The 69,033-nt window shown below is 44.2% G+C and overlaps 8 protein-coding genes across 12 annotated transcripts in view; 7 read left to right on the top strand and 1 right to left on the bottom strand.

Moving 5' to 3' along the window:
* The window catches only part of SMCO3 (single-pass membrane protein with coiled-coil domains 3), an 8,675-nt gene extending 8,004 nt beyond the window's left edge, over positions 1-671 (top strand). For all 3 annotated transcript variants that reach the window (XM_035128139.3, XM_088652011.1, XM_035128140.3), the window contains one exon: positions 1-671. This exon is cut by the window's left edge. In XM_035128139.3, the coding sequence (XP_034984030.1) occupies positions 1-107 (107 nt within the window). In that variant the 3' untranslated portion in view covers positions 108-671.
* A 3,271-nt stretch (positions 672-3,942) lies between these two features.
* WBP11 (WW domain binding protein 11) lies at positions 3,943-16,657 on the top strand. Its single transcript, XM_035128141.3, has 12 exons — positions 3,943-4,149; positions 4,513-4,616; positions 6,069-6,100; positions 6,840-6,933; positions 7,661-7,857; positions 9,130-9,263; positions 9,796-9,995; positions 11,970-12,164; positions 12,841-12,945; positions 13,938-14,246; positions 14,733-14,915; positions 15,672-16,657. Exons 2-12 carry the CDS (start codon positions 4,553-4,555, stop codon positions 16,088-16,090), a joined length of 1,932 nt encoding a protein of 643 aa, XP_034984032.1. The 5' UTR covers positions 3,943-4,149; positions 4,513-4,552; the 3' UTR covers positions 16,091-16,657.
* A 3,517-nt stretch (positions 16,658-20,174) lies between these two features.
* Positions 20,175-21,269, bottom strand: LOC118091305 (histone H3). Its single transcript, XM_035128142.3, has one exon. It carries the CDS (start codon positions 21,157-21,159, stop codon positions 20,749-20,751), a length of 411 nt encoding a protein of 136 aa, XP_034984033.1. The 5' UTR covers positions 21,160-21,269; the 3' UTR covers positions 20,175-20,748.
* Positions 21,270-23,022: 1,753 nt separating this feature from the next.
* Positions 23,023-23,878, top strand: LOC118090815 (histone H1.5-like). Its single transcript, XM_035127049.3, has one exon. The coding sequence runs from the start codon at positions 23,114-23,116 to the stop codon at positions 23,771-23,773; it is 660 nt and encodes a 219-aa protein (XP_034982940.1). The 5' UTR covers positions 23,023-23,113; the 3' UTR covers positions 23,774-23,878.
* A 1,502-nt stretch (positions 23,879-25,380) lies between these two features.
* Positions 25,381-25,808, top strand: LOC118090817 (histone H2B 7-like). The gene has a single exon (XM_035127051.3). The coding sequence runs from the start codon at positions 25,381-25,383 to the stop codon at positions 25,759-25,761; it is 381 nt and encodes a 126-aa protein (XP_034982942.1). The 3' UTR covers positions 25,762-25,808.
* Positions 25,809-27,096: 1,288 nt separating this feature from the next.
* Positions 27,097-27,567, top strand: LOC118090816 (histone H3). The gene has a single exon (XM_088652016.1). It carries the CDS (start codon positions 27,097-27,099, stop codon positions 27,505-27,507), a length of 411 nt encoding a protein of 136 aa, XP_088508142.1. The 3' UTR covers positions 27,508-27,567.
* A 37-nt stretch (positions 27,568-27,604) lies between these two features.
* LOC118090818 (pentraxin fusion protein-like) lies at positions 27,605-41,498 on the top strand. 2 transcript variants are annotated; one of them, XM_088652015.1, is made up of 7 exons: positions 27,605-27,738; positions 33,558-33,838; positions 34,803-34,853; positions 36,019-36,304; positions 38,666-38,820; positions 40,399-40,446; positions 40,620-41,498. In XM_088652015.1, the coding sequence occupies exons 2-7, from the start codon at positions 33,778-33,780 to the stop codon at positions 41,225-41,227; spliced, it is 1,209 nt and encodes a 402-aa protein (XP_088508141.1). In that variant the 5' UTR covers positions 27,605-27,738; positions 33,558-33,777; the 3' UTR covers positions 41,228-41,498. The 2 variants fall into 2 exon arrangements, with proteins under 2 accessions (XP_088508141.1, XP_034982944.3); XM_035127053.3 differs by lacking the exon at positions 27,605-27,738 and having other exon boundaries at positions 33,702-33,838; positions 34,807-34,853.
* Positions 41,499-48,740: 7,242 nt separating this feature from the next.
* Positions 48,741-68,295, top strand: LOC118090813 (uncharacterized). Of its 2 annotated transcripts, none has more exons than XM_088652012.1 (13): positions 48,741-49,127; positions 53,848-54,133; positions 54,910-55,061; positions 57,064-57,123; positions 59,146-59,431; positions 59,716-59,867; positions 62,040-62,129; positions 62,602-62,887; positions 63,392-63,546; positions 65,067-65,352; positions 65,872-66,023; positions 67,057-67,100; positions 67,500-68,295. In XM_088652012.1, exons 1-12 carry the CDS (start codon positions 49,007-49,009, stop codon positions 67,092-67,094), a joined length of 2,064 nt encoding a protein of 687 aa, XP_088508138.1. In that variant the 5' UTR covers positions 48,741-49,006; the 3' UTR covers positions 67,095-67,100; positions 67,500-68,295. The 2 variants fall into 2 exon arrangements, with proteins under 2 accessions (XP_088508138.1, XP_034982939.3); XM_035127048.3 differs by lacking the exon at positions 48,741-49,127 and adding an exon at positions 52,634-52,801.
* Positions 68,296-69,033: the final 738 nt, after the last annotated feature.

The raw sequence follows: 69,033 nt of genomic DNA on the forward strand, positions 1-69,033 counted from the left end.
TTAAGGAAGCCTCACAGATTTATCATTGTGCCATTACAGAAGTAAGTTCAATGGTGAAAGACAAAGCTAAATTAGGAATATCCGGGGATGTTCCTACACACTGGTGATTACACGAAACGTATACTAATATGACTGACAAGAACTTTCCCTTTTAATACGGCTTGTTCGTTTTTGCAATAAGCAACATAGAAATATAGAGTTTGGTGGTGAATAACCTGTTAAAGACAAAAGACCCTTGCAGATAAGCAGTAACCGAAAGGTGTAAGTTTCTGCAGGTATGTGACATGAGCAAATGCTCTAACAGCACAAACTTTACCATATTTACTCAGAAGTTAAGTCCCGTTGAACTCCCTGGGGATTCCTTCTGGATAAGTGGGGTTGGGATTGTAGCCTTTGATTGCAATCCTAATGTCTCCTCCCTTTCAGTGGGGATTTGTAGAAAAAACATATACAAATCCACTGTACAACAACTGCATACTAGAAATCAAGATGTAGTTATGCAGTTTATCCTTTTCCATGTGAATCAAGCTTGGTAATGTGGGAAATATTGAAAACATGCACTGCGTTATTGAGTTTTGAATATTATGAAATAAAATTTGAAATAGCACAATATATAACTGAATACAGTATGTGTTTTCTCAAATAAATGCATTTACCTGTGTTTTTCTCTATTCCATCTGTGCATGTTACATCTCAAATCAGCATAGGGACAATAAGAAAATATTGTTATGAGTTGGAGGTGGGGTCAGTCTAGATGGTACCCTGTGCCCCAACCTGTGATCCTGAGTGGGTGGGTGGGTGGGTGGTGGGGGATAGAATGTATAAGAGCAAGCTTGCCAAATCAGTTCCATTATTAAAGTCATGGCTTTGTCATCTCTTGGTATTTTTCCTGCCTTATAACTGCCTTTCCTTTCCTTGTCTTACTTTCTTTCTTATTAGTAAGTGAGCTTTGGTGGGAACATTTTGGTAAAAGCAAATTTGACCATATTAGTATGCACATCTCCCTCATACACTTCTGGATTGGTGAACCACCGTGAAACAAAACATCCTGGTAGAAATACAATTAAAATAGACATAAAGAAGTCCCAACCAAACCTGCCATTCAGCTTATTATGAAGAAGAAGTCCGATGGAGAAGGACTAGGCAAGGGCACTTCATCTTGGTGTGTAGGACTATCAGTTGCTGTAAATATGGTGACATCACAGAGGCTGTGAGGTGGGTAGTCTTGCATGATACAAAGAATGTGACAATGACATCATAGGCTCAAGCAGAGGAGCCAGAAAACATGAAACACAATACGTACATTAAAATGATGCAGACCAAATAGAAAATTCTTTTTCTAGGCTGTAGTGTACATGCCCAGCTCCCATAGTTTAGACTTTATCATCATGCTTGTTAATTTCAGTCTCAAGGTACAATATTTTCAACAGAAGACACAAGAAGGCCATTTTTCAAGGGGATATTATATACCTGTCGCCAGGCACTGCAGTCATCTTCAAAAGATGCTCCCACGGTGGGAAGAAGGAAAGCACTTATCTCCCACAGATCATAATCTGCTGTGTGAAGAAAACACATACTTTCTTTTGCTTATTCTGAATCTATTGCAACCGATACAGGAAGGACATGCTTTGTTGAAAGTGACAGGTTTTGTTAACACAGAGTTCTAAGACTAAGAGGGGGCAAAATTTCTTTATCCATTTCAACTTTCATAATTTCATAACTATCCAGGCTTCCTAAAAGAAAAAGTGTGACTAGTGTAGTGTATGCCTGAATGTTGTAGCTAAAGGTATGTTTCTCCCAATAAAAACATTTCAATGGAATTCCCCCATAAAAAAGCTTACTTGGAAGTAAGTGACATTGCTATCAATGGGACTTGCAACAAAATGTACTTTAGGGTAACGTTTATAAGTTAAACTTCTGTAAAGTATTGCCAGTAGGAGTCATGTTTTATATAAAGCATTTTAATGCTCTTTCGATATGATATGATCTGAACCGTCTTCTTCCCTCTAAAAAACATTGTGTGATTTAACCTGCAGTATAAATTATTTCTGAGCTTGTGCAAGAAAAGGACTTGGAATAATTTATTTCCAGGATTGGCAGGCGAGCGCCCCCTCTCGGCCTTCTCTGGTATAACGGCCTTCTAGACCGAAAATGGCGCCCTCCCTCTCCCCGCATCTTCTTTCAGTGTTGCCTAGCGACTATGAGAAACCTTAACCATAGAGATGCAGACCTTGGGAGATCTGAAGGACAAACCGGCCTTGAGCACCTCTGAGCTCAGGCGAACTGGAAAGAGAGATTTGCGGACGGTACCGTTACCATAGAGACGGGGGGAAAGTATATGGTCTCAGTCCTATACAGACACTTCCGGTCTGATGTTAATTACCTTTCCACTTTACAGTACAGTACAGTACTGTACAGTAATTCTAAATACAAAGTACCAAAGAGACACTGCAGCCTGGAGCGTCTAGTAACAAGGACAAGTATAGAGATAGGGAAAATACCGGTAGTCGGAAATCCTATAGAAAGAATTTTTTTTTTATGATTCCCTTTGACGTTTCCACATGCCAGGATGGAAATGAGAACTGCTTATATAAAATAATAAAGAAATCCAGGATTTTAGCGTACTTGAGAAGCAGGAGTCCACTCAGAAAGGAAGTAGCAGCATATATAGTAGCTCTTGCTTTAAGTTAGGATGTACTTTGTGAGAAAAAAGTGATTGCTGTCGGGGCCAGACCACTATCCCCATGATACTGTGGCTGAGATAGGGTTTCTTTACTTTTTGGGGGGTGCAATAGTATACTGTCAATCGAGCATGTCAGAAGCTAGTTTGATTTTCCAGCTCCAAATCCCCCACGCTTAACACCTATGGGGTTGCAGCAAACGGTAAAACTACACAGGGATAGCAAATACGGTGCCTTCGAGGTGTTATTGAACTCCAACTCCCAGCAGCCCCAGCCAGCATTGCCAACGGTCAAACGTACTCCAACAATACTTCGCCAGCCCCAAATGGCGACCCCTGGGACGTCACTCACAATTGCAGCCCAAAGCTCAGTTGCGTGCAAAACCTTGCATGCAAGATACCCGCAAAGTGCAGGCGAGGAGAGGAAGGGAACACTGACTTCCGAAGAGTCATAATCTCCAGTTTACCTTTCCAAAGAGTTTAAGTTTTTGTCATTTGTAGAATCCGATACGAGGCAAAATGGACAGCTGCTGTTCTTATTTTCGCGTGAGAAATTGACTGCTCCCCTTTTTAGTGCTTTACCCCCCACCCGAAAAATTCCTGCAGACGCCCATACTAATGGCTCTATCACTGGGCAGTGAGGCGGTTGCCTCAGGCGACATAAACTGAGGGGAAGGAGGAAGCAGTATGAGTTGCATATATTTCCAGTTTTCCACGCCAGGCAAGAACGTTCCTTTTTAACCAGGACTTTGGTTGATTTCATTGACATCCTACGCCCGTTTAAAATGTGGTTCTTTTTTGGGGAGGAGGGGGGAATTGTTATTAGGTTGTTGTATTAATTTTGATTATATACATTGTGGTTTTATATTTTGATTTTGTTTTGTGAACCGCCCTGTGAACCTCCGGGCATAGGGTATATATAAATTCAACCCGGGCATAGGGTATATATAATTCAACCCGGGCATATACCCGGGCATAGGGTATATATAAATTCAACAATTACACTAAAAACAAAATATATGAGCTCCGGTGCTTGCTGTTAACCTTTTCTTCCGGCTATCCTAAATTGGGGGTGCTAAACCCCAGACCTCCTTAATGGCCCGCTACTTCAGGCCGAATCAACTTCCCGTAAGTTGGGGACGGAAGACGAATCTTTGATGAGAAGCCCACGTGCCTCAAAGATCCTCATTTTTGCCGGAAGTTCAGGTTGTGGGCTACTCTAGTCGTCCCGCGCCTCTATCGCTGTTGCCGCGAGATCGCGCGGCTTTTCAAGATGGCGGCGACGCGGAGAGTATCCGAGGCGTGGCTTCTGTAGGGCCCTTTCTCTCTTTGGAGCGACCGGGCGCCGCTCTGCCGTCGGGGTTGGGGGGCTCCGGTCTCTTCCTTCGCGCCCCGTGGATCGACTGGGATCAGGCGCGGATTTGGGCTGTTCGCCTCCCCCTGCTTGGAGCCACCGGCCTTGGCGCCAGGTAACCTGTTACCGTTTCCCGACTTAGAAATCATTTCATCTTGATGGGCACAAACAGTTGTTTATACCCCGAAGGCTGGAGCTTTGTGCAGAGCTGCGTCTCCTGATGGTCCAGTGTTAAAACCCTGGTCGGATCAAGGGCGAGCGTTCTTCAGTAAATGAGTGACTTTAACAGGAAAGGGTTTTTTATTTTTAAAAAAAATCTTATTATACTATTTTATTGTTATTATTATTTATATTATATTATTATTATTCGTGACTATTACAATGAAATGTGCTTCTGCCTGACTTACAGGGCTTCACTCGTGTGTTTAATACTGTCGTTTATGCTAAATTATATATATTTTTTCCCTTCCTGGTCTAGTTTTCATTCAGTGAAACAATAAAATAAACAAACTATCAAAATGGGGCGAAGATCCACGTCATCCACCAAGAGTGGGAAGTTCATGAATCCCACAGATCAAGCTCGTAAGTGTACACAGAATTTATTTATTTTTTAAGTAAGGGGAGGGTTTTAGGGGAGACGCATGGTTGAAAGCATGTACCACAGTATTAGAAACTGAGATAGGAAAGCTAGGAGCCAAATGGCATCTTAAACCTAGGTTACGGGCACAACAATGGAATGTCTAGGTGCTTTTTTTTTAATAAGACAAAGCTGAAAATGAATGAACTACTGCTAAAATATTATGTTCATTTTTCACATGGTCTAGTCCTTCCCCTGCGCCCCCCCCCCCATATTCTTAAGAGGGTCTCTTCTCCAGTCTTTAGCGGGTACCTGGAAGTGGGGAGGCAGGAAAAAGGTCCTCCTTTCCTTCCACTCTGCAGTTTTAATCTGAAATCTTAGGCGCAGAACTAAGCCCAGAGCTCAGAAACTGCTCACACTAATTAAATTCCCTGTTTCAAAAAGTGCCTATAACAATGGGAGTTTTGAACACTGTTGTAGCCTGAGGTATAAGACTTAACACTGCAGGCTAAAAATGTTACAGTATACTATGGGTTTAGCATTAAACAGTGTCAGTGTCAGTTTAGCATTAAACATGTCAGTGAAGGAATGTACAGGAATATAAAATAATGGGATGTTGGTAATGTCAAGTGGAGATTTTTCTTCAGAAGAGTGCTTTACATCAAGCTAATCAGTTAAAGGCATAATGTTGCTGCTGTTGTATCTCATATACAAATATTTAAATTAAATTATTTGAAGAGCAGTCAGTATGACTTGGTTCACTGCAGTCTGTGAATTATAGGATTTTTCTCATAGTTAAATCTAAGTGTGCTGCTGTGCAGCTTCAAGTCGGTCCATGTTTACTATGGCTGTGTACACACTATACCTTCAAAGCACCTTTGAAGCACAGACTTTTTCCTCAAAGAATTTTGAGTGCTGTGGTTTATTAAGGGTCCCTGGGAATTATAACTACAGTATGTGCAGTGTAAGCTACAGTGCTCTGAATTTTTTGAGGGAAAGAATTTGCTTCAAATGTGCTTTAAAGGTATAGTGTGTACACAGGCTGTGTTTGCAAGAGTCAGATTCCTTTTGGATGGTAGAACACTCAACTTCTTTTCCTTAAAGACAGTTTTGGGAAAAGGTGGAGTAAGAGGTTGGTCAGGCAACATTGTGTGTGCTTTTGTGAAGTATACAAGTAAAGCCTTATAGACTTAGATTCCTCCTTGGGCAGATGCTGGTTGCATTTGCACACAACAATAAACCAGATTTTCTGACTGGCTGTTGTTTGCTGTGAACAAGTAGCATTCTGGTGCATGTTGGCCAGTTCCTGCTCTGCTCCTTCCCTGGCACAAGTACAGTACCTCTTAGGATTCAAAGTGTACTCTGAAGTACAATGAGTTCCATGATAAGTGTGATTATGATTGCAGCCCAAAGCTTGCTAGTACTGGGACTGAAATTGAGCATTTATATCTTTGCAGGCAAGGAGGCTCGAAAAAGGGAGCTTAAGAAGGTGAGAGATCATTGCTTTACTAAAGGCTGGTGACCCTGTACTTCTATGAGTTACGATCCTAACATAAAGCGTACCTTGTTAATGTAGTACTTGGTAACTGATGAGCCCTTTCCTATTTAAAAATACAGTATTTTCCAAGTATTCATAAAGCTGGAGAAATATTGAATTTTTAATAGAATTGTGATAGTACTAATGCTATATATTTATCGTTTTCCTTGATGGATGATTAGTCTTATTCCCATCTGTAAGTATAAATATCTTAGCAGTGTTTGACCAAGTACTCAAGTGTCTTTAAACAGGAAGCCACTAATATAAAACCCACAGAACTAGAGACTGAGGATTGTAAATGTTGATAGGGTATAAATGTGAAGGTGTGTTAACACACTGCCTTTAAAATTGGAATGTAAAATCAATTTTAACAGCTTAGAACAGTGTTGTGCAGACTTTAGTCTTGTGGGATCTGTTTTTGTTTTTTTTAAAACTAGAAACTTATTATCCTCCAAGTAGAGCCGGGTGCAAGATACGTTATAGTGGGGGCAACAGACTCTTAAAATTAAGGCACAGGGTGCCTCTAAGCACATGTTTGGCCCATAATTATTTTCCCAGTACCAGAACTGAGCTCACAGTCCTGTCATGCAAAAACCCACTCCTGGCTCCCCCTATTTTTTGTATTGTATATGTTGCTTGGTTTGACTGATAGAGGAATCTTTCACTCTCTCTCATTTTCTGGTGAATCCAGAACAAGAAGCAACGCATGATGGTGAGAGCAGCAGTGTTGAAGATGAAGGATCCCAAGCAAATAATCCGAGATATGGAAAAACTTGATGAAATGGGTAGGTTTGAATAAACCTTTTTGGGGGTTGGGGGAAACTTGAATGGAGAAACCAGGTGGGGCCAAATGCATCTGTGAAGCTGAAAGAATTAGGGGCAGGCAATATGGTACTCTCTATATGTTATACTAAAGCACCTATTGTCGCTGACCACTGGTCATGTTGGCTGGGGCTTATGGGAGTTAATAGTTAAAAAATATTTGGAGGAGGAACACATTGGCTAATGTAACAAATGTTATCAGATACCATGTTTTTTGGAATAAGGAGATTAAGGGCTGGGTACACTCAAGTGGCCAGTTTCTGTAGAGAGTTGGTAGCTCTCCCCCCCCATGTTCGTTTTCTTTCTCTCTTTTAGAAGCCATCCTAGAAACTGATGGGACCAGGCAAGCTGCCCTAGAAAGAGAGTTCCTTGAATGGGGAGCCAGGCCCAGAAAGGCCCTCTCCCTCCTCCCTAGTCACTACTTGGGTTGCTGATCAGGCTGGGCCACCTGGGAACTAACAAGAGTTATTTGAGCATCAGTAAGCTGTGTTCCCAAATATGTATTCTCTTTTAGTGGCACTCAGGAGGAAAGCTTTCTTTGGGGTTCTGTTTCTGAACATGGATGCCACAACGGCACAGGTGTTATAAACGTGGTGTGGTGGGAGGAAGAGAAAACAATGACTTAATTCAGGCTTTGCTTGTATATCTCTCTCCTTCCACATGGTTGTCTCAATCCTAATACTGGATTAGAGTTTAACCCAGTGCAGCAACCCCAGCTCAATGAGAAGGTGCTGAAGGACAAGCGTAAGAAATTACGTGAGACCTTTGAGCGGATCCTGCGGCTCTATGAGAAGGAGAATCCAGACATCTACAAGGAGTTGCGCAAGCTAGAAGTGGAATATGAGCAGAAGAGATCTCAGCTCAGTCAGTACTTCGATGCTGTAAAGGTATCTGCCCTCATCAGATTTGAATGGCATTGATTTAAGGCAGGGCTAGGCAACCTAAGGCCCGTGGGCTGGATGTGGCCCAATCACCTTCTCAATACGGCCCGCGGGCAGTCTGGGAATCAGCGTGTTTTTACATGAGTAGAATGTGTCCTTTTATTTAAATGCATCTCTGGATTATTTGTGGGGCATAGGAATTCATTCAATTCCCCCCCCCCCCAAAAAATATAGTCTGGCTCACCACATGGTCTGAGGGACGGTGGAGCGGCCCATGGCTGAAAAAGGTTGCTGACCCTTGATTTAAGGGTTCTTACTCCTGGCTTACTTAAGTGTGGTCAGTGCAAGGCCAGTAGCTTGGTTCCTTCTAAGCCCTTCTGTGCTTTTTTAAAAAATTACAAGCACACCATGCATATGCCTAGTAACAGTACATGCAAGCAGTGGTGTGTTGCATTTGAAATTCAGTTACATACCGGTACAAACACCTTTAGGTGGCAAACTGGCTTTTCTGAATCTCCTCCCTATGTAGTTTGGTGACTTGGTGACCAGAAACCTTCACTTTTCCCTCCTCAGATTTCATTGGAATGTTTTGAATGACTGACTATTTCATTAATTTGACTGGTCGTGTGATGTTCCTTCTAAATGGTTGCTTGCATTTATGAATTGTCAGGAAGCTAAATGTTATGCCACTGATTGCTTCATGTTGCTTTCTCATTTATAAAGCACCTAAAGTTTGTGCACCCCCCCCCAACTATTCCTGCCTGCAGGCTTACAGTCAACTAGACATGGCTCAGAATGGAAGTGAAAGCCCTCTTGGCTGATTATTAAAGCTAGTAGTTATTTTTTTTATTTAAATGTTTTCATTTATGCTAACTGCTTACAGTCTAAGTGACATAATTCAAAATAAATGGGGAGGGGAGAGGAAGATAAGTAGGTTCCAGGGCTAAGTCTTTCATGAGGTTATACCAGGCATAGGGAAACCTGGCCCTCCAGATGTTTTGGGACTACAGCTCCCATCATCTCTAGCTAACAGGACCAGTGGTCAGGGATGATGGGAATTGTAGTCTCAAAACATCTGGAGGGCCGAGTTTGTTGATGCCTGGGTTATACAATCAAGATACATAATGAACAGGTCACTGCAGTTCTGGGAGGAGAGGATCCATGTGTCAGGTGATCCCATTTGAGCTGATGGAGGGGTGCTTGTCTCACCTCTCTGTCACATACCCGTTGTCACCTCCTGAAGATTAACCTAAGGGAATGTTTAAAAATCTCTTTCAGAATGCTCAGCATGTCGAAGTGGAGAGTATCCCCCTGCCAGATATGCCTCATGCCCCTTCCAACATCCTCATTCAGGACATCCCCCTGCCTGGAGCGCAGCCCCCCTCTATTCTCAAAAAGACATCAGCCTATGGGTAAGCAAGGAAATGCACTGGAAAAGGCCAAAGCTCTTTTTGGGGTTAGTCTGTGTGGATTAGAATCTGATGCTGCAACTGTGATTAAATTGGCTTTTGTTGTTATTTTACTTGTGCTTTTAGAGCTTTTAAAAGCCACATGCTATAATTTGTGAGCTGCTTTTTGTTCATGCGGTTTAATGGTGGTTCTTGAAGTGTAGCTTAAGGCACAAGACATGGACTGACATCATTTGGGCTGCATGCTAGTACAGAAAAGTTTTAAGTGTGGCTGTCGATTAAATCCATGCATATATTGAATTGAATTGGTGCTCAGCTTCTTGTCCTTGCTGTCAGCTGTTTTGTTGCTGGTCGAGAAGAAATACTAACATCAGCCACTAGTGAGACAGTTGGCATAATATTCACAGGGTATAAATAAGTAGCCAGAAACTAGGGCAAAAGCTCAGCCGCTGCTGCATTGGTACCCAGCTCTCTAGCTCAAACTGAAAAGCTTGTAAATCCTTAGCTCTTATACTGTTCAAAACCTTGTTTCTAGACCTCCTGTCCGGCCTGTTTCTGTACTTCCACCCCCTGGGCTTGGTGTTCCTCGCTTACCTCCAGGCAGGAAGCCTCCAGGACCTCCACCAGGGCCTCCTCCACCTCAGGTCTTGCAGATGTACGGCCGGAAGGTTGGATTCACCTCAGAGATGGCCCCTCGGAGAAGAGAAGAGGAGGTGTCTTACAGTCCAGAGACAGGTAGTTATTTTTCTCATCCACAAGCGCTACCTTTGAAGGTGGCCTGGAAACTACAACTACAGTGGTGCCTCGCTTAACGGATGCCCTGCTTAACGAAATTTCCGCTTAACGAAAGGATTTTTCAAGCGGAGGTTGCCTCGCTAGACGAATTCGTTTTATGAAAAATTCGTCTAGCGAATCGCGGTTTCCCATAGGAATGCATTGAAATTCAATTAATGCGTTCCTATGGGCAAAAACAAATTAAAAAAAAATTCAATGCATTCCTATGGGATTCGCTAGACAAATTTTTCGTTATAAGAAAAGACCCGTGGAACGAATTAAATTCGTCTAGCGAGGCACCACTGTAATACAGAATGCGGCAGCTAGACTGGTAACTGGGAGTGGCTGCCGAGACCACATAACACCAGTCCTGAAAGACCTACATTGGCTCCCAATACATTTCCGAGCACAATTCAAAGTGTTGGTGCTGACCTTTAAAACCCTAAACGGCCTTGGCCCAGTATATCTGAAGGAGCGTCTCCACCCCCATCGTTCTGCCCGGACACTGAGGTCCAGCACCAAGGGCCTTCTGGCGGTTCCCTCACTGCGAGAAGCGAAGTTACAGGGAACGAGGCAGAGGGCCTTCTTGGTAGTGGTGCCCGCCCTGTGGAACATCCTCCTATCAGATGTCAAGGAACTAAACAACTATCTGACTCTTGGCAGACATCTGAAGGCAGCCCTGTTTAGGGAAGCTTTTAATGTTTGATGTTTTATTGTGTTTTTAATATTCTGCAGAAAGCTGCCCAGAGTGGCTGGGAAGACTCATCTAGATGGGTGGGGTATAAGTAATAAACATATTATATTATTATTATTACCATTGTATTTGAGGATGGGGGCTGGGGTTCCATATTCTTCTGTAAACAGGCAGTTGTGCTTTGTGGAAAAGTTGGGGAAATCTTCTGACAGTTTCATACATTCTTCATGCTCTCCTGTATTTTTAAGAGATGTAAAACTAGATTTAGTTTTAGGGACACAGATCTATAAGGAGAAGAAAAGACACATTGTCAATTTTGAAGGAGGCCTAAAAGATGGTTGGCAAATAAATAGAAAGGAAAGCCATGTAAGACATTTCCATGTTTTGAGCATGGAAGAAATATTTGAAATAGCTGGTGTGCATATGCATTCTTGTGTACGTGCTATTAAAAAGCTACTAGTTCCCAAGAAATACATTAGGATTGCTATTTAGAACTCCCCCCCCCTTCCCCCAAATCTCAGATTTATGTGAATGCTTTTTGGATATGACTGCTATGATACTTGGCATCCCACAGTTAAATATGGTTAATGAAACACTCCCCTAGCATGAATGATAAACAATGATCCCTGGCTTAGCAATATATCTGAATCAGCAATTGTGGTTTTGTTCCAAGTCACAGTGTTAAACCAAGGTTTGTTCTTGGCATACCAACAGTGGCTTGTTTGGATGTAATGGTAAGCCAGAGATTGTATTTTGTTGATGGTGCCAAGGAAGGAATGAAGCAGAACCAGTCTGTATGTTTCAGGTAAACCATTAACTACGGTGTACAATGATGTTCAAATCTCGCCACTAAATAAATATTGTCAATGTTAACCTACTTTTTTGCTTTCTTGCTTTGTTTGGGAACAATTTTATATAAATTATCATCAGCTATGCTCATTTGTAGACACCTTGCTGTACATCTGTGGGTTTATAGAAGAAACCAGCCATCCAGAAATCAAAGTGGGCAGCTTGCAGGTGATGCAGGTATTCTGTAGTTACAGAAATACTAGTCCAAATACTCATTGATATTTCATAATGATCCCTCTTGGCTGTGAAGTCTGCAGGAGAGTATCGGAACCTGAACTGTTGATTCTCCTCTTCACCTCCCTACCCCATCGTATTGTAAGGGAAAGCCTTCACAGTAGCAAAACAAGCTGAACGTTGCTTTTTCTTGGTGGCTTCATGTTTGAACTACTCAGGTCCACGAGGACAGGATGATGAAGCTTCCAGTACCAGTGAAGATGAGGGGTATCCCGAGGACATGGATCAGGACAAGCACGATGACACTACTGATGACAGCGACAGTGACAGAAGCGATGCAGACAGCGAAGGGGATGAGTTCATGCATCACGATGACACGGCTGAAAGGGAGGGTGGTGAAGACAAGAAATTGGGTAAGCTTCTCAGGAAAATGGATTTGAAATAGTTATGCTTTCATAGTGTTTGAGTAGATGAGAGCAAGCATGAATGCTTTGCCAACATCTGAATTATTGTTCTAAGCTCTATTATAGGAGGCTTTCCAGCATTATTTTGTAATGCTGGTAGAGTGGTACAAGCAATCTCTTGAGTTCTATCTTTATAAACATACCGTTCTTGACTAGTCTGGTACGTATCCCACCTGATGTATATACTGGCTGCATCAAAGAGGGAGTTAATACAGCAAAGTCTGCTTGGCTCCTCCTCCTCTTAGAACTGTTTCCCTTAATGGCTGTTCCATCTGGTCATTGTAACAATTGCATAACTTGATGTAAGAATTTGTGGCGGAATCTGTTGTTTTGCTCTCCCCCCCCTTACCTTTTTTGGGGGGGACATTGGGGCACTTTATAAATAATAGCTAATAATAATGTTGGGTCATTTGGTTATTAGAAGAGATAAATGGCTTTGTACAGCATAAAATCTAGCAGCTAATGTTCTCACCTGTAAGAGTCACTTGAAGCCTTGAAAATACATAGCTACTTAAATTTCTGAATTGCAGCATGGAAGAGCCTGGATTTTTAAAGCATTCCAGAAATTAAAACTGAGAGGAGGTGATTGATGATCTCCTAATCCTCCATCACTTTACTTCTGCAGGTCATAGTGTACGGTTTGCTGAGATACCTGGAAAATCACGCAAGAAGAAGAAGAAGAACATGAAAGAGCTCACGCCACTTCAGGCCATGATGCTGCGAATGGCTGGTAAGAAAGCCTGGATTTTTCTCAGCTTTATTCCCCCCCCCCAACCTTTAGTTGCAAGCTATGGAAGTCTGTTCACCCAGAGAACTTAACTCACAAATAGTTTATTAAGCAAGGAATTGCTTTAACAATCTATCTAGAAAGTGCCTTATGAATAGAAGCTAGGATATGGGACCATTTAGCACATCAGCTGACTGATACAGCAGTGACTTTGAACTCATAATTTGCATGTGTGGTTGTCTTCCAAATTCCTGAGGTCCCAACCCCTGATTAAATTAATATGAAGATGGAAGGCAGGGTCTGGTTTCAAGGATGCTTTCATAGCTTTCTCAGACTGGTCATGGGGAGGCTGGTGTGTCGCTGTGATTTTCAGACACTCTGGGGTGAAGGAACCCAATAAGCGGCTCCCCACAAAATATTAACATAGGACTATTGCAGAAGAGTGTTATATAGACTTTCAAACCTTAAAGATACACTGAGGAACCCCAAAGCCAATTCTATCTAGCTTTTCAAAACTTAGCCAGAAAATGAATTCCTTGACACCACAGGGCATCATTCCTTGGATGATGGTTAGGTGTGCCGTGGGTGGAGGAAGCACTGCGCAACCATTTCCATGCTTCAGATGAAAGAAAGTGGGTGTAAGAAAAATTCTGAACCCTGCGCTCCTACTCTGGATTAGGTCCCATGTCACCTGCTGGAATTTATTTCCAATCTATGCCAGCCTGGGGCAGGGCTGCTAATCTTCCAACCCCATTCAACAGGAGGGATACAGGAATGAGGCAGTGGGCATGGAACATCCTGGAGGAAATTTGGGCCTTGCCATAGCTGCCCTATGGAGATACTTGTAGCATTCAATATCAATTTCTTAATTTCTGATAGAATATTTTCCCTGGGCCTTCAAATAATTCTTTTCCGATGTCAGCCTGTGGTCTTTATTGGCTTTTTATGCCCCATAATCTGTTTTAAAGACTCAAGCCTGCATTATTTCTCTGCAGGCCAGGAAATTCCTGAGGGAGGCAAAGAGATAGAGGAATATTCTGAAGAGGAAGATGATGATGATGACGACGACTCAGAGGCTGAAGATACACCCCAGCAGCAAAGCACGGAAGAGGCCCATGCTGAGACGGCATCGTCGGCACCCTCTCAAGCATCCCAGCCACAGCAGCAGCCACCACCTCAGCCTGTTCCTCCAGCTCAGATGCAAGCGCCTCCCATGCCTGGGCCACCTCCTCTTGGGCCACCTCCTGCACCACCCTTGAGGCCTCCAGGGCCACCTACTGGCCTCCCTCCTGGTCCTCCTCCAGGTGAGCACCTGATGAAATTTAAGAAATCCAGGCTTCTCTTTGCTTTGGGGTCCCAGTTTGGAAATCCCCATAACAGGCAGTTGTCTTACTCAGCTAGCATACTGGTGGAGGATTCCTACTCCAACGTCACATGAATGTTGCACTCCAAACACTTGTCTTTCTCATCAGGCAGATACCCAGTTTTTGTTTAAGCAGTCTCTTGCAGCCTTGGCAACAAAAGGAGGGGGGAGGAAGCTACCCAGTGGATGGATGACTGCCTTTGGCACTTTGTAAATGATTTTACAATGTGATTCAGAAGGAAAAAGCAAAGTATTTTGATAAAAAAAGTAGTCACCATTACCATGGGCTGCGTTGGAGTATTTTTGTAAAAAAGCAAGGTAGTTAAAAAACCTCTCTTATCTCTTTGGCACAAGAACAGGTAAATGGTATGAGGAATTGCCATGTTAACCCATAAACTAAACAGTCTTCGTGCAAATGCTTTTACAGGGGCTCCTCCGTTTCTTAGGCCACCTGGGTTGCCTGGACTGCGTGGCCCTTTACCACGACTGTTGCCACCTGGACCTCCCCCTGGCCGCCCACCTGGCCCTCCACCTGGTCCACCGCCAGGTCTACCTCCTGGCCCTCCCCCAAGAGGACCCCCACCTCGCCTACCACCTCCAGCCCCTCCAGGTAATACTAGTTTTACTCACAGAATCTTATTCATTGTTATGGATAAACAAAGGTCTTCTTGAATTAGTCTAGTGGCGTATGTTTTTATCTCAGGTATTTTTATTTAGTAAGAGTTAGGTAAAGGTACCCCTGACCATTAGGTCCAGTCGCAGACGACTCTAGGGTTGCAGTGCTCCCCTTGCTCTATAGGTCAAGGGAGCCGCCGTTTGTCTACAGACAGCTTCCGGGCCATGTGGCCAGCATGACTAAGCCGCATCTGGCGAACCAGAGCAGCACACGGAAACGCCGTTTACCTTCCCGCCGGAGTGGTACCTATTTATCTACTTGCACTTGATGTGCTTTTGAACTGCTAGGTGGGCAGGAGCTGGGACTGAACAACGGGAGCTCACCCCGTCGCGGGGATTCGAACCGGCGACCTGATCGGCAAGCCCTTGGCTCTGTGGTTTAGACCACAGCTCCACCCGCTGCTATGTTATGTACTTCTTAATAAAAATGATAATTTCTAAGTGGTCAACTACAAGCTGTTGTTGAATCCTAAAATTAGAGGGTGATATTTTCTTGTCCTTTTTGTTCCAGCACAGTGAAACACTAGGTTTTATGAACCATTGGTATACCTTTTGGAATCTGATGATTTAAAATGGGCGTCCCATGTAATTTTACAAATATAATTACCTTAAATTAAGGAACTTGAACTCAAGCTGGTATTGGTTACTTCTGAGCAAAGAGTAGCAGGCTAACTTTTATCTCTTCCTCCAGGCATCCCCCCTCCTCGTCCGGGCATGTTGCGCCCTCCTTTGGTGCCCCCACCTGGGTTATTCCCCCCAGCTCCCATTCCCAACCCTGGGGTGCTGAGTGCTCCCCCCAGCTTGATCCAGCGTCCCAAGGTGGATGACACCAGTGCAGCCACCATTGAGAAGAAAGCTACAGCAACCATCAGCGCCAAGCCACAGATCACCAACCCCAAGGCTGAGATCACCCGCTTCGTGCCCACAGCTTTGCGAGTTCGCCGAGAGAACAAAGGGACAGCTGCCACCACCCAGAGAAAACCTGATGATGAACCTTCTGTTCAGATAACCAAAGCAACTCCTAAGGCTGGCTCTTCTGCTCCCATTTCTGTGCAGACAAAGGATGATGTGTATGAAGCTTTCATGAAGGAAATGGAGGGGCTACTGTGACAATCTGTTTCCAGTTAACCTGTATATTCTCTGCGATTATGAGATCAGACTACTATTCTTAGGGGCAGAGGTTCCATGTTATAGTGGCATCCGGTTGAAGAGCTCCTTCATTTGTGACAATAGTCCCCCATCCCAGTTAACTTTTGATCACATTTGGGAGAACGACCACTGCAGAGAGTGGAAAAGGGGTGCAATTACTCTACTCACTTTTTAATGAAAGACTTGGTTGTGTCTGTGTGCTCATGGAAAATCCTGTTGTCTCATTTTTGTTAAGGGGAGGAATTACTTGAGGAACCAAAACACACTGTTAAAGCATTTCTTCCACATATACCTGATCAAGTTTTTATGTTTTGTTTTGGTGGCTTTCTGTAAATATTTTGTAATGCTGTTTTTAGCTGGGTGAGATAAATGGGTTTACACATTGTTGTAAGGTGGGCAGGTTACTGTTTGCATATGTGGCATGCAAACATTTTGCACCCTGTGTATCCTGCACTCACTACTGTGGCTTCTTGCTTACAGGAGCGATCATTGTCTTATTGAAATAGAATAAATATTTGATGTAATACACCACTGTCTGACTAGTTATCTGTACTGCTATTTTGGGTTTAGGAAGGAAAAGAAGTAGCCTGAGGACCTGACAAACGGCACCTATGGAAGGTAGCTAATGATGGTTTCGACTTAGAGAACTCTAGCAAATATCCCTAATATCTGAAGAACCCATAAAAGGGAGAAAAGCTGTTCATTCCATTTGGGAAACCTGATACAGTTGTATATCTAAAAAGTATCTCTTGCCCCCATTAAAAATGAACCTGAAAGGAACCCAGGCTCCATTCATGGTAGATCACAGAGATGGCATATATAGACTGACCATTAAAGAACATTAATGAATGTAATATGAATATCTACTTTAACTGGCTATAGAAGTGTGTGTATAAGCATCACCTGATGAAATGAGCTGTGTGTAAAAGCTGAAGGGGGAATGTAACATTTGGTGTAACAAACCAGAAATGGATGTTGGGGAAAGTCAACAGGGAGGGGGGGGGAGGAAAATGAATGTTAAGTAATGATACTGAATATTTGTTATGAGAAAATAAAATCAATAAAAATCATACAAAAAAATATAAAAGCTGAAGGGGGTGGAGAGATGGATGCACCAAGCCTCTTCCATAGACAACTGGAGTGAAATCCTGTGTCTTCTCTTCTGTCCAGTATCAGTGCGAGAATGTTGAAACAGCACCTTAATCCAAGGCAAAATGCATTGTCATTCACAAATGTATGCCCACTGCTAGTACTATGCTTGCCCTAGAATTGCCATGGGTCATAGAATCATAGAGTTGGAAGAGACCACAAGGGTCATCCAGTCCAACCCCCTGCCAAGCAGGAAACGCCATCAAAGCATTCTTGACATACATGTCAAGCCTCTGCTTAAAGACCTCCAAAGGTACTTGGTCCAAAGGGTACTTGGTCTGGTACTTGGGTATGTACCATCTAGAGGTAGACCACCTCACATCACAATAATTTTGAAATCCAAAATACCTACCGTAACTATGGCTTGTGTGGGGTTCAGGCATACAGGCCCCATGCCGTCTGACATCTCCGGTTATAAAAGGGTTTCAGGGCTGGCAGCCAATGACAGGTAGTCAGCTAGCTATGGATTTATTATACTGCAGAGAGCAGGTGTGTTTGCTATAAAATGAGGGGGGGGGGGAAGCCATGTATACCACCTTAAACTCCCTGGAGGAAAGCGAAGCCTAAACGGCTCCAAAAGCAGAGCATGTGTTTCCAAGGGATACCCCCCAAAATGTTGCAGGGCAGAGGAGGAACAGGGTAGGTGTATCTTATATATATATAAATGTAAAAATCGTGAAACTGTGTACACTTTTCTCCATAACCGCTTGACCGATCGTCCTGAAATTTTGACACAACGATCCAGGCCACTCCCTGAGCGTTGTTGGGGGCAAAAATCCCTCAAATCACACACCTGGGCAGGTACAGACCTGGATTTCCACCAAGTCAAACAGCGCCCTCAAGTGGCGTTATACCCTCCTCCACCCCCTCCCTTCCTGTGAAATCTAAGCCACACCCACAAACCAAATGACACCATCAACCAAGCAACTGAAACCACCAAGTCGGCCATTATCACAGGGCGCAGCACGGCCTCTGTTTTATGTAGGCCCCTGACAGGCCCCCCCGGGGGGGGGGGATAACCCACAGCAACGCACTTGGGGTTTTTACTTTACCATTTACCCAAGGGGTTTTTACCATTTAGCACCACTACCCCCCCAAAAAACCCCACCAAAAAACCAACATTGCCAAGTGGAGGTCAGGGCCTGCCCGGGGGGGGGGGGGGCACAGAACGCAGCACGGCCTTTGATTTATGTAGGCCCCTGCATGGCAAGGGGTTTTTACTTCACAATTTAGCACCGCTACCCCCCCCCCCAAAAAAAATCCACAAGACAAAAATAAATACCATCCTTCAAAATGTCACGAGATATGCCGGTCATGGAGGGGGGGGGTCAAACAGAATAGAAACAGAATAGATCATGGATCGGGACACGTGGGGGCAGTCACAGGGATTAGACACAACAACGTGTCACACCCACAAACCCCGCCTCCACCACGAGATCCTGTAAAACAGGAGGCCTTGCAACCACCAAAACAGCTATTCCACCCAAAGCCCAAAGCCTCTCCCGGCGGCTGCATTAAAAAACGCCTGGCAGCATTAGGCAGTCGTTCATCATTTCTCCTAACACGCACTTGGGGGCACAGCGAGGGGTTTTCGTTTTATAATTTAGTGGGCGTTGTGTCACATGCGAGGCTCCGACGGCCATTTTAAGTAAGGGCAGTCGTGCCCCTTTTAACCTAGGCTTTACCATGCTTCTCCAAAAATAAGACACCGTCTTATATTTATTATTCCTAAAATAACCCCACATTGGCTTATTTACAGGGGATGTCTTATTTTTTATTACGCGTCCAGCCTTGCCTCTTCCTTTGGGCCCTCCAGAACTGTGCCTATCACTATGTCTTATTTTTGGGGTATGGCTTATATTGCGCAAATGCTTAGAAATCCTGCTATGGCTTATTTTATGGGTATGTCTTATTTTAGGAGAAACAACTGATTGTAAGCCTCTGTGTCTTTTTTAAAAAAACAACAACAACCATGCACTTTCTCTCCCCAGATATTTGCAGTGGCCACCCCCCACCCCATTTACAATCCCCTACCTTCCCTTTGCTACTTCCTGGGTTTTTTATGGAACTGAACAACTCGGGTGCTTCAGAACGCGCCTTCTGTTGCCAGGCCCTTACAGTGCCCGGGCCAGGTAGATAATGTGGCCCTGTTTTTAATCCTTTTGTTACTTTTTTCATTTTAATGATTGTGAATATGCTGACCCAGGCGCCCTTCAGATTCGAAGGCCCGCGACAAGTGGCCCATATGACCCCCCTCCTTCTGTCTGGGCCTGTCTGTTGCTACGGGGCTTCACTATTTGACACCCCCCCCCCCCGGGTTGGGATTCTTTAAGTAGTTCTCTGGGTCCCAGGGCACATCATCACCCCCGATGGAAATGTTCACGATGCATGTGCAGGGGCCAATGTAGATACAGGGGGGAGGGGACAACAGAGGGCTCAGACAAAAGTAAATACTGGGAAATGGAACCCAGAAACTGACAGCTCCTTCTCCAAGGCTGGTGGCCAATGTAGGAAGATACCGGGGGTAGGGGCCAACACTCCCCAGGGACAACAGAGGGTTCAGACAAAAGTGCATGCTGGGAAATAGAACCCAGAACCTAACACTTCCTTTTCGAAGGGTGGGGGCCAAGGTATGGAGATACAGGGGGAGGGGCCAACACTCCCCAGGGACAACAGAGGGAAGGGTATCCTACCGAAACACAGGGATGAGCCAGGGTGGAGGGAGGAGGGGCACATAGCTGCCAAGTTTTCCCTTTTCTCGTGAGGAAGCCTATTCAGCATAAGGTAATTTCCCTTTAAAAAAGGGAGAACTTGGCAGTTATGGAGGGGCAGGATATGTCATGGATCGGGACAGGGTGGGTGGGGGATCACAGGAAAGAACCACAGCAACGCGTGGCCGGGTCAGCTAGTGTGTAATATAAATACATTCGCTCTGGCATGAGTATTTTGGAAATCGGATGATTCACATGTTCGCCAGGAGGAAATATTTCTGCAGATCTAAAGAACAGGAAGATCCAAGTTTCGGCAGAGGATAGGAGCGTGGTCAATGGTTATGCATGACGGCAGAGTATAGCCAAAACAGCATCTGGGGCCCCCAGGTTCTCCACCCCCGTTTTAAGCTCCTACCAAATTAAAAACCGCAAGTGAAGCTCCAGGGCACCTTAAGGTAAGCCCTTCGCTCCTCGACCAGTCAAGACTTGGGTTGTGAACGTTCAAACTAGTTCCTTCCCGTTCCCAAAATGGCGCCTCATAAAGCAGAAACGGGGACACTTATGTATACAGGAAGTGATCTGAAATCCACCGCTCCCTCTCCCATCGCAGTGCAGAGGCACTTTGTACTAAATCACAAACTGGGGTACAGGGGAAGGAAAGAGAATCTCAAGCTCTTCTCAGGATGCGGTGTAGTGGCTCTGAAAAGAGCCTTTGGGTTGGTGAAGCGGGGTGGGTGGGTGAGTGAGAGAGAGCGGCGCCTAAGCCCTCTCTCCGCGGATGCGGCGCGCCAGCTGGATGTCCTTGGGCATGATGGTCACCCTCTTGGCGTGGATGGCGCACAGGTTGGTGTCCTCGAACAGCCCCACCAGGTACGCCTCGCTCGCCTCCTGCAGCGCCATCACGGCCGAGCTCTGGAAGCGCAGGTCCGTCTTGAAGTCCTGCGCGATCTCGCGCACCAAGCGCTGGAAAGGCAGCTTGCGGATCAGCAGCTCCGTCGACTTCTGGTAGCGGCGGATCTCGCGCAGCGCCACGGTGCCCGGGCGGTAGCGGTGAGGCTTCTTCACGCCGCCCGTGGCCGGGGCGCTCTTGCGAGCCGCTTTGGTGGCCAGCTGCTTGCGAGGCGCCTTGCCGCCCGTAGACTTGCGAGCCGTCTGCTTCGTCCGAGCCATCTTTTGGGCGCGCTTGCACTCACGAAGACACCACGACTAGCTCTCCAACTAAAACTCCGAATAAAGGAGCGAGGTGATCGCGACCCTTTATTTATAGTGCGCTCCTGTTTCTGTCTCCATTGGCTGACATCACTGGGGCAGATTTTCATTGGACAGCTTCTCCATTCGAAAACTCCCGCTTTGGTTTGTGTCACCTACGGACCGCCTCCTTAGCATCCCTATAGTTTTTTGTTTTTGCAATGGCGACTTTCCCCGGAATATTCACCCTCTAAAATCAAGCAGCTCTGCCTTCTGTGTTTAATGTTGTTCAATACCAGCCGACTCTCTCTCACTGGAAGCTCCTTTGCTAAGCTCGCCTAGACGCCTAAATCTTTTATATAAGATCTTGTTTGAGAACGTTTTGGTCTGTCTCTTCATTTTTAACGTTTTTCAGCGATTAGTGATATTGACAGGAAAAGACAAACATTTACTGACAGTAAATTACTGTTTAGGGTTGAACCTCCCCTTCCCAATTTCTCATAGTTTACAATGCACTTTTCTTGATATTATTATTATTATTATTATTATTATTATTATTATTATTATTGTTATTGTTATTATTATCCCAAACTGCGTGAACTTCAGCTGGTGAGGTTGGAGGCTTTAACATCCTTGGGTGTAAATTCCATTTAACTCAGAAGGAGCTATTTCCTTGTAGACGTGCACGCGACGGAGTTTTAAATCCCAGTAATTTCTATGTGAGAGCACTTCAAAGCCCAGGCGGGGAGGGCGGGGATCCCATCGATTCCAATTCAAATATACTTAGCTGTGGCCGCATCTAGGAAATAAGGCTCACATTAGTTAATGGGACTTGTTCCCAAGTTTGTTTAGAGATGCAGCCTTAACAAGGGAAATCATATTTTTCACAAACGGTCACCTGCGGAGTTGTGACTCACGAGAAGCATTTATATATATTTGGTTTTGACGCCAAGTAACGTCGAAATACACTCCTTTGACAGCAAGATGGCTTTTATCTCAGAATGTGCTATAAGACTGAGGAGTAAACCTGCCCTTTTCACTTTGAGACTAAGGGTCACCTGGGGTCTAATCGTTGTTTTCCAGGGGTTTGCTCTGAAAAAACATAAATAGATTTTAATTATTTATTCAAATCCCTACCGTATAACATTATTAAGGTATCTAAATCAGTCTGCATAAAATAGAGCTGCAGTGAAGTCCAACAGTCAGTCACATACCTTGTGGATTGTAATTTAAATTCTGCATTAAACTCTTGAATAGTGTTTATGTGTGATCATACACTATCAATATAGTATTGGCTTTGAATGTACCTAAATAATACAATATTTAGCACCTTTTCTATAGCGCAGGCGAGCTGGTAAGGGCTTGGCTGATTAGCAATGGTGAATCTATTTTGTGTAGTCTTGTGTTACCTCCGTTTACTTGAAGTCCAACTGCAACGAGGAGACTAGCTTAAAAAACTCACACCACGTCCTGTGACAGACCTTACTGTCTGAAGATGTGACCCGCACAGTTTTTCGGGTGTTTTGGGGGCTTACATTGCTTTAATTTACAAAGAAAAACAAAAGTTTCGCTCCTGGGAGGTCTCCCCAGCTCCTGCAGCCGAGACTTAAGAGCCCTTTTCCAAACGTTGCCTTTCCTTTTGCGCTTTCAAAAAAGCAATGAATGCGAAGCACCCTCCCCTCTTCGCCCCGGTTGATATATTTGATTATTTGGTGGTCGGTATTGTGTAAAAATCGCACTTTATTAACTCGAAAGAAACACAAACTGGGCGCTCGGAAGAGTTCCTGTCTGCCTGGCAGAGGGGCGGGCCCTGCAGCGGACCAATCACGAGGCAGCTCCTCTCTATAAATAAACAGCGGCTGACCTACTTGAGCTCACTTTTCTTCTGTCGGGAATTTTTTTTGTGTGTGTGTGTCGCTTCTCTTTCCTCGCCATCATGTCCGAAACGGCACCCGCAGTTGCCGTCAGCGCTGCTGCTCCTGTCGTGGCCTCCAAGGCTCCGGCCAAGAAGGCGAAGAAGGCTAGCGGCGCCGCCAAAGCGCGCAAGGCTTCGGGCCCCAGCGTCACCGAGCTCATCACCAAGGCGGTGGCGGCGTCTAAGGAGCGCAAAGGGGTGTCTCTGGCGGCGCTGAAGAAGTCCTTGGCGGCCGGAGGCTACGACGTGGAGAAGAACAACAGCCGCATCAAGCTGGGCTTGAAGAGCCTGGTCAACAAAGGCACCCTGGTGCATACCAAGGGCATCGGCGCCTCGGGATCCTTCAAGATCGGCAAGAAGGCCGGCGAGGGCAAGGAGAAGGCGCCCAAGAAGAAGGCGGCAGCCGTCAAAGCCAAGAAGCCCGCCGCCAAGAAAGCCGCAGCTGGCGGCGTCAAGAAGCCCAAGAAAGCCGCGGCGGCCAAGAAGAGCCCCAAGAAGCCAAAGAAGCCCGCGGCCAAGAAGGCGACCAAGAGCCCCAAGAAAGCGGCCAAGCCTGTCAAGCCCAAGAGGGTCGCCAAGAGCCCGGCCAAAGCCAAGGCAGTGAAGCCCAAGACTGCCAAGCCCAAGGCAGCCAAGCCGAAAGCGGCCAAGGCTAAGAAGGCGGCGCCCAAGAAGAAGTAGACTTGGCCCGCGCGCTGCTAAAAAACCCCAACGGCTCTTTTAAGAGCCACCCACCTCCTCCTAAAAAGAGCTTGTCACAAATGTACATACACTATCGCAATACTGTATATAGATACATATACCTGCCACAGTGTATCTTGCACATGTTTGGTCAGAATTTAAGTCACTTGCTCCTGGGACCGCGCAGAATTATTGGCCTGAATTTCTGGAAATGGGGACATTAGATCGGGCTCTTTAGCGGGGATACCAACTTGCTCTGGGTTGGTTGGTGCGCCAGTCTGGGATTCTGTAGCTTCTTGAGAAATGTGCATCTAGTTAGGCGGCCACGGAAGTGAAATAGGAGGGAGACGCTTTCATCCCAGAAAAGTTAATTTCTAAAAAGTTATTTAAAAAACTTGAGCCCTTCAATAAAATCAGCTTGAAAGTACTGTATTGCGGAAAGATGGGGGAGAAGCAGCGCTACTTGATTATCCAATTTACAGGTTCTTTGGGGTGTGTATTCCCACTTCGGTGAGAATTTTTACAAATTTTATGCTGCATTCTTATGCATTGTTAGGAGCACATGGTGTCCCTACCCTGTTTCTCCAAAAATAAGACGTAGCCATAAAATAAGCCGTAGCAGGATTTTTAAGCGTTCAAGGAATATAAGCATAGCTGCCAAGTTTTCCCTTTTCTCGCGAGGAAGCCTATTCAGCATAAGGCAAAATCCCTTCAAAAAAGGGATAACTTGGCAGCTATGAATATAAGCCATATCCCCAAAATAAGACATAGTGATAGGCGCAGCAGCAATGCCGGCCGCGGCAGGAGGAGGAGGAAAAAAATACGACACGAAAAATACGATACGAAAATAAGCCATAGTGTGTTTTTTTGAGGAAAAATAAATATAAGGCGGTGTCTTATTTTAGGATTTATTTCTGCGCCAAAATTGATAGAACTGGGTTTCGGTTTTCCTGAAAGTAAGTCCCATTTAAACATAAAGCAGCTCAATTCTGAGTCAATATGTTTAGGACTCGGATTTACAAAGTATAAAACAGCCTTATGCTTGTGGGAAACTGCTGTCAAAAATTAAGATACATTGTACCACGTGTCCAGGTTTAGATACCGTAGTCTCGGTTGTCAAAATTTGCAGGCTAGTTCTTAAAGGGTCCTACGCTTCACGGCAATTAACTTCTAGACAGCCTTCTATTGACAGCCTTCACACTGTCAATCAATGCCAGCTTTCGCTCAGCCCCATTGAATTCGGTGTATTTACTTTAAAGAATTTAAGACAATTTAGGAGGGGGCGACTTTCAAACTTTTATAATACAGTAGTTTTTTTGTGAATGAACGATCGCTTATGCCAGGTAGAACGGCAGGTCTTTCATTTTTCCGTCAAAGTCGGTGTGAGTTGTGATTGGCTCAAACCGAGATATTGCTTTAAAAACAGCCAATGGACACTCGGCCTCTGGCTGACCAATCACGAACGAAATGAGAACGCTTGTAACTCTTTGCGAGGTCTCAGCCAATAGAAAATGAAGAATACAATTCTCTCATTTGCATATCGCCAATATAAAAAACAGCAGCGCTGTTGAGCCCGGCGTAACTGGAGAGCGCATGATATCGGAGAGATGCCGGAGCCAGCGAAGTCAGTGCCGGCTCCCAAAAAGGGATCGAAGAAAGCTGTGACGAAGACTCATAAGAAAGGCGATAAGAAGCGGAAGAAAGTTAGGAAAGAGAGTTATTCTATCTATGTCTACAAGGTTCTGAAGCAAGTTCACCCGGACACTGGCATTTCATCCAAGGCCATGAGCATCATGAATTCCTTCGTGAATGATGTTTTTGAGCGCATCGCTGGGGAAGCCACCCGCTTAGCTCACTATAACAAGCGCTCCACTGTCACCTCAAGAGAGATTCAAACGGCTGTCCGGCTCTTGCTGCCCGGGGAGCTGGCTAAACACGCTGTCTCCGAGGGCACGAAGGCTGTTACGAAGTATACCAGCTCCAAGTAAATTGCAGCCACTGATGGCAACCTAACGGCTCTTTTAAGAGCCACCTATTTTTTCATTAAGAGAGCTCTACGTCACTTTTCTATCCCCTACTAAAAGTTTAATGCAGTTTAGTAATAACTTGCCGTTTTATAAGAGTATATATTTAAAGTAGATGAATAAATGAGCAAATTAAGTTCATTTGGATATGCAGAAGATAATAAAGTTAAATTTAAGGAGCCGCAGAAAGGGAAAGAAGTCAAGTTTTGAAATGTTTAAAAAACTGAAGTTGGTGAAATGTATAAATCTGAAAAGCATAATTTTTAAAAAGCGTTTAATGCAGTTTGAATATGTCACCTCTCCCACTATATTCTGTGGGAGGCTATATTCTGTGGGAATGACCAATAAACAAATGACCGAACAAAGCATAGATACCCTAGAGCTCCTTTCATATGATTCTACTGCAATGAATAAATTTTACTTCGTTTGTGTCCCAGATGAAATCGTAGTTTTATATGGACAGAAAGAATGACTGGTGGTTGCAGAAAAGCGAATTGGGAAGCAATTTCCTAGTAATAACAGTTGGGTAATTTGAATTACCCGCGCTTTGCAGTTATTGGTGAGCTGTAGCCGGCTCCTATATACGGTTTGTAGACGTGCGGTTGAAGAACAAAAGCGGCCAGCGCTTCGAAGTTCCCAATGATTAGTATCCATGCAGTCTCCAAGTTATTTTTTTTACAATTCACTTACCGGTATTAAATGTTTGTGAAATGGGTAGGATTACTGGAATTGCAGAACACCTTCGGAAAATACGGTCCCGAATGATATTTTATTACATAAACAGGGTTATATATAGGCGCACACAAACAGTTCCTAAGCGATGTGGTTTTTGTGAGGCAGCTCGATAAACATGGACGCGTATTTTCCATTTTAAAGAAAATTAAAAAGGTGATTTCTGTGAACGAAACAAAAAAATACCTTCCATTAGCACCTTAGAGATCAACTAAGTTTGTTATTGGTATGAGCTTCCGTGTGCATGCACACTTCAGATACTCTGAAGGAATTTTTAAATTTTGTTAGGTTTACACGCAGCTTGACATTCCCCCGCCCCTGGCGCCTACGCAATGCAAAACGGAGGGAAAATTTTTAAAAGCGAGAGGCTAACGATTTTTAAATGTCAGTGCGCGCCTTTTCAAACTGTCGAATGAGCTTGAGGTTTTGTAATTCCAACCAATCAACAAGTGGAATGTATCCAATGGTGAGAGTTGTTCATCTAGCAATAGCCAATCGGAGGGCAGAACTAGTGTATAAATTTTGCCTTCAGCGCTCAGCTTTTAGTTCTTTTCTGCTTCTACGAAGATGGCTCGGACGAAGCAGACGGCTCGCAAGTCTACGGGCGGCAAGGCGCCTCGCAAGCAGCTGGCCACCAAAGCGGCTCGCAAGAGCGCCCCGGCCACGGGCGGCGTGAAGAAGCCTCACCGCTACCGCCCGGGCACCGTGGCGCTGCGCGAGATCCGCCGCTACCAGAAGTCGACGGAGCTGCTGATCCGCAAGCTGCCTTTCCAGCGCTTGGTGCGCGAGATCGCGCAGGACTTCAAGACAGACCTGCGCTTCCAGAGCTCGGCCGTGATGGCGCTGCAGGAGGCGAGCGAGGCGTACCTGGTGGGGCTGTTCGAGGACACCAACCTGTGCGCCATCCACGCCAAGAGGGTGACCATCATGCCCAAGGACATCCAGCTGGCGCGCCGCATCCGCGGAGAGAGGGCTTAAGCGCCGCTCTTACTCACCCACCCCGCTTCACCAACCCAAAGGCTCTTTTCAGAGCCACTACACCGCATCCCGAGAAGAGCTTGAGATTCTCTTTCCTTCCCCTGTACCCCAATTTGTGAGCTAGTACAAAGTGCCTCTGCACTGCGATGGGAGAGGGGAGCGCATTTAACTCTGAAGGAGCTGCGGAGACTTCGCTGGTAAATTTGGTACTTTTAGACATACGTGGAAATAGTAAGTTTACTCCGCATAGTTCATATCACGTAGACAAACATCACTGAGTTTATTTTTATTTTAAAAGTTTCCTTTAAATCGGGTATTGCACTGTCTCGCATAATGAATTGATCCCCGTTTTTCCTTTCCCCGCCTCTACAACTCGCTGTATGGGTCGTTGTAAGTGTTTAGTTTCGTCTTAAGCCATCCATAGATCTGGGAAAGTCTTTGTGCTTTCTTCCTGTCTGGCGGGAAGCTTGAGACGTTAAGCTTCAAACCAGAAAAGCCCGCGTTCTGCCCTCTTCGGTTGCTCCAACCATCTTTCAGGAGGCGTGTAAGGCGGGAAGTTTGAGCGAGGCCCTTTCCCCTCCCGATTGCTTTCCTTCTCCGTCCGAATCCGAGAGCCTTTCCACTGGATCTTTAATTTTACTGCTGCAGCTTCCTCCAGTTCTTCAAAATAAAAATACCCCCCCCCCCAATTTGTACTCTGCTTTGTGTATGCTTAGCAATGCCTCGAAAAAACTAAATGCTCACTTTTTCTGGATAAATAATGCTCTTTTGCAGCTGATATGGAAAGGACCTCAAAGTCACATTGGCAGGGGTGAAGCCAAGTAGGAACTGCCCAAGTAGGAACTGCCCACTGAGCTTTTTTAGTTCTTATTAGGCTATAGGTAAAGGTACCCCTGACTGTTAGGTCCAGTCACAGACAACTATGGTTGCGGCCCTCATCTCACTGTAGGCCGAGATAGCCGGTGTTTGTCTGCAGACAGCTTCCAGTTCATGTGGCCAGCATGACTAAGCTGTTTCTGGCAAACAAGCAGCTGATGGAAACACCCTTTACCTTCCCGCTGAAGCAGTCCCTATTTATTTACTTGCACTTTGAGGTGCTTTTGAACTGCTAGGTGGGCAGGAGCTGGGACCGAACAACGGGAGCTCACCCTGTCGCGGGGATTAGATCCGCTGACCTTCTGATCAGCAAGCCCTGGGCTCTGGTTTAACCCACAGCGCCATCTACGTCCCTATTAGGCTATACTCACCCTAAGATATATACATTTTTGTACTTCTACTGTACAAGCGTTCAGATTTACTTGAGCCCACTGGTGCTGTGTGTGTGTGTCTGCTGCTGCTGTTAAACCACAGAGCCTAGGCCCCTAGGGCTTGCCAATCAGGTCAGCGGTTCGAATCCCTGCAACGGGGTGAACTCATTGCTCGGTCCCTGCTCCTGCCAACCTAGCAGTTCGAAAGCACGTCAAAGTGCAAGTAAATAAATAGGTACTGCTACAGCGGGAAGGTAAACACCGTTTCCGTGTGCTGTTCTGGTTCACCAGAAGTGGCTTAGTCATGCTGGCCACATGACCTGGAAGCTGTACGCCAGCTCCCTCGGCCAATAATGTGAGATGAGTGCCGCGACCCCAGAGTCAGTCACGACTGGACCTAATGTCAGGGGTCCCTTTACTTTTACTGTATATGTATTAAACATGACATGGTATATTTCTGGAATTGCACTTGGTGGTGGTTTAGCTCACAGCTAGCTGTTGACCTTCTGAGCATGAATGAGTATGGTTTCTTGTGGTTCTCACAGCAAAGAAAAAAATATCCACTCTGTTCTCTTACATGGCACTTCTCCCTCTTGTGGGCTTTGTTCAGATCTGTCTCTGTTCACATCCAGAAGTACTCTTATGGCGTCTTTATAAATGAAAAGACCACTTTTCCCCTTGTCAACCATGCTCTTTATTATTATTATTTTTTAAAAACACAGTATGTTTTCTATAAAGATACCAAAGTGCTAGTTGTTTTAGGAATATCTAGATCAGGGTCCCCAAACTACGGCCCCCGGGCCGGATGCGGCCCAATTGGCCTCCCAATCCGGCCCGCGACGACCCCCGCTGCCCGCTGCCGCTGCCTGCTCTTGAGGCGCGTGGCGCGGCGACTATCTTCAAAATCGGCAAAAAATCACCGAAAATCCTTTGTGCGCATGCGTATGGGCCTCTCCCGACCCAGAAGAGGTCATTTCCGATGCACTTCCGGGTCGGGGGAGGCCCATACGCATGCGCACAAGTGATTTTCGGCGATTTCCCCCCGACTGCGTGCGTGTGCGCATGCGCATGGGCGCGCACTCCCCTGCCCTCCGGCCCGCTGCGCGGTAAGTCTGGGGACCCCTGATCTAGATGGATCCCAGGCTGGTGTGCAATAATAATAGCAAAAGACCATCAAAACAGTCGGGAAGCTGTTTTGTTGTGATTACCCTGTGATAAGGAACAGGCCTTAGGCAGCTGCCAGCACCCACTATTTGATTCCCCCTTAGTGCTTCTGAAGTAGCGTTACTCCTAGGCATTCTGGGAAATTAAAATGGTCATGCCTGCTGTGGCTGTCTGCTGCCACAGGATAACCACTGAGGGTCCCACCAGAGGGCATCTTGCCAGGGAAGGGCCCTCAATTCTGAAGCAGGTCCTGATAAGTAAAGAGTGCATTCTACAACTGGGCTAGTCAACGTGGTGCCCTCCAGATGTTGCTGAACTACAACTTCCATCATCCCTGGCCATTGGTCATGCTGGCCAGGGCGGGTGGGAGTTATAGTCCATAACATTAGGAGGGCACCATGTTGCCTACAGTCGACACCTTGGAGGTCTTTAGTAGCTTCAGGTTCCAGGCCTCTGCATGAAGTTCAAACTATGATCCATAGCTGAAACTAAGGTCTGTTTCAATGCCTTTTCATTTTTGTACTTGTAACTCCAGTTTGTGTGTGTGTGCATGTGTGAATAGTGTTAACCAGGCCAGAAGTTTGATATATTTCCCTGCATGATCACACCCCTATAAGTAAATTTATAAGCTGGGTGAGTGGCCGAGGGTATCATTTGGTGGGATGTGTCAGAAAACATCAAAGCAGCCTTGCAGCCTTGTGATCTGCTTCTCTCCTCACCCCACAGTCACCCAACTGTTAGTGCATCCTGGCTAGTATCAAGCTGTCATGAGTAATCTTAAATGCACTCTAGACCCTAGGTGGGCAGTCTGTGTCACAGGTCAAACGATGGATGGCTTGCGTTTTGCTGGATACTTTGGAGAAGCACATGCATTTTGTTATTGAAGCTAAAAATTGGTAAATATTTAAAACACTCAGGGTGTCTCAATATCTTCAGCATTAAAAGGGAACTGATGCACAATTTAAGGTTATGAGGCATTTGGGAAGTGCCACCTGTATATTATACGTCACTCAGGAATCACCTGCTGCATCAGGCAAGTGTTTGGATGTTGGCACTTTATGCTTAGGAACATTGTGTGGAGTCAGAACAGAGATAACAGCCACCTGGGATTAAAAATGGAGGGCAGAGGAAAACTGCCAGTCGCTTGCAAGCTGGAAAAAATTCTATTCATGCTTCCCGATCAGTTAACCTTTCCTAATGATCCATAAAAATAAAGAATTTTTGTGATTAACATCTAGTGCTCATATGATGTAAGCTCAACTCTCCTTAGACAGTTAGTGCCCAATAAATTAAATAAATGTGGTGTTGCCTCCTTTGATCACAGAGCAAAGGGAACATCTTTTTATTTTTTTTTGCAAAGGGAACATCTGAGCCCCACATTGGTACTTCAGAATGCATTGGGGCAGCAATATGAAATAAAGGAGCTGAAGCCGGGGGGGTGGGGTGGAGTGGAGTGGGGAGAGCTCTCCTCTCAATATTTATGGAGACCAACCAATCAGGTTGAAAGCCCATCTGCCATCTCTTCCCTTACCTCACTAATGAAACATTCTTTGTTAAGCCACACTTACACGATACAATTTACTGCTGATCTTGATAACCACATGCCACAAGCAGAGTGCAGAAATGACCAAGATGTCCCTATACAACAGGTGTCTGCACCTGATTCTGTTTCAAAGGCTGTCCTTTGCCAATGAGCTAAGCCGCACACCTGTCTCTTCCTTGTCTCATTAGTGGAGCTGGCTGGAGGCTTCTGTCAGCCTTTAGGCAAGAGTATCTAGGGCAGGCATCCCCAAACTTCGGCCCTCCAGATGCTTTGGACTACAATTCCCATCATCCTTGACCACTGGTTCTGTTAGCTAGGGATCATGGGAGTTGTAGTCCCAAACATCTGGAGGGATGCAGTTTGGGGATGCCTGATCTAGGGAGACAGATATTATGGGGGGAGAATTTTGCACACCCAAATTCCTTCTTTTTTGCAGTGCTGTGGGGTGAGCCCATAAAACCAGGCCAGGCATCAACTGGTGTTTGACCTGAACAAGCCCATAGAAGCAGCCATATTCTCCAGCCTTTTAAATTTATTAAGCACAAATTGGCTGAATTTTTTAATCCCTTATGCTTTTGAAAAAAATGTCCCATGTTTGAAAAATGTAGTCCAATGAGTTTGTTTCTGCCCTTGATCTCTTTTCTCTGGTGCAATGAGTTTTGACATTATAAAATAATGAATTAGGAACTTTCAGTAGGGGAAATTGCAAGCTTCCAGAGCTGAAGGGTGGTGGTTTCTACAGCTTTTTGCTGTAGGGCAGGCATCCCCAAACTGCGGCCCTCCAGATGTTTTGGCCTACAACTCCCATGATCCCTAGCTAACAGGACCAGTGGTCAAGGATGATGGGAATTGTAGGCCAAAACATCTGGAGGGCCGAAGTTTGGGGATGCCTGCTGTAGGGTCTCCTCCTGCACCTCCAGCTTCTGCCGCTCCAGGCTATGCCTTCATAGATAATTCAAATTTTCCCAATGCAGACTACTGTACATTGATAGACTGGGCTACAAACTGGAAATACATTTTGCCACCTTAGGCAGAATGGGACAAGGGCGTACCCATGCAAATTGGAAATGCCCTCTAAAAACCCCAACAGTGTCATGGAGTACTCTGAGGTGCCCAGAGACAGTTGGCTCCATTTAGCTGTGCTGTCCTAGGCAACTGCCTAGTCTACCTGTACGGATGGCCTTGAATCTTAAGTACGCACTATACCAGGCACCCCCAAACTGCGGCCCTCCAGATGTTTTGGCCTACAACTCCCATGATCCCTAGCTAACAGGACCAGTGGTCGGGGAAGATGGGAATTGTAGTCCAAAACATCTGGAGGGCCGAAGTTTGGGAATGCCTGCACTATACCTTTAAAGAACATTCAAATTACATTCTTTCCCTCAGAGAATTCTGGGCTCTGTAGTTTAATCCTCACAGAGTTACAATTCCCAGCAGCCCTTAACAAACTACAGAGTCCAGAATTCTTGAAAGGGGAAAAATGTGCTTCAAATGTGCTTTAAAGATATTGTATGTACACAGCCTGAAACATTTAACTGGAACAAACTAACAGGCAGAATTAGCCAGATCCTAGATAACCTTTTCATGATTTCTGTATGGGAGTAAAAACTGCAGCTATTTTGAAGTCTTTTGGTAAAAACAGTGTTACGTTAAGTAAATTGTCAACTTATATTTTATGATATTGTCTGGTAGAATGCTATTTTATCATGACAACAAATGTAATTGAATTCAGTACGTCCAACAACAACAACAGCAGCAACAACACATTTGTATGCTGCCCACCTGACTGGGTTGCCCCAGCCACTCTAGGTGGCTCCCAACAAAAATGAGTAAAAACACAATACAACATCACACACTAAAAACTTCCCTGAACTACTTCTGAGTAGACATGGCTAGATATCTAGTTTTCAGTTTTATGTGTACACCACAACTTTCTCCCACCCCACTCCCCATCATATTCCAACTGCATAAGACCTGTTGTGTATGAAAGGTATGAATAATGTTTCCTCTTTTGGAATTTGACTGCTATTTCTATGTTCTGGCTGGTCCTGTTATGTCAGTCACACCACGGACCCATTATATCTTTATCTTGCCAGATAAAAAGCAGTGCCCAAGAACTGCCCTACTGCTCAAAGCTTTCACGGCTATAAGACAGCCTGGCTTGTGTGGGTACATTGGATTTCCAAGTTTTGAGGAACAGCCTGAGCACAAGGAGCAAAGTGGTTTATCTGAAAGGAATGGAGACGGTCTCGGATGCTGCAGCAAAGATGCTGAGAAGTCTGTAGAGTGTTCCAAAAAGCGGATAAAATAACAAACATGTTACGCAACTCTGCATTTCTGGTTATTGCTGCTTTGCATTGGCTAATAACACACAAACGTAAGTACAGTTTTGATTAAGTACTTTGCTAGACAGATTGACCCTAAACTGTTTGGGACATGTGGACTTTACTGGATCCAGCAAGGTTACTTGTGTTTGTACACTTGGGGTTAAAAAACGGAGAGGGAAGGACTGCCAGGACCCAAAGAAGACAAATTGTGTCCCATATGTACACAATATCCCATATTATACCATACCTTAGTACAGATTTTAATTGTAAGCCACTTTGAGAGCCCACTGTGGCTAGAAAGCAGGATAGATATATGATCAGTAATAAAATAAATTGTTCAGCCTCACTCATCATGAGGATCCTGTTGACTGTAATGCATGAAATACAAACGATCAAATATATGTGATCAAAGACAAAAATCACAGCCAGGGCTCAAGTGGCAATGTAAGGATATAAAAATGTTGATTATTTAAACATGAACAGCTATACAGTGCTACCTCGGGTTACAGACACTTCAGGTTACAGACGCTTCAGGTTACAGACTCCGCTAACCCAGAAATAGTACCTCGGGTTAAGAACTTTGTTTCAGGATGAGAACAGAAATCACATGGCGGCGGCAGCGGGAGGCCCCATAAGCTAAAGTGGTACCTCAGGTTAAGAACAGTTTCAGGTTAAGAATGGACCTCTGGAACGAATTAAGTTTTTAACCAGAGGTACCACTGTAAACATATGTGAGTATGCTTCATGTCTTGGTAATTGCTAAAAAAATTTTAAACAATTGTCCACTAGCACCTTAGAGACCAACTAAGTTAGTTCTAGGTACAGTATAAGCTTTTGTGTGCATGCACATGGAATCTGAAGAAGTGTGCATGCACACGAAAGCTTATACCCAGAACTTAGTTGGTCTCTAAGGTGCTACTGGACAATTTTTATTTTATTTTATTTATTTATTTCGACTGTGTCAGACCAACACGGCTACCTACCTGAATTGGTAATTGCTGTTCTTTTTTCCAGGCAGTGCTGGCAATGTTGCCATTGCAGATGCTTCAATAATCCCAGTTGGAGGTAAATCCTTAGTCTCTTATTTAAACCTAAATCCTTCCTTATCCCACTTGCCTGAGATGGCATATGTAGTAATGATAATAATAATTAATAATAATATTTTTGCTGTTGCTGTTGTTTGTTGGAATTTGTTGCCTGCCCTTCACCACAAGGTCCTGGTGTGGGATATACATTCATTGAACAAAATGCCATTAAAGCATCACTTAAAAGCACAAGAGGCTCAAAGATTACTACAGGGCAGAAGGGTGGGGGACAGAACTATCTGATCTTGTCTGCTCCCCAGAGGCTGAATTAAGAGGTGTCTTTTGCTGGCTACAAAATATATGATTTATATATATCTCAAATGATAAAACCAGGAGTCTTTCATGACTATTTGCATGGGTGGCGGCTGCAGACAAGTGCAGATGCCTGATTTTGGGAAATGCTAGGAAAACAGTACTTCCTGATGTCTGCTGAAACCAAATCCCTGTGTGTGGTTGTGTGCGCAATAAGCCTCTTTTGGACTGCAGGCTCCTACTGTGTAAACTCGACAATTCTGTGATTCTATGTCTGATGTACTCCTGAGTTCACTGTGCACACAGATGGTTGTGTGAATAGACCTTCAGAGTCATTCATCAAAACCAAAATCAGATTCAAGTGCGTGAGAGAGGCAGCAAAATATCTCTTCACACATTTGTATATGAGTAACCTGTGAAACGCCACTAGCACACTAGTATAAACCGATAGATTCGACAACTTGCATCAAAGATAAGTAAGTGGTTATTAGCATTGACAGCTCGATTTGTATCTTCTGTATTCAGAGATAATAAATCCTTTAAGTTGGAATTGCGTAAGACTCATGAGCTCATGGGTTCAAGCCCCATGTTAGGTGAAAGAATCCTGCATTGCAGGGGGCTGGACTAGATGACTCCGGGGTCCCTTCCAGCTCTATAATTCTATGATTCTAAGTACCACAGTCTGGGGACAAGTGAGAGTGTGGATATTGCCATCTCACCCTTTTTTCTGAACTTCCACAGAGCATCCAGTTAGCCACTGTCAAAGACTGAATGTTATTTTAAGTGGACCATTATCTGATCTGACATCAGTTCGATATCCATGTGCTATCCGTGTTTCTGCTTTTGTTTTGGCAGTAAATAGATGTGCTTTTTTTTCTCCACATCCCCTCCAGATCCTAACATTGCAGTAGGAAAAATGTCATCCCAGTCGAGCACGTATGAAGAAAAGGGGAAGTCAAAGAAGGCCATAGATGGTTCACTGGCCAATAGCTATGCTAATGGAGACTGCACCCTGACAAAGAAGGATTTTGAGCCCTGGTGGATGGTAGATTTGAATTCAGCATTTCAGGTATCTGCTGTGGTGATCACAAACAGAGGAGACTGTTGTGAGTCAAGGATAAAAGGAGCTGAGATTCTCATTGGAGATTCGCCACAGAAGGGAGGCACAATGAATCCCAGGTATTTCCCTTCTGTTAACAAATGAATGGTGATGGAAAACCAATAAAGATGACATGCAATATGATCTTAAACTTGTTTACTGGGAAGTAAGTCCTGTAGGGTTCAGTGAAACCTACTTCCAAGAACAGGGATGTCTTTACCATTGGGAGTAGTGGCGCAGCGAGCCAGGGCGCCAAGCAGTGTAGGGTGCCGGGCGGAGAGTCCGGGGAGGGAAGAGCGGGGAGGTAAGTGAGGCAGAACGGGGGCTTGGTGCCTGCGTGCCTCCAGCGCCCGTCGGAGGTGGGAAGGCTCCAGATGCTTTTCCGCAGTCCGGAGCTCTCTCTGCTGGCTCCGCAACACACCACCCACTCAGCTGCATGGTGTGCGCTTGCATCCCAAGCTCTGCACATAATAAACGTGACTCTACCATCACTCTCTCCTCCCCCCACTTCCTCCCCAAGCAAGGACAGTGAGACTGTGGCTGAGTGAGCACACATCAGCCCCACACCATAATCCCGCCATGGGAGCCGATGCCCAGCCGCAGGCAAGCAGCACGGGGTAGCAGTGCAAGGGCGGGAGCAGCCTTTCCTTAAAAAGGTCAACTTTGGGGTCCCCCCCCTTAAAAAAGGTTGATAACTCTGGGAAACCGGGGGGGACAGGGACTGGAGGGATCTTTGCACCACGGCGCCGGATATGCTTAAGATGGCACTGTCCAAGAAACTTATTTTAGGATTGGAACCTTAGGCCCAATCCTAAAAACATTTTTGTTGTGCGTAGCTTACTATTTATTTGTTTGTTTTTACGGATTTAACACAATTTATATACCACCTGATGTGCAATCACTTTATGGAAAAAAAACAAGAATTCCAAGCTGTTTGCAATGTTCCGAGAATAAATCTGCTGTAGTTTTAGCTAGCAGGTTTGTTAATTATACATACAGTAACTGAAAAATATATACATACCGGTATTTGGAAGTCAGTTAGTCGTGTTGGTTTCCAGAGGACTTGGGGGGTTTGGAATCTGCAGTATAAGACTATTGATTACCCACTGGTGATGTTGGCAGGACTCAATCTGAAAAAAAAGTACTACTAAAACATGAACATCCTAAACCTCTCAGTTAAATAAGTGGAGAGGCTGCTTCTGGGTTTTAACATCTATTGCATCAGCCAGTCTCATAGTCCATCTGTATCGCCTGTCCTCTCCCTGTGGAGGGACGAGCCTGGAACCTTGGACTATGTTGTCAACTGCCAGGACCCAAAGAAGACAAATTGTGTCCCATACATACACAATATCCCTAATTATATCACACCTTAGTACAGATTTTAATGGTAAGCCACTTTGAGAGCCCGCTGTGGCTGGAAAGCAGGATAGACATAAGATCAGTAATAAAATAAATTGTTCAGCCTCACTCATCATGAGGACTGATCCTGTTGACTGTAATCCATGAAACTGGTAGTTTCCAAAAGATATTCTGAAGGATGCTGTCATTGCAACCTTTCTTGGAGGTTTTTAAGCAGAGGTTGGATGGCCATCTGTCAGGGATACTTTAGTTGATATTCCTGCATTGCAGAGGGTTGGCTCTTGAGGTCCCTTCCAACTCTGATTCTATCAATCCAAACATCCCCAAGCAGCAGCTTCCTCATTGCTGCTAGTCTCTCCCTGCACAATGTGGCTATGTTGAATATGGTTTCCTTCTAATATGTGTATGAATGACATACAGAGTAAGATAGGCCTGTTGTATTAACAGAGTAAGTATTCTAGAGCAAGGGCATCCAGCATGGTCCCCTCCAGATACTATGGACTCCAGCTTCCATCAGCCCTGGCAAGCACCATCGGCAATCAAGACTATAGAAGTTACAGTCCAATGACAGCTGGGAAGTACCACATTGGCTACCCCTGCTGCAGAACGCGCTGCAGAATTGTCTACATTTCTGCATAGTTGAGCTATGGCATCTCGATCACAATATGTAGTGATGACCACTATCGCGGATGACTTTGAAAGGGGAATCAATAAATTCATGGAGGATAAGGTCATCAATTGCTACTAGCAATGATGGCTGTATATTGCAACCAGCATCAGAGACAGTATGCTGGGGAGCATGGTCAGGGGAGTGCTGCTACACTCATGCCCTGCTTATGTTGTGGCTTTCCATAGGCAACTGGTTGGCCATTGTGAGTAAATAGCCCTTTGGTCTGATCCAGCAAGGCTCCTCTTAGGAAGTTTAACTGCAAAGAAATGATTGAGCAAAATGTTCTGTGTCTCTTGCTGATATCATTGGTCCTTTCGGCCTAAATATTGGTGGGGTTCCCATACTTCCGCATGCCATATCTCCGCTGTGTTCTGTGGTCATGCCATTGAGTAATGCTCTAGTTGCTTTGCAGGTGCGCTACAATCAACAGCATGGGGCGTGGGGAAACAATGTCCTTCACCTGTGCAGGGATGCTGGGCCAGTATGTGACCATTACAATCCCGGGGAGATATGAGTTCCTCTCACTCTGTGAAGTGCAAGTTCTCGCACACCCATGGCTCCATGTGGGTGAGTAGATGACCTCTGTTGTGGATTTAATGTGCACAGCAAAGGAACATGTTGCTCATGCGATGTGGGCGAACCAAATCACTGATTGTTTGAAAACCCCTATTATCACAACTCAGGTGAGAGAAGGCCTTCCTCCCTTTACCAGAGCTGACCAATGAATAGATCATGTCAGTAGCTGCCAATGGGGCTGCACAGGTGGGGCTGCATTGCTCTCCCGTCTTCCCAACATTGTGCATCACTACAACCTCTGGGGGGTGGGCAAGGCAGTGGGAGTTTGGCACGGTGTGAGAGGAGCACTGGAACCAATCCAATGCTCTAGCTAATGCATGTATTTTGCACCCGCAGCACACAAAGTTCCTGCTGCCTTGCCTCCCCTTTTGGTAAGACGGCCGGGTGATATTCTATTCTATGTTAGTCCTATTCACCATTGAAATCAATAGACAGAACTTACTTAGGTTTCTTAATTTCAAAGGGTCTACTCTGGCTAGGACTTTGTTGGGCGCAACCCCAGGAGAGCAACACAGCCCCACTGGCTGCTACTGGAGAACTATACAGTGGTACCTCTGGTTAAGAACTTAATTCGTTCTGGAGGTCCATTCTTAACCTGAAACTGTTCTTAACCTGTAGCACCCCTTTAGCTAATGGGGCCTCCTGCTGCCGCCGCCACACAATTTCTGTTCTCATCCTGAAGCAAAATTCTTAACCCGAGGTACTATTTCTGGGTTAGCGGAGTCCGTAACCTGAAGTGTCTGTAACCTGAAGCAGCTTTAACCCGAGGTACCACTGTATGTCTGTCGATGGGGAGTAGAAGCTTCTCCTACCTCCAAATCTACTCTTCTGCTGGAACTTCACCTCTCCCTTCCCGTTCCTGATGTCCGACAACCCACAGTTTTGTTACATACATTTGGGTTGTTGTTTTTTTTAAAAAAGCAAATAATTTATTAAATTCATACAACCCACACAAAATTTAAACATCAAGAATATTTCAGAAGTTTACTATCATAGATAGATAGTTACTAAAAAGATTATATACTTTCAGCTCCTGTCAGACATAATCTTCATTTTGCTGAAAGCTGCTCTTAAATTTTCCCTGATATAATATGTTTCAGAACTTCATAGAGCTATGTAATCAATTCCCTGCCTTAAAATTTGCAACTTGCCCTTTACGTATTGTGTTGCCAGGTTCCGCCCACTAATGACACTAATAACTTCTCTGAACCTCTCTCTCTCAGCTGTTAATTTTACAGCATTTAGCTGTTTTGATATCTTTCTTACTAAGTCTCTGTTATTATGTTTCTGATTAATTATCCAGGCTTTTGCATATAGTGTTCTAGCTAGAGTTATAATATATATAACACTTGGTTTTGATTGGATGCTCTTATATGGTCTTTTACATAATATTTGACATGAGGAGGTCCAATGAATCTTAGTAGCCCGATATTTCATGAAGGACTGTAATAACCATTTGCCTTATTTCATTTCCACCAAAGGTGAAAGTTTGGTTACATAACACTTGTGAGTAATGTGAATATTTTTCTCACCAGTGTCAGAAGCTCAGACATGTCATTTCTTTTGCAGTTCATGATGGTGGACGGAGCCCTGTGAGAGACAGTGAAACTGATTTAGGTAAGTGCTCAGTTGTGTGTTGGACTATGACTCCCATCGGCTCCAGCCAGCCTGACCAATGACCAAGGATGATGGGAGTTGTAGTTCAGAAGCATATGGAGTGCCACAGGTTCCCCACTGCTTTGCTGAACAGTGATTTCCTGTAGAAGTGCTAATGATGTTTCCCCTTCCAGGTCTTCAGGGCAGAGTTCTGAGTTTCCTTAATGAATCGAAGGAGAGTTATGTTGTCATATCTCCGATGCAGCCTCTGAATGTCATGGAATTCACGCTCTGCATGAGGGTCTCAGTAGAGGCTGTGAGTGACCGCAAAGTCATTCTCTTCTCCTACCGCTCTCAAAAGGACGAACTGAGGATCTTGCGTGAGGCAAAGGGCTGCTTTGGATTACACATGGGGGGTCAGAGTGTGATGTTTGCCCTCCCCGATCTCAGCACTTTGGGAAGTCATATGTGTGTCACCTGGGAAGCTGAGTATGGCCTCACCGCCTTTTGGGTGAATGGGAAAAGGAGCATCCGAAAAGTGCACAATGTAGGGCATATTGTTCAGTCGGGGGGCACTGCAATGCTTGGATGGGATCAGAGTGCACAAAATGCATCCGAACAGCAGGAACGGCGTTTTGTGGGGGAAATAACAGATCTCTACATGTGGGATTACGTACTGAAATCTCAAGACATTCAAGATGTGTTCCAGCTCCGCCAGTTTCCTAGAGGAAATATCTTCGACTGGAAAATGTTATCGTACAAGATTACAGGGAATGTGCTGGTATTACCTAAGGACTACTAACACCCAAGGAGGATATGGGCATTATTAAGATATGCAGGAGATCTTTTGTCTTCCTCCTTTGCAAAAGAATAAACGAAAAGGGAAGGAGGGAAAGCACCACCTGAGATGTGGAAGCTCAGCTGGTGCCATTATTCACACTGCCTGTAATTGTTCACATTGTAGGATTGTTGACTGCCGTATGAAAATCCTTTCATACTGAAAATTGTTGAAGTAAATCATAAATTTTAAATAAAACAGCCCTATGAATAAACAAATTTGAAAATGAGATTTTAATTTTCTGTTTACTGTATTTACTCATGGCAAGCTGTCGTGTATATAAGAAAGACATCTCTATAACTGTACTAGGGGCTAGAAACTTATTGTGCATTTGCAAAAGAAAGCTGTGGATTCTTAAAACGTCTAAAAAAAACCCTTGTGGCTTTAATAAGGTTGCTCCAGGAGATGCTTTGAGGTGCAGCGAGCTTTGCCATTTTTAATTATTGTGACCATTATTAAAGTATGTGCACTGTTGCTGGCCTCAGTGTACTGGATAGTTTGAGTCACAAAAACCAAAAACGTACAAATGAGAAGCAAAGCTGTTCCTAGTGTTCCTGCAATCTAAACTGAAGTACTTAGGGGTGCAACAAAGGGAGACGAAAGAGTGACAAAGAGCATTGACTATAGTCTCTAAGCCCACTGCAGGCTAAAGTTAAATAAAATTCAAAAACTAAGCTCTGTGGAATAATTATATGAACAAACATCATGTTATTCAGGACAAAATTATGAAGAATGCTGATGAAATTAGAAATAGGATAAATAGTATCTTTGCACTCCAATAAATTCCATCTGGGAACACACGGGAGATGGGTTATTGCTCATCCAGTTCAATTGAAAATGTTTTGAGCGGGGATTCAGGAATCTGACCAAGACTACGTACACACATTTTATTCTAGAATCAATGGAGACTTCATATTTGTTTTTTCTACGTAGCCCACACTCAGTCTAGGTCTAGTGCGCCCCCCCCTTTTTTTTGCTCCTGAAAAGCACTTATTCAGAAAGTGGTTCCATCCTGAAAATAAAAGCTTGTTGCAGATTGATTCTGCATTACCTCACAGTGTGTCCATTTGAAAAGAGATGCAGGTGGTTCTGGCAATGGGGATTCAATCTGCACTTGGCCATATACAAAGATTGCAATCACCACATCCTTCTTCATTCACCTGGGGCATGTGCAGGGAGGAAAAGACAGGGACATCCTAATCAAGGGGAAGGTTTTCAAATGTGTATCAAGTAACCACACACCCACTTTGTCTGATTAATTTATATACACAGTCACCTATATAGAAAAACAACCTTTATATAGAAGACTGTCCCCTGACTGCTCTTTAGAAATATGGGGCTGGATAGCTCAGTTGCTACTTGCAAAGCGGTGGAACAAGCCGTGCAATTTGGAGCAGAGAAATGGCAGGAGAAAGGGAATACTTAGCCCTTCCTGCCCCCATAACGTTCCTCTTCTAGTTACTTCCCTGTCTGTTTGTTTTTACAGTCTGTGTATATTTGCCCCATCAAGTAGAGAAAACTAGCTTGGAAGGGAGGAAAGTACAACATCTCCATCCTACACACTGTTCTATAAACAGTCCTGGCCCCCAGTCCTACTGCTTTGTGGATGAGAAGGAGCTTCCTAGACCTAGCCCCTTCATGGCTGCTATTAATGTAGTTCCAAAAAGATAATGGCTTTTGATTTATCAAGATCTCCACCATTGTTTTCCTACCATGAGGTCTTCCAAGTTCTGTTCTCAGAAAGCTTCATTCATTCCTTTATTTGTAAACTACAGCTTCTTCTTCACTGTTACAAGTTGTGCTCAAGGAAACATGCAAAAGCCACATCCTTGGCACATGGCTACACAAAGGTCCTTTTCTGTTTTCAGGTTGTGTAACACTGACTTGGAACCCTCGAACAAAAAAAAACCCCTGCTCCTCTGCCCTGGCACATCAGAATATTTGCAATAAGGAAAATAAGGGGAAATGCACTGGGAATTGTAGTCCAAAACATCTAGAATAGTGGCTCCCAATTAGGGGGCCCTTGCCTCCTCCCCCCAACTATTTTTTTTGTCATTTTTGCATGGTAATATCACAAATTTTATGGTCTGTTTTAGCGCTATGTGATTTTTCACTTTATTGGACAAACGCGCTTTTGAAATCACACCACGATAATGATTTTGACCCGGCAAGACACAGCAATATATTGCTACTCGCATGAGGGAGAACAGAGAGCCGATCTCAAGGCACTGCCATAGCACACGATGACCTCAGCCAATAACGCTGCTGGTCTGAGCTGCCTTCCCTCAATCACACTGAGGGAGACCCAGGGCAGCTGATAATGCGGCAGCGCTCACCTCACGCGGACAGAGAACAGGGGCCAGGGCAGCTGATCGCCCTCACTACAAGGCACTGTGGCACTACTTTCCCCTTGGCACTGAGGCAGAGCAGCTTTCCTCAGTCAGCAGGAAGCAGCAGCAGCCACAGTGGATGTGCATCTTGACAGCAGCTTGTCACCCACTCAAGCCATGCAGTGGAGGTGACTCTGTTTCTCTCCCCGCACCCACCCACCCACCCGATCTCCGTGACTGCTCCTTCCCTCATCCCTGCGCCTGATCTCTAATTTCAGACATTGCGCTATATCACGATGCTTAGGTAAAGGTAAAGGGACCCCTGACCATTAGGTCCAGTCGTGACCGACTCTGGGGTCGCGCGCTCATCTCGCATTATTGGCCGAGGGAGCCGGCGTATAGCTTCCAGGTCATGTGGCCAGCATGACAAAGCTGCTTCTGGAGAACCAGAGCAGCACATGGAAACGCCGTTTACCTTCCCGCTGTAGCGGTTCCTATTTATCTACTTGCATTTTGACGTGCTTTCGAACTGCTAGGTTGGCAGGAGCTGGGACCAAGCAACGGGAGCTCACCCCGTCACAGGGATTCGAAACGCCGACCTTCTGATCAGCAAGCCCTAGGCTCAGTGGTTTAACCACAGCGCCACCTGGGTCCCATCACGATGCTTAGCTGATGATATACCACGATGTTGAAAACCAGTTATCGCTCAGCCCTAGTCTGCTTTTTTGTATACAGTGGTGCCTCGCAAGACAAATTTAATTCGTTCTGTGAGTCAATACGTTTTGCAAAAAATGCGTCTTGCGAATCCCACAGGAATGCATTGAATTTTTATTTTTTTGCCCATAGGAACGCATTAATTGAATTTCAATGCATTCCTATGGGAAACCGCGATTTGCTAGACAATTTTTTCACGAAACGAATTCGTCTTGCGAGGCAACCTCCGATCACAAAACCCATTCATCTAGTGAAAAATTCATCTAGCAGGGCATTCGTCTAGCGAGGTACCACTGTACCTAAAATCCATTGCTTATTAGGGGCTACCCCACTTCCCCCCCAAAAAATTGCTTTGCAGAGGTAACTACCGTAGTTATCAAAATTTTCAAAAATAGGGGGTCCATGGCTTAGCTTTTGAAAAAGAGGGGTCCTCAGTAATTAGCTAATTGGGAACCACTGATCAATGTACCAAGCTGGTGAAGGCAGCCCTAAAGGGTTGCCTTTATAAGCCTACCTCCACCCCTTCATTTGCAAAACCTTGCCCTTGATTTTCTTATTACTGTAATTTTCTGTGTATTGGATGAAGTTTTTTGACTCTAAATCCTGTCAAAAAACTGGGGCCGTCCAATACACAGATAGTGGCTTGGGGGGAGAAGTGGCGCACTGCTAGCCAGCTCGGTGGGAGCAAATTCCCCCAATGCCGCTGCACACGGGAAACTAGGGAGTGTTTCCTGCCTGCAGCTGCGTGCAGGGAGAGGCTCAACAACTTTGGGCCATCTCCCCTCATTTTCCTAAAATTGAGTCCCCCAAAATAGGGGGGGCATCTTATAGACAGAAAAGTACGGTAGTTACGTGGGGTGTGATGAGATAAAATCAAATGTGGGTCCATAGTAGTGTGTACTTTTTGAGGGAGAAAGATTGTGTCTTTAGAATATTGTTTATAATCATGTCCCTTATCACTTCAGTTTAATCTGGTGAATTTAATGCAGACCTTTCCAGATATGATTGCACTTGGGAAATGCATGATAGAAAAGCAGAAGGATATAACTCACTTATGGGAAACAAACAAACAAACAACAACCGAACAACATCGTTGTAAAGATTATGAGTAATTCCAAATGTATGACGACCAATGTCTGCGCTAAATGGGTGCTTTGTGCAAAGTTAATTGCTGGTTCTTTGGAAAGAGGCTATGGTAAATATGACATTAAAAGCAGGAAAAAGGTCAATGATAAATAATCATACCATTGGTTGAAAATTCGAGGCATGTGCTTGCTAGGTTGTTAAAGCAAGAGCAAAGGGGGAAGAGGATTCCAGAGAAAATGCTTTCAGCAAGGGAGGTAGCTGTTCACTACCTGCTGTTCTGTACAGCAATTGTACTGTGAAATTGCTTTGAGATGCTGCCTAGGATACATAAAGGACATAAAGGACACCACCACCACTCCACTTAGCAATTTTTCAGTAGAGGCCTGGCTTCCCAAATCTGCCAGCTTTGAAGCTCAAACCAGTAGTAATCCTGATGGACTTAAAGACTTTTGCCCACCAGGAAAGGTGGCATATACATCAACCAGGTGGCTAGCACAGGTAGTTATAATCACATTTTTAATATGCTACCAGTGTGTCCACCTTAAATACCCTGTGCTGCCACTTGTATATGTCTGCATTCACCTCCAGCCAAGGAGGCTAGAAATTTGGCAATTCTCAAAATGCAAAAGTTTAAATCAAAACCCAAAATTCTCAGTTGCACAGAGGATTGCATTTTGCATATCGCACCAACAGCTTTGCTTTTAGCCTTTCTCCTAGGGGTGTAATCATGTGCTTGTAAAACTGTCTGTAAACAGACAATAACTCTTCTAGAAACTTAGAAGTAGTGCTGAAGAGTGGACATTGGGCTTCTCCGTACTTACCTTTCCTCTGCGCTTCCCAGACACAGGGCTGCATTTTAAGCTCTATATCTGAACTGCTGAATTGGAACAAACAGCACTATGCAGAAAATCCAATTGCCATTTGTTGCACTTCAGCTTTAAAGAGCAGGTTTTTGTGGGGAATGCTCCAGGGCGGGAAAAAGAGTGCTTGGACACAGAGTTGTGCCTGGAAAGCACAGCCCCAAAGGTAAGTGTGCATAATCTGTGGTTTCTTATTCTTGCTGCAGCCTGCAGTTTAGCCAGTTTTGGAGGTGTCTGTGGTGCTTCAGGCAGTAGTTGTGACCTTTTCAGACAGCCTTCCTAGACAGTACATTCATGGTTATTTCTGCTCGTGATGGCACAGGGCAGTCCGACGAAAACTTGCTTTCAGTACTCTTTGTCCCTGAAATGTTTTGGGGGAGATACCCTGCTTGGTTTCCAATCAGCACATGTCCTGCAGCTTCCTGCTGAAATCCTGTAGCTTTGTATACTTCAAACGTCCCAGGTTATTGTTGTCTTGCCTTTGTTCCCTGTGGCAAGAGTGGTCCCTCCAAATGGCAATGATGCTACAACACCAGGGAAGCATTGCAGAACCAGCAATAAAGCAAAATGACGCATGGATGGTCCACTATAAATCCCCTGCTAATGCATGAGTGATATGTTGCAGAACACACCCACACAAAAACCCCATTCTGGAGGAGCCCTCAGGGAAGATGAAAAGAGGGGCTGAGTCAACCACTCATGCTTAGCTTTTCAAATCTCAGGAGCCGAATTGGTGAACTTCCTCAGTCTAGGTCAAACATTGTGTTTATGGTGATGGATACAGAAATTTTGCCCATGGTTTTGATCTGTGACAGCTGTTTCATACATATGCATTTTCCATATAGGAAAAAAAGACGCATATGCTTTTGTTGGTCATGTGTGTTGTTTCTTGTGCATTGTAGGTGAACTTGGGTAATTCATACAGAGGCGGAATATACAGTATATAATTTCAAAAGAAAATAAATACTTGAGGCTGTGGTCACCCCACATGAATGTGTGAAATAGCCTTAAAAGGCCGTGGAGTGAACAACACTTTTCTAATAAGACAGAAGACAGTAAATATTTTAATTATTAGTTTTAATAACCTATATTGCATGTTTAATATTGTTTTGCAGTATGTTGTCCAGGGAATGTTTGTGGATGGGTAATGTAATGTAAACATGTAATGAATAAAATAAACAACCCTGGTAGGTTGCATCCCAAGGAGAGTACAGATCCCGCAACCCAGAAATTACCCTGGTATCTCAGCTGCCTTATTTTTCTTTCCGCATAGATTACATTTCATGGGACAGCAGAAATTGTCAAAGCAAGAGCGCCTATCTTTGTAGAAAGACACCACAAATTATCGTTAGTGGGTGCTAACAAGGAGGGACCCTGGCTGGCTGTCCAGAAGAACCCAGAGGGATGTCAACTCCTTCCATGACTGCTAAACTCACCTGCTACTCATCTATAGGCTGAAATCCCAAATAAACAGTAGAACTTGAAACTCTATGTGACTGAGTGTGTCGTCTGTTACAAGATGGGGAAACACATTCCTTGATTTTTCTTACCTATTTTATTTATTTAAATAGTCATAACCCTTACTTTTACAAAGTGGTGGTATACCCAGCAGAAATAATTTAGATAGCAAACAATCTCGGGGGTTAAACTCAAGAACTTCTGTGTGCTGTGGCCCTTCCTGTTGAAGATACTCACCTGTCCCACCTGTCTTCTGTCATAGAACCCTGTGATTCTCAGGTAGTCACATGTCCAGGCAGTTACTAAACCAACCTGCTTAGCAACCTCAAAGTGATTCAACACAATGAAAGGTTAATAATAGCACACTGATGCATTTATTAATTTACTGCATTTATACCTCACCTTTTTCTTCAAGGAGCTCAAGGTGGCATACATGGTTCTCCCTGCTCAATTATGCTCCACAACAACCCTGTGAGGTGGGTCAGGATCAGAGGCAGTGCCTGGCCAAAGGTCACCCAGTAAATTTCATGCCAGAGCTCCAGTCTCTCAGGTTAGTCTGACACAAACCACTACACCATGTGGTACTGCGTTCTCTCAATACCTGTGGGGGTAAAGAGCAGCAGGTGGAAGGAAATTAAACCTGCCAACAAAATGGCATGTTTCCATGGGGCCCTTATCTTTGTCCCACAGCGAGCAAGAAAAAGCTGTCTTTAGTATTGGAAAGAATGTGAGTGGTGCTAGCAGATGAGTTGTAAGAAACCCACAAGGCATATGCTGCCAATATTGTAGAGTAAACAGCGCTTGAGTCTTCTATGTCAGAAAAGTCCACGAAGACAAAAACAGCACATTGTGCTTGCCTATCAGGTAGAGAGGGATGTGAGCTGAGGGATAAATAGCTCAGCAGTCGTCCTGTATCACAAGGGGCTTGTGACGTGTTGTATAAACAGGAAACAGGAAGTAGTACCTGTTGCTATTGTGTATCTGTATATATGACATCGTCTGTTTCTGTTCTGTCTGTTGTGTTGAAGCTTCCAGCCGGGATGGATCTGTCCAGTCCGGGCTGGTGTCAATAAATCTCTCTGTTTAAATGAACAAGGGAGTGAAAGTGATTTATTTCACGAGCACTGAAAGCTGGAAAGTTTCCGCTGCTACAAGCTGCAGTTTGAACTGTTATCTAAACTTCAGAAGAAAGAATTCCGAGACGTTTAGAAACGAGGTTTGACTTTCGTGATAGAAGCAGAGACTGCGCAACGGGAGCGCACTGGACAGTTATCTGCTACGCAGCTTGGACTTGGATGCAGGCAAATAGATGCCTGACAAGCGTGCTAAGCAAGGAGTTTTTGCTACGCTTCTACAACTCTGCTAATAAGGGACACATATGTCAATCACAGTTTCTCTCATTTTTTCCAGTTACAGGTAGGTAGCCGTGTTGGTCTGATGTAGTCAAAACAAAATAAAAAAATTCCTTCCAGTAGCACCTTAGACCAACTAAGTTTGTCATTGGTATGAGCTTTCGTGTGCATGCACACTTCTTCAGATACACAGTGTTTATTGTGTATCTGAAGAAGTGTGCATGCACAAGAAAGCTCATACCAATAACAAACTTAGTTGGTCTCTAAGGTGCTACTGGAAGGAATTTTTTAAATTCATTTTTTCCAGTCTTTAGTTTAGTCCCTCACATCAGTTTCTGTGGTTTTTTAAAAGTACTCAAAAAAATTGATTTTCCTTCAAATTTAACCTACAGTGCATATTTTTGTGTGCAATTTGCCCATACACAATGCCTGGTTGCTTCAATAAAACCTTCCCAGGTGGAGGGAGTTTGGAAGAACCCCTCTGAATTTCTGTATAAATATACCATAACAGAGAAATAATGCATGAAACCATAGCATGGCCCCATGGGATTTGTTTCTGGGTAGAATATATATGAGAGAAAACCAGTCATGTTATTCTGTGTTGGCAAAAACACATTTAGAATAAGCAAATTGGTGATTCTACCCAAGAGGTGAGGCAAGGGTTGGTTATACAACTGAGCTTGGCTGAGGACCAGATTCTCCTTATTGGGTATCATCCAGATGTTGAACTACAACCCCAGGAGCCCCAGTCAGCTTGGTTGGAGAAGGTTACTGTAGGCATACAGATTGAACTGCTTGTCTCCTACTGCCATTCAACTGCCATTCCTCCCGTTTTATGGCCATGTTGAACAAAGCTGCCAGCCAAAAATCTCAGTTTGTACATCTGATAAAGTGAACTCTCTCTATCTTTTGCACAGCTAGTGTTTGTTCATAACTTGCAAACAGGTCCATCAGGCTGTTCCCAAGGCTGCCAGATTAGATTAAATCTTTAGGCCTTGAATCAATATTGCTGCAGTTGAATAATGTTGATTTTAAAGAGCTGAAGCTGCTAGCCTTGAACTTTGTTGCAGAAGAAGTTGAGCGGATATTGACAGTTTTCCAGAAACCACCAGGCGGCAGAGTTCCAGCTGTCTTTAGCTAGGCAAGATAAAATTGAGCAGGGAGAACCTAAAGCTAGGCATGCCTCCCACCCTGCTTTTACTCTTGGGTTGGAAAACAGGGAACATGGTCTTAAAACTGTTTAGGTCAGGAATGGGTGCATCTGTCCATTTTAGTTTCTCTCAGATTTCCCTTCTTCCATTCTGAAGTTCCAATGATGCCAACACTGGATTTGGGGCCCTGCATCCACCCACTCAATCCATTGGCAAGAACTGCTGCTTAGGTACATATATTTACTTAGCCTAGTCTGCCTCCCAGGGCTGTTGCATAGATAAAAAGAGGGGAGATACACAACCTTGAGCTTCTGAGCTGAATAGCAAGATACAAATACAGTATACAACTAGACACAACAAATGTTTCCTGTTTCAGAACTCTCGAGAAATAAACATATTGGGGGGGGGGGGACACTCCACAATTTTGTCAACCTTGATAAAGAAAAAGCAACAGCCTATAGTAATTTAACTTTCTCTTAGCTGTAAGGTGTGCAATGATTTTATGGCTGCATTTGCTGATTCGTTTTATATTTTTTCACTTTTGTTTTATGGTTATATGAATCCATAACAGCCATAGCTGCCAAGTCTCCCGTATTCCCTGGGAAATCCCCATTTTTCCAGCTGTTCCTAGCTGAAAAAACAGATTTTTTTGTTTTTTCCTGGTTTATTCTGGCGCGGTGGCCATTTTGGAACTGGGCAAAGCAGCATCAAAAGTCACTTCTGAGTATGCTCCGCCCAGTTCCAAAATGGCGGCAGCGCTACTTCTGGTCTGCTACTTCTGCCCAGTCCCTTATTTCTCCAACAGCAACTTGGCAGGTATGATAGCAGCCCAGTGATGACATGCAGGCTAGTAATGGCTGACATGAAAAACTGCATTGGGGTGGGGTGGACACTGCAATATCAAGTAATCATACCAGTATCAAGTAATCATACTCAAGCCAGCCAGCCTGTGTTTTCCACTGTAAAGGCAGTACACTTGGGCAGTGGATGAAATCCTGTGGATATGGAGGACTGCACTTAAGCATGCATATAGCTAACTTCCTCCTCCATCCAGCGTCAGACTAACAGCAATAACAAGATATTTCTTTTTCCCGTGCAGCTCTGGGAGGGTATCTGGGAGACCCAAACAGTGTCATGGGCTGGCTGGATACAGAGGAGTGGTGAGAGGCACCAGCTGGGGAACCCCCAAGGGATCCCCCAAAGGAAGAAGACTGAGAGCCAGGGATGTGGTGGTGGGACAATGATGAGTGGTCAGAGGGAGAAGAGAGAGCAGACTGGGAGGAGGAGTTGTAGGAAACTGAAGAGGTATCAGGGTTTAGTGAGCAGGAACAGGCTGAGAAACAGAGCAGTCCTGATTCAGAGGCCGAAGAAGAGGCTGGAGAGGATCAGGCCAAGAGGCAGAGATCAGGTTGGCTGCTGAAGAATCCAGGGAGTCTCTCACTCCTGCTCCGACCAGCTCCCCTTTCCCCTGGTCTCAGAACACAAAGAGGAATGAAGAGGGTGGAGCAATGGGAGGCTAGACAAAGGAGCCTGAGATTGCTTGTGAAGGACACGGGGTATCTGAAGAAGTGTGCATGCACACGAAAGCTCATACCTATGACAAACTTAGTTGGTCTCTAAGGTGCTACTGGAAGGATTTTTTATTTTTATTTTGGCTTTGTTTCAGTTAGCACATTGGTTTGGAAAGTATGAATCAGGCAGATTCCTCCTGCAAATGTGTACTGAATTATATTACTCTCCTAACCTTAGAAGCATTCTTGCTTCATTTTGTTTCTACTTTGATGTTATGCTAATATCATGAGAGGGATTTTCCCTGCTATACCACCCCTTGTCTTTGGAAGCCTTATAAGAAGCTGCTGCAGGAGAGGGACACTGAGAAACATCATGGGAGGGGGGGGGGTTCTAGGACCAAGGTGAAACTGTGAAGCTCCTTTGTTATTTTTTTCTATTGGATGCTGCATGTAGTTTCATTAATCTTGTTTGCAGGCTGGACCATTTTGCCCAAGGCTTCTGTTCCTGACCCTTGCACACATAAGCCTGTCTTGCTCTGACCCCATTCCTTCCCATTTTCGGGCCACTTCCAGGTCAGCAGTGATGAACGTGTGCATGACTGCACATCAATGGGATGCGAGTAAAATGGTTGCTGTAACTTTTTCTGGAAGAAAGAACTGGACTCCTATTTATTTTCATTTCAGACCATATTTGATGTATAGTTTCTGATCTTTTGCCTCATTAACTCAGACTCTGGCCTTTGTCAACCCTATTTTGTTGTAACTGCAACAGGTCAAATATTTCTCCAAGCCACAAAATGAACCTTTGAAATGTACCTTTGAATGGTCTTGATTTTGAACAGTTCTCTGATTGGAGGAGAGCAGCATCCACCAGAGTTGAGTAACCTCGCTCCAATTCTGTTTGGGGCACTCAAATCAAGAGCGCTTCTCTTGGGAAGTGGTCTCTCCTGAGCCTTGCCAGCCTCTTTTTACAGATCCAGCAAAAAAAGAGGACACAATGCTTCCAAGAAGGACCGTGAAATACTTCCTTTCGCTGCTGCTTTTGACCATCCTGCCTTCACGACCTGCACAGGAGGGTGTGTTACCAAGAACTGGGTGTCTTTCCTTCCCTCTATTTTTCTTCACTGGTCTTTTTTTAATTGTTCCTTTCTTACTTACTTTTCTGTTTTTCTTCTTTGTTTCTCTTCTTTTTGTTCTTTCTTTTGAGTCTGATGGCTGGGGCCTTTATTAATGTCCAGTGATTGTATTCTCATGGGGGTGGTAAATGGTAGGCGCCTGGGTGAGAGACGGAGAAATGTCCCTTTACCTTTAAAGGGACCCCTGACCGTTAGGTCCAGTCACAGATGACTCTGGGGTTGCCGCGCTCATCTCGCTTTACTGGCTGAGGGAGCCTGCGTACAGCTTCCAGGTCATGTGGCAGCATGACTAAACCACCTCTGGCAAACCAGAGCAGCGCACGGAAATGCCGTTTACCTTCCCGCTGGAGCGGTACCTATTTATCTACTTGCACTTTGACGTGCTTTCGAACTGCTAGGTTGGCAGGAGCAGGGACTGAGCAACGGGAGCTCACCCCGTCGTGCGGATTCGAACCGCCGACCTTCTGATCGGCAAGCCCTAGGCTCTGTGGTTTAACCCACAGTGCCACCCACGTAACTCTTCAGCTACAATTCATAATTATGGGAACTAATGGAAGCACTCCTAACTTATTTACCTCAGAGTAAACTACATTGAATTAGATAGGACCCTCGGGGCAATTCTAACTATGTCTGCTCAGGGGTTAGTTTAATTGACAATGGAACTTGAATTAGTCGTAACTAACTTGTTCCTTTGTTTTTGATGGGGATTTTAGTGCCACTAAAGTAAACCCCGTTGTTTTAGTGAGATTTACCCCAGGTAAGTGAGTACAAGAATGCCATCTTAGCCACAACTAACCTTTTAATTTGGTTGGAGTATGCAGCTTTAGTGCTCTTTGTTGCAGTATCCTCAAGTTGAATATGACATCTGTTTAGCAGCATCATTACACTTCTGGTTTTATTTTGCACTGAAAGGTTTCATACTAAGGAATGGGAGCTAATCCATACCTCTGACAATAAAATGGAAACTTCCCCCCTCTCTCTTTCAGTCTCCAATGTGGCCCTCACCGGAGAAGCTTTACAATCCAGCACCTACAACTCGCTAGGAGGAGCTATGAATGCTATTGACGGGTCGTTGGTAGGTGTATTTACAGAGGGATCCTGCACCCACACAGATTATGAAAGGAATCCATGGTGGACAGTTGACTTGCAGGCGCAGTATCAAGTACTCCGTGTCAGCATCACCAATCGGCAAGACTGTTGTGCTGAACGTCTTAATGGGGCTGAAATCCGAGTTGGGAACTCCACAGAGAGAGGAGGCACCACAAACCCTAGGTACTGTATATGGATCAGATGCTTTCTAGCGAGGGAAGGGGAAGCTGCGCCCCTCCAGGTGTTACTGGGGTACCACTCCCATCATCCTTAGCCATTGTCCATGTTGGTTGGGGTTGTTGCGAGTTGGGAATTCAACAATAATTTGGAGGGCCACAGGTTCCTTATCCTTGTCTTACACATTGAGATGTGATGAAGTACAATTTTCTGTTCTTCCTGTTTCATCACATCCAGGACTGTTTCTGTTCCACTGCAGTTCACTGTCTGCCAAAAGATACATTATTTCATTTTGCTGTCCGCTGTGGGAAAATTACATAATTTATGTAATTTATGTAATTCCATACGTATTGTAAATTACATAAGTTACATTGTCCTATAATGCCACCCCGTTCATTTGAATGTAAAGAAAATGCAATGCAAATTGGGGGATGCAATGTAATCCATTATATATTGTCTGTGGACTGAAAGAAACCATGCCAGCAAATGCTGATCGTATTCACTGGATCAATTTCTGTTCCACACACGGAGTGAATTTGTGAACATTGGCCATTTCCACTTCTGTTTTTGCAGCATCCTGTGGCACCCCTGCTTTACAGAATTATGGCTCAGGGAGAACAATGTAGTGTATAAGTTTCAGGCAGATTCCTAGCTTTTTGAGTTCCCCAAACATAGCAAATATTTGCTCTCTGTCCTGAAATTTTCATGTGATTTCACCTTGCTGATAAAGTTCTTCAGTTATTGTTTAATACTGTTTCTTGATCTTTTCTTTTCTTTTTCAGATGTGCTACAGTAAGTTCTTTGGATGCTGGGGAAACACGCAGTTTTTACTGCGAAGCATCAAAAGGGCAGTTCGTTACAATTACCCTACCAAGGAGTGAATACCTCACGCTTTGTGAAGTCCAGGTATTTGGTCAGAAGATAGATTCCAGTGGTAAGTAGGAAAGATTATGATATTGGTATCTGTTTATGTGCAAAGAGACTGAGGCTGAACACATCCCATGTATTTAAAGCACATTTAACTGCATGCTTCCCCCCCCCCAAAAAAAACATTCCTGGGATCTGTACTTTATAAAAGGGTGCTGGGAACTATAGCACTGTGAGAGGTAAATTACAGTTCCCAAGATTTTTTACAGGAAGTTATGTGCTTTAAATGGATGGTGTGTACCCAACCTAATATGCAGGAGAAACACAATGTCTATAATGTTGACTTACCGTATTCATTAATGATCATTCAGGATGCTGTAGTAGCAGATTTTCTTCATTGAGAAGGTATTGGAGCAGAGGTTCTTCCCAATGCTATGATTCTGCCATGCCAGAGAACCCTGGGAACTGTAGTGTTATATGAGGAAATCTTTCATTATACTAATTCCCCCCACAATTCTATGGAGGAAGCCATGACAGTTACATCATTATAATCCATTCCAAAGCTAGCACAATATTTTCTAAAACTTTACCCTTTCCCCTCCCCTGTGACCCACACCTTCTTCAAATCTGCTCTGCAGGGTTGGGAAAACACCCACGTGGGAAGAACTTACTTCTAGATCATTTGTTCATTTCCCAGGTGAGGGAACACCCTTTTAAATAGAAACATGGAGTCAAGAGAATAACAACAGATTCAATAGAAACTGGGTTTATTAATGCTATTGCAATAGGACAACCTTGCTAACCAGTTGTTCAGCAGAACTGCTAGTTAGAAAAGACTAGGGCCATCTTAAGCATATCCTGTGCCACGGTGCAAAGCTCCCTCCGGTGCCCGCCCTCCTGTTTCCTAGAGTTGTCTACCTTTTTTTAAGGGAGAACGGCACTGCCAGAGGAGCTGGAGGAGGCGGGCAGTGACTGGAGGGCGGCTCGTCTGCAGGGAAGAGTCAGAGGCTGGACACGGTGCCTCCTGGCTCAGCTGGCCTTTTTGTACCACTGTGGCCATGGCAGACAGAGGCTCCGGGCATGGGGATGCTTCGGTGCGGCATGGTGGAGGCGGGCGAGGGCGGCTAGCTCATGCCAGGGTGCCGCGTCCAGCCTCCACCTCTTCCCTGGCACCCTCCAGAACTTGGTGCCCTGGCACCCCATGCCACTAGCCTCTATGGGTAAGACACCCCTGGATAAGACTGACATGAGGCACATCAGAACAATATATAGCAGTTTCAAACACAGCACACAAAAAGTCATAAAACTTCAAAACATCCTTCTACATGCATCAAGAAAGGTAGACAAGTCATGGGATGTAAAGATATGTACATGACTCTACTTTGGAATCGACTTTCTTGGGGTGCCCCAAAACATTAGGTCTCAACGATCTCATTTTAACCCCAGTTTCCTTGGCAACCAACTTTCAGTAGGGACTGTGGGCATTCCAACCCCACATTTTACTTCCCTGTTCCCATGTCAAAGAGCTTCAAGAAGAGATGCTAATTCAAAACAGACATAGCAAAATGTTTTGGCTGACTATTTGTGTCACTTTCCATGTCAGATAGGAGATGGAACGCAGCATAGAAGGAACTGCAGTGTGGAAAGCAACCCTTTGAGAACATTGGAAGTTAATCCCTGTTATTTCTGTTTTCCCAGAGATAATTCAATAACCAAGATTTATAGCTTGGCTATCATTAATCACGACATAATAACCTCTGCCGGTAGAGGGTTGACCAGAGATATCTAGTCCACCATGTTTCCTCCCTGGAAGTTTACTTCCCCGGACTTTTGATTATGACTTTTATACGGTCTGCTGAATTTTTAGGATTTTATCTTTGCATGTTTTTAATTGTTGTGATTGACATATCATTCTTTTTCTCTGCATGCTGCTCTGATAATTTTATCAATGGGATCCCAAGATTTTTTTTTTTAAATAAAACTCTCTAGACTGTGCTGAACGAATTACATCAGCAGATAGAGGCTCAGCTAAGCCTTTTGTTTCTTTTTGTTATAAATTTATTTGCCAGCTGACCATGAGCCAGAGAAGAACAAGCCACTCACACCAGGAGAACAAGTTAGCACTTCTGGTAAGTAGACCATTGCATACTGCTAGTCGGGAAGGAATATTGCTGGTGGTGTATTCTTGTAAATGTAGATGCCAGTTTGGGCATGATTGAGCCATTTTTAAGCACTTTCTGCAATGTGAGTTCTTTAAAATCACAAGTAAAGGCCATTCTCAGCTCTACTTCCTGATATCCTTTAACTCATGGGAAGCTGTGGCTTTCCAGATGCTACTGAACTCCATCCATCCTTGGCCATTGGACAGTGGTTGGTGGAGATGGGAGTTGGAGTCCAACCAATCTGGAGGGCCATGGATCCCTGCTTCAACTGGAGATGCTGGTGAATGAATTTAGGACTTGAGAATTCAAGGCATTTGCGGGGGTTCCGGTTCCGGTCGCAGGAATGGCTGACCCTTTTTCCATCTTTCCGACCTTCATAAGGAATTTGGCGGTTGCTAGGGGAGTAAATGGCAACCTCCCCACCTCTCCGGGGGTTACGGAGAGGGCCGCAGGCCCGCAGATGCCCCTAAACCCACCCCGACTGTTCAAGGGGTGGGGGGGCCAGGGCTGAAAGCACTTATGGAGGAGCGGAGCTCCCCGGACGCCGACCTGCGTAGCGGGATCTCCATGATTAAAGAAGATAATTGGGCTTAAATTCATGGACGTGCTTCAAAAAGGAAGGGCAGAAGCTCTGTTTATTGCCAAGGAATTTTCGCTGCTGAGCGTGAGGAGTGAGGGAGTATATCATCGGCAAGAAAGATTGATTGGGACGCCACGAGAAGGGAAGTGAGTCTTCTTTATTCTTTCATACACTCTACGAGTTATTTTATACCTTCCCGGACGTGATGTCCTGTTTGTTTGGAACAAATGAGAAATGGAACTTAACTGTGTGAGTTAGACTCTATAAAACTATTGATATGATATGGTTAGAAGCTGTAAAACTGTTGAAGAGAGGGCCCCCCCTCCAACTGGACAATCGGAGTGCGGCTGGAAGCGTTTGGATTTATGAGGTGTGACGCATTTGGAATTTGAACAGCGATCTGAAGTTAAGTTCAGCTATAGGGCAAGGAGAGCTATAAATCTGTTAAGAGTTTCTACATAATGTGACAGCTGTGCCTATGCCCGGAAAGCTGTAAATTTTACTATGATCGTCTGCAAAAAAAACGTCGAGAAGAAAACGAAAGTGATCTGAGCTTTTCAAGATGGCGCTGTTTTGTGTTGAAAGACCTACGCAAGAAGAAAGCACTCCAGACAAAGAGGATTTATGGGGATTTAGGGGGAGGCCGGACTGATTAAAACTCACACAGGAGAATGAATATATGGGAAATCTCATTTGATGCTTATTTCAGCAGCGGTGGAAAAATCGGATGAATGGACGAAAGAAGAAAATATTTTAGTGATTGCAGGGGAAGATCGAGACTATCATGGATTATGAGTGACTATTTGGACTTTAGAATAAAGACGGCAGTAAGCAGTTGCGAGAAAACCCCAATTTTTTGAAGCATGGGAACTCCAAAATTGTATATGATTTGGTATAATATTCGGTTTAATTGATATGGATTTGTATAATTTGGAATAATGGATGTGATATAGTTGTATTTTAATTGGAAAATTAATAAAAATAGATTGTAAAAAAAAAAGAGAGAATTCAAGGCATTTGCTTACCCACTGAGTGATGGGCCCTCTCCTTTGATAATAAGACTAGCACTTATAATTCATTCATATATTTATTGCAGATCCATTTCGTATATTCTCCTCATCATTGCTCAGTGATTTAAATGCAGACAGGTTACATTAAAAAGAAATGAAATAAGCATTATTTTAAAAATAATCACAGTTGCCAATAAAGAAATACAGGATACGTAATAAGTCAATAATAAAACATATGCAGAAGAAAACAATGAATGAATGGCCTATGATTACAAAGGGTTCCATGGTCTAAGTAAAAATAATAATGGTACATAATCAAATGGGGAATAAGGGATTTTGGGATCATTGGATTCTGAACACTTTCAAGACTTTTTCTCGATTTTCTGTTCTTTCTTATAGTCCCCAATGTGGCTCTTGAAGGGAAAGCATTTCAGTCCAGTATCTACAATGCGCTTGGAAACCCTGAGAATGCCATCGATGGGTCTATAATTAGTGACTATATGCGTGGCCACTGCACACACACAGAACTAGAATTTAACCCATGGTGGACAGTGGATTTGGCAGAAGAGTTTCGTGTGTCCAGGGTTAGCATCACCAATCGAGGAGACTGCTGTGCAGGGCGGATAAATGGGGCTCAAATCCGAATCGGAAGCTCACCAGTAAAAGGAGGAATCACAAATCCATGGTACGGTAACAGAGTGGTGTTATTGACCGGATCATACTTGACTTTTCTTCCTTAAGATCCTAAGAAGAGCCCTGCTAGATCAGATGAAGTCCAAGATTGAATAGTCTAGCACCTTGTGTTCTGTAGTAGCCAACCACATGCCTGCTGGGACCCCATATATAGAACATGAGGACAACAGCCCTCTTCAGCCATTGTCCCTAGTAACTCAGAGACATGTTGCCCCTCACCCAACCTACAATATGACTTCTGGTTAATACTAACACACGGACTGGTTTCCATTCAAGGTGTGCGACAATCAGGTCATTGGCCCCAGGGGCAACAGCCATTTTTGACTGTGGAGAAATGCAAGGACGTTATGTGACTATCACCATCCCAGGCATTCGTTTCCTCTCACTGTGTGAAGTTCAAGTGTTTGGTGAAAAGCTACCTTCCTCGTGTAAGTGCGGAGTTTTCCTTCTCATGTTGTGGTTTGGTCGGCTGCTGACCGATGCTGTCTTTGGAAAGAAGTGGGTGGCAGATGTCTAGGCCAGGAAGTCTTTAATGGCAGGGGAAGCTCTGGAGAAGGCAGACATGGCATCTATGGGATGCTTCATGTCATATATGCTTCTTTGTCTTTTAATAGCTGCAGTATCAAGTGATGATGTACACCAGAGGTGGGGAATCTTTAGCCCATAGGCCTTTATAGGCTGGCTAGGCCTTCCTGTTTGGAAAGCCATGCTCACTTGCCCTACAACGGACGACATATAGATGACTTTAACATCTTCATGAATAAGATGCTGATGCCCTGAGGGTAAAGCTGTGCCGGTAAACCTCTACCCTGCTCTCCTAGAGGCAAGAGAGCTTTACCAGTAGAAACCTGGCAACTTTATTTTTAAAAAAAATATATTTATTGGATTTTCAAACAAAAACAGAACACGCCAAAATAGCAAAAAAATAATAAAAAAGAAAAAAGAGTTACAAAAGCAAAAACAACAAGACAATAAAAAGAAAAAAAATAAACAATCATTATATAAACTCATTTCATAACATAATTTCGACTTCCCCGTCCCTCCCTTTCCGAGCCTTTATGATGTCCCAATTTGCGCAGCTTTCAAATTATAATCATATTACATAATACACATAATCATTGTCCAATTACAATTCATTACAATTCCTTTATATTAGTCACTTATTATTGTTTTTTATTCCAATCTCACTTCCAATATACATCTCTTTCTTATTAAAACCCTATTCTTATATTTCATTATTCCATTTCATAATTTTCCAACTCTCTACTAGCTTCCTTTAGCCTATTTCCCCCCCCTTAAAATACTCTAACCAATTTCAATCAACAACTTATTTCTAACCTATTACAATTCCTACTACCCCCCTCTATCCCCTGGTTAGCAATTCTCTAGTTGACAGTCCTTCATACAGTCCAAATTCAAACCATATAATCCATCCCAATCAGAATGCCACTTCTCTTTCAACCCACACCATCCCTGAACCACTTCAGCCCACCCTCCTCTCCCCATCCCTTCTTCTGTTGTTGCAGTTTCTTAGCTCCCTCCCACCTCCATCTTTTCCTTTTCTTGCCCTCCCATGTAACTGAACTGTTGCCTGGGATTCGCCTCCCTCCTCTCACTAGGGGGGCTCGATCCCAGGGCAAATCTTTGTCCTTTACCACTGCTTGGTTGGTTTTACCAGGAGCCCGATCCCTCTCTCTCACTGAGGGGCCAGCATCCTGGATTTTTTCTTCTTTTGGGGCCTCCTGTTTGTAATCTCTCACAGGCTGCACTAGAAACCTGGCAACTTTAGTTAAGACAAGGCTCAGAGTTCGATTGTTGACTCAGTCTAGAATGTTTACACCTGTTCTTCCCTTTCCCCATACCCATTATATTCATTGACATTCCTGTGGGACACTGACAAAATTCTTCTCGAGTTCTGTGCTATTTGGGGGTTTGTGAAACCAGTGATCACCATCAACCAAGTATGCTTTGTTTTATTTTAGTATGATTTGACACGGCTCAGATATTTTTAATCACATAGGAAATCTTGCTTTGTCATTCAATATATGTTTTGTCTAGGAGATGAAAAAGAGACCTCATCTGGAACTAGGCAAGAAGCAGAAGGTCTGTCAATGATCCTCACATTCATGTGTTCCAAAAGCCTAAAACGTTATATAGAAGACATGAACAACCAGTATTTATTTAGCTGATTAGTTTGAATCAATATGGTAAATTTGGTCTTCTTCACCTCACCAAACACTTCCAGCAACTCTACACTTGTCCCTCTTGTTCCTAAGCCTCTATAAGGCACCTCATTTCATCTTTTAGGGCACAGCCCTCCTTCCCACCCAGCAATCCTTAAGGCAGTGACCTGGGACCCTTCAGATCTTATTGGACTCCAACTCCCATCAGCCCCCACCAGCATGCCCAATGGCCAGGGATGATGGGAGTTGAAGTTCATTTTTTCCTTGGAACTCAATTTGCTCCTTGGAGCTGGATTCACACTGAACTCATTCACGCTTGCTTCCTGGTATGTTTGCTTAGAAATACAACAAAGCGCCCAGATTGGAATCATTGTCATATATTGCTAATCTTTTGCTTGCATTTATTTCTTCCACTAGTTTCTTCACCAATTGAACAATGGGAAAAGCCAAGAGAACCAAAACAGCCATGGGAAGAAGCAAAAGAGAAGTGGCAACCCTATACAACGGGTAAGCTGACCCTTGTACTGAAGATGGATGTGAATGATCAGACCTGGTGGTAAATGTATTTTTCTTACAGATTGCATAGGAAACTTACCCCAGAGTTCCTGTATGCTCACACAGAGGACACTTGATTTATAAGAGCCAATGTTAAAATATTACTGTTGATATAATAAACCACTCTTCCCTAAGTACATCCTATCAAGCAGTTCCTACAACTGTGGATAGGAACATGACATTTGGGTGGCATAAAGGAAAAGCCCTCGTGTGGACAGAAGTGCTTAAATACACACAGAGAAACAATGGCTCATGTATGCATGGATGCAATGCCCTGGTGTGCACAGATCCCCCAAATGTTAATTATTCATTCCACCAATATTTGAGAGCCTACTTTGCAAGTTCCCTTTCCTTCTGGATAGTTTTGCTAAGCTGTTTATTAGTTGAAACACCTCTCTTCCTTTGGTTCCCCCCCCCCTTGTAGTCTACAATGCAGCTCTTGAAGGAAAGGCATTCCAGTCCAGCATCTTCAATGATCTGGGATCTGCTGAGCATGCCAATGATGGCTCTACGTCTGCTGACTATTTGCGTGGACACTGCACTCACACCCAAGAAGAAGCTAATCCGTGGTGGACAGTGGACCTTAGGGAAAGATTTGATGTGTCCAGTGTAGTGATCACCAATCGGGGGGACTGTTGTTCGGAAAGGATAAATGGCGCTGAAATTCGAGTTGGGGAGTCAGATGATGAAGGAGGCATCAGAAATCCCAGGTATTGCCAATGCCAGCTACCCAAGGATGCCAGGTCTAGGACTGGGCATTTGACTGGTCAGATTTAGTCAACTGGCCAATCAAAAACAGTAAAGCAATGATTAAGTATTTCTTAAAGCATTAACTTTATTAGAAGAATAAGCAAGACTCTTTCACAATTTACAGTAGACTAGCTATTTTTTTTAATAACAAGAATACAAAGCTGAAAATGAATGAACTGCAGCTTAAATCTTATGTTCATTTTTCACATGGTCTAGTCCTCATCTGAAGACTGCAAAAAAGCAAAGCCAAATAATACTTGGTCAGTTTACTGGCTAAGTGACGTGCTAAGTGACAGTATTGGACTAGTGAATTGACTGGTATCCTTGCCCTATATTGGATAAAGCATTCATTAGCATAAGACCTTGCCCATGCTTGCCCTTCACCCACTGCCAGATATTGAACTTGTTGCTGATTGTATTCTTTAAATCTCTCATTAAGGCTAACATACTGGCTTCCATTCAAGGTGTGCCACCATCACTTCATTGGGTTTGGGAGAAACAAAAAAATATCAATGTGAAGGAATGCTGGGACGCTATGTGACTATTACCATTCCAGGCGAAGCCAAATATCTCTCCCTCTGTGAAGTTCAAGTTTTTGGTCACAGGAGAGCTCCCACAGGTATGTATAAAAATTTCCCAACAAATACCTGAGTTGGTATTTGTTGGCATAATTACTTTTTGCTGGAGAAACAGTTGTCTGAGCTGGGTATGGGCACTTTCAGGGGTCTGAAATACAAAGTTCTCAGTACTCTAGGCTGGAATATATTGTTACTGCTTTGAGGGCTCAGACTGGTTGATGATTCCCTTCAATATTGTTGATTCTGCATATATGAGGTTAGACTCTATACAAGGAAACCAGTCAAACTAGTTACTCCGTTCAGGTAATGGCCTTAGCGGGCCATGTAAGTCCTGACATTCATATTAGAAAGACTTATGTCTCACAACAAATGTAACTGATCTGTAGAAAACACAACCTGCAAAAGGGACAATGCATGTACTTTTGTAAACATGTGAGTTTTGGGTGCTGTTGGAAGATGGACACAAAGAGACATGTGTGCTTTGTGCTGGACCCAAAACGGAGTTAGGTTTTCCCTGGAAACCTAATGGAAGGAAACATCTATTGGAATGTTAATGCTGTGGAGGCCTCTGTCTTGTGCTCTGGTTGTATATATTTAGAAATAAACCATATATCCTAAAGAAATCACAGTCTCCAAAGATCTTCATTCCAAGGAAATTGAAACCTGGGTAAGTGGCAGCACACCTGGAGTCTCTTGCTGCTTGGAGATTGGGGTGCACATAACAATATCCGTTACAGGTAGGTAGCCGTGTTGGTCTGACGTAGTCAAAACAAAAAAATAAAAAAAATCCTTCCAGTACCACCTTAGAGACCAACTAAGTTTGTCATAGGTATGAGCTTTCATGTGCATGCACACTTCTTCAGATACACAGTGTTTATTGTGTATCTGAAGAAGTGTGCATGCACAGGAAAGCTCATACCAATGACAAACTTAGTTGGTCTCTAAGGTGCTACTGGAAGGAATATTTTTATAACAATATCCATTAGCCTTGTGACATTTGTTTATCAATCTAGCTATTATCTATCTCTATCTATCTATCTATCTATCTATCTATCTATCTATCTATCTATCTATCTATCTATCTATCATCTATCTATCTATCTATCATCTATCTATTATCTAATCATCTATCCTATTTATTTTTCCCTAACAGGGAATTAAGGTGGCTTACATGTAAAATAGGAACAGCTACCGGTAAAAACATTGGGGGAAATATCACTAAAAACAATAAAGCTTTAATATCTCTATCTCTGTCTCATCTACACACACTCAAACACACTATTAACCAAGGGAAAAGGGCCAGTTAGCAGATGACCATACCATGGGCACATCTAGATTGGCGACTCATGTTGCTGTCCAATCATTTGTATCTCTACTGAGAGCTACAAGTTGAATTGTGTGTGTGTGTGTGTGGTGTGCGCGTGCAGTCTGCTATGTTGCATCCACACTAGTGGGTGTGACAAAGCTGAGATAATGACACTGCATTGTTCAATCAATATGTGGAAACCCAGAACCAGTTTTCTTGTTTAGTTGTGTGAGCATTACTTTTCCTTTCCTGCAGTTCCCAATGTGGCCCTCAAAGGTGAGGCATCCCAGTCCAGTACCTACAACCGACTAGGAGTTGCAAAGAATGCCATTGATGGGTCCACCTCCACTAATTTTTTGCGTAAATCATGCACTCACACGGATAGAGAGCCGAATCCATGGTGGGCAGTGGACTTGAAGGGAGAATTTGATGTGTCTAGCATAAGCATCACCAATCGAGAAGACTGTTGTGCAGACCGGCTGGATGGGGCTGAAATCCGCATTGGCAACTCCTTTGAGAATGGCGGTTCTGCAAATCCGAGGTACCTGCTGGTTTAATGTTCTCAAGGGGATCGCAAGAATAAGGCACAGAGAAGACAATACAATGGGAAAGATGAGAAAACGCAGAACCACAGATATAAAAAAATATATATCTGTGTAATACAATGATCTTCCACTATTCATCTGTATCTTTTATTCCCCCCCCCCATTGTGGATCAGGTTGACCAGTGGTCATCCAGATATGACTGGACTACAACTCCCATCACCCCTGACCTTTGGCCAGGGACTCAGTCAGTTAGAGCATGAGACTCTTAATCTCAGGGCCTTGGGTTCGAGTCCCACAATAGGCAAAAGATTCCTGCATTGCAGGGGGTTGGACTAGATGACTCTTGCGGTCCCTTCCAGTTCTACAATTCTATGATTCTATGACTGATGGGAGTTGGGTTCATGTAACATCTAGAGGTCCACTGGTTAGCCATTCCTGGCATAAATCATGTTGCAGTTGATGGTGTCCTTCAGTCACCTAATTTTAATAAATATGAATGGATTTCTTTTTCAAGGTGTGCCACTATCACCTCACTAGGTGCTGGAGAGACCCGCAATTACAATTGTGGAGGATTCAAAGGGCAGTACGTAACTTTGACCATCCCAGACACTCAGTATCTCACCCTGTGTGAAGTCCAAGTGTTTGGTGTGAAGGTGGATTCATCTGGTGAGTAAAAAGGTTTCTCGGATATCAGATCTGACGTGCATGGCAGCTACCCTTTCTTGGAGACGTTTTGGTTCTGCAGAGATAGTGATTTCTGTGGAGTAATGTAACATCTTAGAGTTTGCCCACACTTCTGCTGGTGTGGTCTCTAGAAAGCAAGGTTTGATTGGCAGTGGACCTGCACTTTCTAGGCATGGGTATGGGCTGTTTTCCCCTTGTCCTGCTCCTTTCCGAGAGCAATAGATTGGAACAAATGGCACTCCAGGGAAAACCCAAGTTGCCATTTGGTCTGACTGAGCACTAAAGAGTGGTTTTCCCTGGGGGAAAGCAATGGGATGAGAAGAAATGTGGATAAGCCCTTAGTGGTCCAATTGATGCCTATCCCCATTTGGTAATAACTGAGCACCAGGCTCAGCATTACTGACATTTATGGCGCTGTGGGTTAAACCACAGAGCTTAGGGCTTGCCGATCAGAAGGGTGGCAGTTCGAATCCCCGCGACGGGGTGAGCTCCCGTTGCTCGGTCCCAGCTCCTGCCAACCTAGCAGTTCGAAATTACGTCAAAGTGCAAGTAGGTAAATAGGTACCGCTACAGCGGGAAGGTAAACAGCGTTTCCGTGCGCTGCTCTGGTTTGCCAGAAGTGGCTTTGTCATGCTGGCCACATGACTTGGAAGCTGTACGCCGGCTCCCTCGGCCAATAACGCGAGATGAGCGTCACAACTCCAGAGTCGGTAACGACTGGACCTAATGGTCAGGGGTCCCTTTACCTTTTTATGAGTTCAGCACTAAACTGTTCTAAAACAATTGTGCTTTTAGTCAAGACATACCCATTTGGAATGCAGAAACTGTAAATGTGAACAGGGACTTTTATCCCAACAGCCAGAAAGCAGCCACCCTAAGGAGACAGGTGGAGATTGGGCAGATAGGGACTCTTTCCCCTCATCATCTGAGGAAGCTCAATGTTGTCAGAATTGGACACTTCTTCTTGTTTTGGATGTAGACACATATAATCATCTTCCCATCTTGAATTCTGCAGGACATCCAGACATCCCATCTGAAAAGGAAGAAGCATAATTGAAAGTAAGTTCATTTCTCTTCAAATTCACAGATCTCAAAGATCTGCCCCCGCAATTTTTGCAGAGGTCTACAAGGACTTGTTCTGAACTCTGCCGTGGACTGAAAGTTTTGGGCCTCCACTCAGACAGATCCCCCCCCAAAATTTGGCAGGGAGGCTTGCTTCAAATGGGCACCATTATTTCACATGCTTAAGAGCTACCAACCTATAGGAAGTGGAGTTTTAGGCTATGCAGGTCTGAGTACAGTCACATCCTTCCGTATAGGAACAAAGACCTCAGGAGCTGAATCAGAGAACTGCCTCTATGTTCAAATGTTGTGTTTATGGTGATATATACATTTATGGTGATATAAATCTGTCCATGGTTTTAATGTGTGACAGCTGTTTTGTATCCTTCCATATAGCAAAGAAGACCTGGCAATGTTCTATTGCTTCAGCTAGGCAAAGAAGACAATTTTCCACTCTGCAAGCTTTGCCAATGATTGCTCCTAACTGAATTTCATATCGTTATCTCTCTTGAGTTTATTTTATTAGGTAGAAACCCCTGTGTGTTTTTGTTTGTATTGTTTGCTGTTGTTGTCCTTGTGTATTGTAGATAATCTTGGATAATTCATACAGAGGAGGAATATACAGTATATATTATTTAAAAAGAAAATAAATACTTGAGGCTGTGGTCACCCCACATGAATGTGTGAACTAGCCTTAAAAGGCCGTGGACTTTTCTAATAAGACAGAAGACAGTTAATATTTTAATTATTAGTTTTAATAACCTGTATTGCATGTTTAATATTGTTTGCAGTATGTTGTCCAGGGACAGCAGAAATGTTGCAGTATGTTGTTTCATGGGACAGCAGAAATTGTGAAACCAAGAGCCCATACATTTGTAGAAAGACACCACAAATTATCGTTAGTAGGTGCTAACAAGGAACAACCCTGGTTGGCTGTCTAGAACAGGCATCCCCAAACTGCGGCCCTCAAGATGTTTTGGCCTACAACTCCCATGATCCCTAGCTAAGAGGACCAGTGGTCAGGGATGATGGGGATTATAGTCCAAAACATCTGGAGGGCCGAAGTTTGGGGGTGCCTGGTCTAGAAGAACCTGCACCCAGAGGGATGACAACTCCTTCCATGACTGCTAAGCCCACCTGCTATTTATGTACAGGTCAAAATCCCAAATAAACAGTAGAACTTGCAACTCTATGTGGCTGGATATGTTGTCTGTTACAGGTAGGTAGCCGTGTTGGTCTGACGTAGTCGAAACAAAATTTAAAAAGTGTGCATGCACATGAAAGCTCATACCAAAATAAAAGCTTAGTTGGTCTTTAAGGTGCTGCTGGAAGGAATTTTTTAATTTTGTTTCGACATATTCCGTTATTTGTCTTACATACTTTATTTATTTACATAGTTATAACTCTCACTTTTTCAATGTGGTGGTATACCCAGTGGAAACAATGTAAAAATGGCAAACATATCAGTAAAAGCTGTTGGGAAGCAATCTCAGATTTGAAAGGCCTCCGTGACTGAGTCAGACCAATGGGTCCATTTGGATCAATATATGAATGTACTGTAACAGAGATGGAACATGTGAAACCACAGCATGGCCCATAGGCTTTATTTCCATGTAGAATATATATGGGAGAAAACCAACCATGTTATTCTGTTGTGGCAAAAACACATCTGGAATGAACAAAATGGTGATTCTGTCCAACAGGTGAGGTAAGGGTTTGGTTGTACCACTGAGCTTCACTGTGGACCAGACTCTCCTGATTGGGTGTCGTCCAGATGTTGAACTACAACCCCAGGAGCCCCAGTCAGCTTGGTTGGAGGAGGTTACTGTAGGCAATGGGTTTTTGAGATCACAGATTGTACTGCTTGCTTCCTACTGCCATTCAACTGTCATTCCTCCTCCTTTATGGCCATGTTGCACAAAGCTGCCAA

Source organism: Zootoca vivipara, chromosome 9 (assembly GCF_965207765.1).
Source record: "Zootoca vivipara chromosome 9, rZooViv2.hap1.1, whole genome shotgun sequence".
Classification (NCBI taxonomy): domain Eukaryota; kingdom Metazoa; phylum Chordata; class Lepidosauria; order Squamata; family Lacertidae; genus Zootoca; species Zootoca vivipara.

Excerpts from the sequence above, each read along its gene's own strand:
- LOC118090813 (XM_088652012.1), top strand. The coding sequence starts at position 49,007 with ATGCAGGCAAATAGATGCCTGACAAGCGTGCTAAGCAAGGAGTTTTTG. Across the intron at positions 57,124-59,145 it reads AGAACAAGTTAGCACTTCTG|TCCCCAATGTGGCTCTTGAA; the intron begins GTAAGTAGACCA and ends TCTTTCTTATAG. Across the intron at positions 66,024-67,056 it reads TGTGAAGGTGGATTCATCTG|GACATCCAGACATCCCATCT; the intron begins GTGAGTAAAAAG and ends TGAATTCTGCAG.
- LOC118091305 (XM_035128142.3), bottom strand. The coding sequence starts at position 21,159 with ATGGCTCGGACGAAGCAGACGGCTCGCAAGTCTACGGGCGGCAAGGCG.
- LOC118090818 (XM_088652015.1), top strand. The coding sequence starts at position 33,778 with ATGTTACGCAACTCTGCATTTCTGGTTATTGCTGCTTTGCATTGGCTA. Across the intron at positions 33,839-34,802 it reads TTGGCTAATAACACACAAAC|GCAGTGCTGGCAATGTTGCC; the intron begins GTAAGTACAGTT and ends TCTTTTTTCCAG. Across the intron at positions 40,447-40,619 it reads AGACAGTGAAACTGATTTAG|GTCTTCAGGGCAGAGTTCTG; the intron begins GTAAGTGCTCAG and ends TTCCCCTTCCAG.
- LOC118090816 (XM_088652016.1), top strand. The coding sequence starts at position 27,097 with ATGGCTCGGACGAAGCAGACGGCTCGCAAGTCTACGGGCGGCAAGGCG.
- LOC118090817 (XM_035127051.3), top strand. The coding sequence starts at position 25,381 with ATGCCGGAGCCAGCGAAGTCAGTGCCGGCTCCCAAAAAGGGATCGAAG.
- LOC118090815 (XM_035127049.3), top strand. The coding sequence starts at position 23,114 with ATGTCCGAAACGGCACCCGCAGTTGCCGTCAGCGCTGCTGCTCCTGTC.
- WBP11 (XM_035128141.3), top strand. The coding sequence starts at position 4,553 with ATGGGGCGAAGATCCACGTCATCCACCAAGAGTGGGAAGTTCATGAAT. Across the intron at positions 6,101-6,839 it reads GAAAAAGGGAGCTTAAGAAG|AACAAGAAGCAACGCATGAT; the intron begins GTGAGAGATCAT and ends TGGTGAATCCAG. Across the intron at positions 12,946-13,937 it reads CATGATGCTGCGAATGGCTG|GCCAGGAAATTCCTGAGGGA; the intron begins GTAAGAAAGCCT and ends ATTTCTCTGCAG.